The 69304-nt window shown below is 48.9% G+C and overlaps 4 protein-coding genes and 1 long non-coding RNA gene across 10 annotated transcripts in view; 4 read left to right on the top strand and 1 right to left on the bottom strand.

Moving 5' to 3' along the window:
- Window positions 1-6997: 6997 nt before the first annotated feature.
- On the bottom strand, window positions 6998-10301 carry LOC147216539 (uncharacterized). Of its 2 annotated transcripts, XM_086176789.1 has the most exons (5): window positions 9944-10158; window positions 9443-9764; window positions 9053-9164; window positions 8360-8707; window positions 6998-8287 (listed from the first exon to the last, which is right to left on the bottom strand). In XM_086176789.1, exons 3-5 carry the CDS (start codon window positions 9129-9131, stop codon window positions 8181-8183), a joined length of 534 nt encoding a protein of 177 aa, XP_086032915.1. In that variant the 5' UTR covers window positions 9132-9164; window positions 9443-9764; window positions 9944-10158; the 3' UTR covers window positions 6998-8180. The 2 variants fall into 2 exon arrangements, with proteins under 2 accessions (XP_086032915.1, XP_086032914.1); XM_086176788.1 differs by having other exon boundaries at window positions 9443-10301.
- Window positions 10302-12007: 1706 nt separating this feature from the next.
- On the top strand, window positions 12008-14844 carry thy1 (Thy-1 cell surface antigen). The gene is made up of 4 exons (XM_086176834.1): window positions 12008-12072; window positions 12509-12552; window positions 12631-12957; window positions 13061-14844. Exons 2-4 carry the CDS (start codon window positions 12522-12524, stop codon window positions 13165-13167), a joined length of 465 nt encoding a protein of 154 aa, XP_086032960.1. The 5' UTR covers window positions 12008-12072; window positions 12509-12521; the 3' UTR covers window positions 13168-14844.
- Window positions 14845-15866: 1022 nt separating this feature from the next.
- f11r.1 (F11 receptor, tandem duplicate 1) lies at window positions 15867-24217 on the top strand. 2 transcript variants are annotated; one of them, XM_086176830.1, is made up of 10 exons: window positions 15867-16185; window positions 18056-18115; window positions 19985-20101; window positions 20831-20974; window positions 21498-21700; window positions 21815-21917; window positions 22325-22432; window positions 22675-22720; window positions 22883-22943; window positions 23055-24217. In XM_086176830.1, the coding sequence occupies exons 1-10, from the start codon at window positions 16140-16142 to the stop codon at window positions 23088-23090; spliced, it is 924 nt and encodes a 307-aa protein (XP_086032956.1). In that variant the 5' UTR covers window positions 15867-16139; the 3' UTR covers window positions 23091-24217. The 2 variants fall into 2 exon arrangements, with proteins under 2 accessions (XP_086032956.1, XP_086032957.1); XM_086176831.1 differs by having other exon boundaries at window positions 22708-22720.
- A 960-nt stretch (window positions 24218-25177) lies between these two features.
- ubash3ba (ubiquitin associated and SH3 domain containing Ba) lies at window positions 25178-48811 on the top strand. The gene is made up of 14 exons (XM_086177336.1): window positions 25178-25732; window positions 36977-37030; window positions 39562-39748; window positions 39832-40030; window positions 40116-40285; window positions 41559-41767; window positions 45132-45276; window positions 45348-45468; window positions 46226-46348; window positions 46451-46543; window positions 46628-46772; window positions 46853-46959; window positions 47403-47512; window positions 48502-48811. The coding sequence occupies exons 1-14, from the start codon at window positions 25605-25607 to the stop codon at window positions 48637-48639; spliced, it is 1929 nt and encodes a 642-aa protein (XP_086033462.1). The 5' UTR covers window positions 25178-25604; the 3' UTR covers window positions 48640-48811.
- Window positions 48812-58358: 9547 nt separating this feature from the next.
- LOC147216543 (uncharacterized) overlaps window positions 58359-69304 on the top strand; it is a 77906-nt gene continuing 66960 nt past the window's right edge. For 3 of the 4 annotated variants that reach the window (XR_015109080.1, XR_015109078.1, XR_015109081.1), the window contains exon 1: window positions 58413-58730. This is a non-coding gene — a long non-coding RNA (uncharacterized LOC147216543). Of the gene's footprint in view, window positions 58731-69304 lie in introns of all 4 variants that reach the window. The other variant, XR_015109079.1, reaches the window with a different exon arrangement.

The raw sequence follows: 69304 nt of genomic DNA on the forward strand, positions 1-69304 counted from the left end.
CCCCTTTCCATATTTCTGGGTCTGTTACAGGTCACAGCAGGTCAATCTGACAAGCCAGAGGACAAAACATTTTCCTGTAAGTGAAGCAGGATTTACAGCTGTCAAAACAATCATCCATTACCTTGGTTTTTCTTTCCCTCTGCAGAAACCTGCACCTTCTCCGCTCCTTCAGCCGGAGGGAGGCGAGCAGAAAAGGCACAGCTGCATCTGAGGCTCTGCACCACACCTGCGTCGCGTAAGAACCGTCAGCCGGTGTCAGAAGGAGCAGCGAGCTTTACCCGCATCGCATTATTGCGCCGGCCGCGTGTCAGGAACAGTCTGGAAAACTGGCCGAGCCACTTCTCAAGATCAAATCTGGAGCGATGCGTGAAAAAATATCATTTTATACACAGTATGCACAGCGACACGGATGTATCTGTACACAGACATGGCACATTCTCCTCACGAGTCAGCGGAAAAGACGAGCGGCGTATCTGTGAGGTTTGTCCGCAGGTGTGTGTTTGGGGGCGGCCATCTTGGAATGCCGACCACGTCACCGCGGAAACCAGAACGTGAAAACCCCAGATCTCTCCACGAATAGTGACGGCGCGGCGGCGTTCCACGCGTGACCACGTCCGTCCCGCAGCTCCGGCCAGAACCTCCGGCCTCGTGCAACTCGTCAGCTTCTACTCACCTTCCCTGGCGTTCTTGTTTCCTGCGCTCGGACACCGAGGCTCGGGTTCCTCGGGTTCCTCGGGTTCCTCGGGTTCCTCCAGGACCGGACCCGCAGGTCTCGGCGACCGTTTCGAATAAAGGCGGTGCTTTCGGCACGTTATCAGTCATTTTGTGATATTACGGAGGACCGGGACGTACAAATGAAAGGGCTCACACGGAAATGTTGGAGAAGCACGGCGGCTCTGGTCTCCTCTCACAAGCGTCTCTCAAGAAAATAAAGGGTTACTTGGATTGAGATGTTTATTTGTGGAGCCCTTACAAAGAACCCCTGAGGTACCCTTTCTCTTCCAGCAGGGTTGCTTTCAGGAGGGACTCCGGGTCACACCGGCCTGTTTGCAAGCGTCGGGCGTGAACATCCGGCTCCGGACACCTCGTGGCGTTCAGAGCTTGGCGCCCGAGGAGAGCTGAGGCTGGGTCGCGGTCACGTCTCCGTCCGGCTTTTTCTTGCGCCCCGATTTCCTCCTCCCGGCGGGAGGATTGGGGAACACCGGGTAGACGGGCCAGATAGTCTGAGCGGTGCTGCAGGGGTGATACTGGTTGCTCCTGGCGACGGGAGGATGAGGGAGGACCTGGTAGACGGGGTGGACCGTCTGACTGCCGCCGAGGTTGTGGCCGCCCCTGGCTACGGGAGGATGAGGAAGGACCTGCCCGGCAGGATGGACGGCCTGGCCGGCGGCGGCGGCGTGGAACTGGCCGCTCCTCGCCACGGGAGCATGAGGGATGACCTGATACACCGGCTGGACAGTCTGGGCGCAGCTGAGGGCGTGAAACTGGCTGCTCCTGGCGGCGGGAGGGTGAGGAAGGACCTGGTAGACGGGATGGGTGGCTTGGCCCATCGTCGCGTCGCCGTCCGCCTTCCTTTTCCGTTTTCTCCGCGGAGGATGAGGAAAGACCGGGAAGACGGGCACGATAGTCTGGGCGCTGCCGTAAGGGCGATCCTGGCCGCCCGGCTCCGGAGGGGGAAGCGGACACTCCTGGAGGACGGGGCGGACGGGCTGAGCGGAGCCGTCCTGGACGCCGCTCTCAGGACATATCTTGTGGGCGGGCTGGACCGGCGGCCCGCCGGCGGAGGGAAGGTCCTGGCCGCTCGGGTCCACGGCGGGGCGACCGCAGACCTGCTGCACGGAGCGGACGGCCTGGCCGCCCACGTAGCCGTGATTCTGGCCGCTCGCATCGGGAGGGTGAGAATACTCGTTTTGGACGGCGAGGAGAGCCTGGCAGCCGCCGGGGGACGGGAACTGAGCACTTCTGCCGACCGGGGGCTGATGAGGGATCTGGTAGATGGGCTGGACCGTTTGACCGCAGCCGAGGGGATGGTAGTGGCCGGTCCTTGCGGAGGGGGGGTTGGGACAGATCTGGTAGACCGGCTGGACCGGCTGACCGACGGCCACGTCGCCGGCAGCCTTCCTCTTTCGCCCAGACCTGGTTCTCCTGGGAGGCTGCGGAAAGACGGGGTACACCGGCCACATCGTTTGCCCGCTGCCGAAGGGGTGTTCCTGGCCGCCGGGCTCGGCGGGGGCGTGAGGAAAGACGGGATAGACCGGCCAGATCGTCCGTCCGCCGCCGTAAGGATGGGCCTGGCCGCTCTGCTCCGCGGCCGGATTGGGAAGGGCCTTCTGTCCACCGTGGAGCGTGAAGTCACGGCCGCTCGTCTCCGCCGGGAGGCCCGGGCAGGCGGCCTGGATGGGCTGCGGGGTCTGGCCGCCGCTGTGGCCGGTCTCACCGGGACGAGGACAGGCCTTCTGGACGGGGTGGAGGCTTTGGCCACTCGTGCAGGGTTGATCCCGGACGCCGGGATAGGGATCATCGCCGGGCACGGGGCGGACGGCCTCGGCGCTGCTCGGGCGACGGTTCCGGGCGTCCGTTTCGGTCGGAGGACCGGGACAGACCTTGTGTGCGGGTCGGACGGTCTCGCTGCCGCTGTCCGGACCGTCCTCGCCGATCGTCTCATTCACGGGACACTTCCGGAGGACGGGGTTGGCGGCCTGACTCCTCCTGAAAGGCTGGGCCTGGCCGCTCGGCCCCGCCGGAGAAAGAGGACGGGCCTTCTGGAAGGCCTTGTGGCCGCCGCCTGGATGGCTCTGGCGGCTCCTTTTAGCGGGAGGACGATGGCAGTCCTTCGAGACGGGGCCGCTCGGCTGACCCCTGCCGGCCGGAGGGTCCTGGCAGCTCCTCTTGGCCGGCGGACAAGGACAGACCTTATGAACGGGCCGGGAGGTCCTGCAAGAAAGTATAGGCTATTTCACCAATTGCCGGAGAACGAAACCCGTCCGACTTCTCGACCTCCGTTCCTACGACGACGCGTTTGAGCAAGATGTTCCAGACGGGCAAGAAGAACGCGCTTCATCGGGCGATGGACTTACTTGGTGTTGGAGGAGTACGACCACTTGGACTGGCACAGGCTGCTGAAGTGATGCTCCAGCACCTGGCGAGGCGTGATGCGTTTGGACGCGTCCAGCTGGAGCATACCCTTCAGCACGTCCACAAAGGTCCGCAGGTCCGCCGGCCCGGCGCCTTTGTCCGCCGAGTGTCTGAAAACTCCGGCGCTGAACTTGAGAAAGAACAGCCGGGGTCAGAGGGATCGATCGATCACCGTCGGTCCTCTCGGTGATCGATCGATCTCTCGGACCCCGGCCGTGTCGGGTATGTTCGAGTGTTTTCCGGGCGTCCACCTACACGCAGGAGATCGTCCAGGGAGCCCAGGGCGAAGCGCCTCGTCTCCCTCGACTCGATCCCCGTTTCTCTGCGATACTGCGCCTGCGACTGGAGAAAACACGGATTCGGTCGTGGTCGCCTGCAGCCGGCAAGTACGCCGAGCGTCGACCCTTCGGCCGAAACTCACCTTGAGTTTCCAGATGCTGGTCGAGCGGCTGTAAAACTTCTGGAAGAAACACTGCGTCTTCTGGCCGGAGTTGAGGAGGCTCTCCGGAGGCTGACCGTGGGTCTCCACGATGTATCTCATCTGAGGACGTAACAGAGTCGGCGCCACAGGAAGGACGAGCGATGATTCTCGTCCAATGCCTTCCGCGACAAATGACCGAGGAGCGGGTTTCCGCGTTCGCTAGTTCCCCTTCAATTGCTAGCTAGATTTCCCCCGCGTTTGGAAAGCTCCACGGCACTCTCAGCGTGGGATTACCATATCGTATTCGCTCGCGCCGGGGTAGAGGAAATCCCCGAGGAAGAGACCCGCGGCCATGCAGCCCAGCGACCACATATCTATGGCCTCGGTGAACGGGAGCCCCAGGAGGATCTCCGGAGACCTGCAAGAACACAACGCCCGGGGTCACGTTAACCACGAAAGAGACTTGCGCCATTTCGATGTGCTTTGGCACGATTGCTATTTCAGCGCAGACCCTTAGCACACCCGGGCGAGGGGCCGCCGCGAATGTTCTCGGTTCACCGAAGCAGACAAAGCAGAGAAGCGCCATCCCCGTTTGCTCACCGGTATGGACGGGACTGAATGTATAAGCCCCGCCTGGCAGCAGACACCTCACAAGCCAGGCCAAAGTCAATAACTTTGACTCTGTAGGGCTCTTGCGAGTGATTGACCAGCATGACATTCTCAAGCTTTAGATCGCCATGTATGATGCCTGCAGTCTTCAGGTGGTCAAGTGCGTTGGCGAGCTGAAGGTTGTTAAAGTTGCAGACAATGTCAACAATAGCCCATGATTTGAGTGCTTGGTAGTGCAGAGAGGAACGAAGCGGGTCCTACCTGCTTCACGACGGGGCTTATCTCCTTCAGGTGGAGAGGCTTGAAGTGCCTCTCTTTCATGAAATCATAAAGGCTTCTGTCCAGGTGTTCAAACTCAAGACAAATGTATCCTTTGTACACAAAGGAGTCGTTCCACTGAACGATATTGCACTTCTCGGAGTCCAGGCTTTTGATTTTGTGCAAGGCTGCAATCTGAAGGCGGATGAACATTGACATCGGCCTTGTCGGAGGGACGGCTATGAGAAGGCAAAATATTGTCACGGACGAAGGCTCTTTACCTCTTCTCTGGCTTGTTCCTTACAGCGACCTTGGTTTTTAATCATTTTCACAGCTACCGTCTTCCTCTTGTCCGCCCTCGTGCATTTCACAACTTGCGCAGAGGCGCCCTGCCCCAGCAAAGATAGGACCTGGTAGCTGGTGGTACCGGAGCGGAGGCAGCCTTTCGCGGACGACTGTTCACAACTTGCGCGGTACGACGAGGACATCTATGAACACATCGGAGGAAGCTGGCGGGATCTCAAACCTGGAGGACACACCAGAGGACGGGGTGAAGGTGACACTCCAAGTTGCACCGCGGACCAAAGCGACTCGTTCTGCCTGGTGGCACGGCCACAGGCCTCACTCTGCGAGCACAACGTGGACTACAGATGGAGAGCGGCAGCGGCGCGATGGACCACGACACCGGCGGTTCCCTGCGATCGGACCAAACCCGAATGGAAACATTATGCGGCCGTCATTTGGACGACCCGGTTCCCGCAGCCGCCGCTTGTCCGACTCATCTGAGATGGAACGCTAGGAACTTTGATGGTTGGCATCGATCGGCGCTGCCGTTCCGCTCCGCTCCGCGCCCGGTGACGCGTCGCCTTCGAGTGCAAGTAATTGCGTTGTCGGTCAGATTTACAGAAACTTCTCGCCCCACGAGAAGTTTGAAGGGCTTCCCCTCGGGTCTGTGAAAAAGGCAAGCTGTGATGACACAAAGGGAGGACCGCTGCTTGTGATGTTGCTGTGAACAGGCACTGCGGTATTCGGGAAGCTAAAAACACAGAAATGTCCGACACGCTATGAAACCGAAGCGCGGGCCGAGCGAACGGTGGCAACGCTGCTTGTACCCAAGGGAACGCTCCAACGGACGCACGACATTCATGATCGACAAGCCCTTAAAATGGCGCGCAAGATCGGGCACTCGTTCTTTGGACAAAAAACAAGAGTCTCTGAAAGTTGGTGATTTCTGTAGACGGCTGGACTTCCTGTCCGGTGCAGACGTGCACTTCCCCTGTGAGACATGACAGCCAGAACCTCCGTGAGGAGACAACCTTGACCCACAATGCATTGCGGATTTATACCTTGCCTGGAGCAAGGTAGTCCACCTTGTGACATCATAGTGGCTACGTGGCTTCGACCTCCCCCAAAGCTTCCGCCTCCCCATATATGCGATGTCGGTGTCACGCGTTCCCCGCACCATGACGGCAGAAGCTATGCTGCCGTACGGTCGCCACATTCAAGACGGGGCCTGAAAACAACGGTTGCCGGCTGACCTCGGGTCCACCGTCACGTCCCAGAATAGTGTCTTAAGGCCCGTACTCACCGATAGCAGCAGTTCCCTTGGAGTTTCCACAGCGGAGAAGAGACGCGGCGAAAGTTAGGGATCAACAGTCCCGAGTGTCCGGTTCCCGCCGTGGTGACGAAATATCAGGACGTCCGGACAACGACCGTGAAGCTCAAACTTTTCCCAAAAGTCAACAAAAGTGTCCGGCCAGTGATTTATACACACTAGTCCACCGCCCAATCACAGTGGCCGCCGGGCCTTGTGACATCACAGCGTCCTGTGTGCGCCCCCCCCGTGTGACTTGACAGCTCCTCCGTATGACATCACAACCTCCGCCGGCGCCCCGACTTCCTGTGAGCCGCCGGACATCCCGAGTCGCATCACAGCTTCCACGGCGTCCTGTCAAGGAAGGTCACGTGATGTTCCTGGGTTCGCCTGGAAGCTGGTGGTGCTTCCTGCCCAGGCTTGGGGTTCACGCTCCTGGCCGAGGAACCAACGGGCGGAGGCGAAAGCGTCTCGTCCTGCCGATCTTCTTCACCTGAAGACGTTCACCTCATCCTCGAGGCTTCTTCAGAACCGGAGAAATCCAAGTCCAGTTGCCACGACAAAGGGAATAGTGTTAGGAGAACATTCATTTATTCAATGTCTGCACCTCTGGGTCGCAGAGGTTCTGGAAGGCGCCGGTCCATCACAGGGACACACATGGAGACGCACAACCACACACTCATTCATTGTCTCCAATGAAGCTCCTGCACGTGGAGAAGCCGGAGAACCTCGAGGAACCCCATGCAGACACAGGAGAACATGGAGGCTCCACGCAGGAAGGCGTCCTGGGGAAGCAAACCAGGGACCTTCTGGATGCGAGGGGGCGGAGCTAAGCACTGCCGCAACACGCTGCCTATAAAATAAATACTTCACATAAAATCCTGACTTGAAGTTCCTTATGTTTAGTTAGCACACACTTACACACTCACACACACACTCGGGAGACAGAAGGAGCAGGAAAGCAGCACCAAACATGAGTGTGTGTGTGTGTGTATTCATAGCTTTATTGTTATAGCTTTGTTTAGAGCAGTCGATACACTTTGAGGGGTTCGGGGGTTCTACCATACAAAAACAAGGCTATTCTGTTTGCAAAATATAACCACGTCTTGATTAAGAGTGCAAATAATAAGAATCCACTAGGCAGCGACGTACGAGAGTGACGCAGCGTGGAGGCGAGCGCCCCCTGCCGCGCACGTGCTCCGAGAGGGGGGTGCAAGAAAGTTTGTTAAAAACACCCCGGGGTGGTAGTTTGATGCTTTTCTTCGCCAATAAAATCCCCATTTCCGTCTTTTGCTTTCAGCCTGTTTATGGTTTTCAATCAAAACACATTCAAGGCAAATTTAGAAGGGCTTACAGCGTTATCGCTCTCCCAGCGCTCCTGCTGCCGCCGGAGGTCTGGTTTCGGCGTTTGGACGCCAGCGGGACGGCAGTGACTCAGCAGACGCTGCAGATCTCGGAGAACGTGATGGTCAAAGGGAGACTCCTCGCCGAAAAGGTGAACGTATGAATTGAGCTCCTCAGAGCGACGCCGGCTGCCGGACATTAAGTTGAGTGTTATTATTATTTTTCCCGTCGAGGGAAGCGTCCCGGATCAGCTCATCTGGTTTGTGAGAAGGAAAAGTTTTTAGTATTGTTTGAACACGAGTGTTAGTATGTCATCGTCTAAATGAGGTGTTAGATATTCTCTCAGATTATTAAGTGGATTAAATCCTAGAGAAATGTAAAAATAAAACAAAGGAACAGATTTTTTTACATGTATTAAATTCTCCAATTTGAATTTATGATCTATAGCGCTTATCTGGGGGCGGCTATCCCCGCTGTGATTGGAGGAGAGGAGGGTCCCCCTGGACCAATCACAGCGTGGGGATGTTTGCACAGGCGGGAATCACCTGTGAGGGGGCGGAGCCTCCCAGTTTATCATCTCAGAGAATTTGTGTGTTTATTTCTTGCAAGTGACTTCCAACATATAAAGTGTGAGTGAAATGGGAGAAGATCCTCGGCTTCCTCAGGAAGGAACGCGGCCGCCATGTTTTCCACATTGGGTTTCACCGGAGGGGTTTTAACCCCCCGACGAAAAGCAAAGACGTGAAGAATCCAGACCCTCTGGTACCGAGTTCCACGCCGCCGGAGCGAGCGGAAAGTGTCCTTCCGGCTCCTGGACCATCACGGGCTCAGGAGACCCACGGCCGCAGGAAGTGACATCAGCAGCGCCGGCAGCCACGGTGCAGATTTAGCCATGACGCTGATGGCGGAGCAGACGGGCAGGATCCCTGCGGGAGGAGAGCGGAGCGCCGGGTCAGGCGGACCTCCTCGGCGGCGGAGGTCGGGTCGAGATCACTCACTGTGATGGACCGCCATGCTGTTCTCCTTCCACTCCGTCCCCTGGTAGACCCTGCAGGTGTAGGTGTAGGGCTTCTCGTCCGTCATGGGCGCCCAGGTGAGGCGGCACAGCGAGGGCCCCACCAGGCTCACGTTGCTCCGCCGCCGGTCCTCGGTGGACACGTAGGTGACGGCGTTGGGGTAGGTGCTCCCCACCAGCCGGCTGTCCTGCCGGTACTCGCAGTAAGGACCCGGGATCTGGTAGGTGGGCGGGAACTCGCAGTCGATGCGAACGTTGCGCTCCATGTAGGTCACACACGGGAACATCTGAGGGCCTCGCGGCGTGAACAGGTAGGAGTACCAGGTGTTCACTGGAAGGGACGCAGGGCGGACGTTACCCGAAGGAGAGCCTCGAAAGCGGCGAAGGCCCCGCCTGAGAAGACACCTGGAACTACATCTGAGACGCCGTCATGGATACCGAATCGATTTCTACGTGGTTGGAGATCTTCTCCGCCCGTGCAAAGACACCGTAACGACGCAAACATCACGTCCACAAGGCGGAGGAGCTCGGCGGCTCCTCCGGGAACATGTGGATCCCTTCGTCGCACCGCCGTCCAGAAGGAACATCCACCCCGACCACCTCCCACGGTGAAGGGTCTGGATGCTGTCCTGGAGAAGACCTCTGGAGAAGACCTCTGGAGAGGACGCGCACTTACTGTGGCTGTACTGCGCCGCCGCCAGCCGCTGCAGCAGGAGGAGGCAGGCCGAGAGGAGCAGAGGCGGCCCGCCGGGCATCTCTGCGACTCGGGTGGGGAAGCTTCACCGCGCCTGCAGGAGGTCAACACGGGACATCACGAGCGGGTTCGGACACGCAGCCCACGGAGGACTGGATGACGATGCGTTTTTGTTGTTTTTTTTCTCCGGTTCCCCTGCAGCGCCGGACGGGACTACGCCCCTGCAGTGACTTTTCACTGCACCAAAAACTAACACGCACGTCCGTGTCACCCCCCCACCCCCGCGTGGAGAGGGGCGGGGGAGGAGGAGGAGGAGGACGGGGTGCAGCTGCAGACCTCCTGGAGAACAACGCGATCCCGAAACGGTCCTACCTGGTCCCGCCGCTCAGGGTCCCGCACCGCGCCGCGCCGCCGTGCTGCAGGACGCTCTGCAGAGAGAGAGGGGGGGGGGGCGACGACGCTCTGACGCGCACAAGAACACGCACGGACGATGACGACGATGCCCGAGTTGGTCGACGAGTCCGGATGATGGAGTTCTTGCATTAAAAAAATTGAAAAAGTTGAACTTTTCGGGGGTTTTTAGTCGCGTCTATTCCACGCCTTCCGCCAGCTGGCCTCCATCCGCGGCCGCCGAGAACACCCACGGACACCCACTGACGTGGGGCGTCTGGAGGCGGCGGGGCGGCAGCGCCCTCTGCAGGACACACGCAGGAAGCACCGTCACAATGCACCGACACACACACACACACACACACATACACATATAAGAATGCATGCACAAATACCCATATATAAACACATGCATACACAGACAACAACAATACACACACACAAGGAGACTTCCAGTGCACACACACACACACGGGGTGTCACCTGACGCCGGTCAGATCCTGGTTCCCCGGGCCGTTCACCCGTGCTGCGTCCAGGAGGGGCTCACACTGCTAACGTTAGCATGCGTGTCCCTGTTAGCTGTGACAGGGCCGCGTCCTTCTCCAGTCAACTCAGTCATCTGAAACCATTTGCCTCGATGTTGTGATGGTTTTCAGACCGGATGGAGATTGGCCGAGGGCTGGGTGGAGGCAGGTGATTGGCTGTGGCGGCGGCGAGCAATAACAAAGTAACTTGCACAGGATCCAAGGACATAAAGAGGGGAAACGAGACTTATTTCTGCATCTGAATGGGGTCTTGCTATGATTAGCACAAAAATAAAGATGTTGCTTCGAAGGTCACAACAACCTTTCCCTCTTTCCACTCGGTCGAGATACGACGAGAGGTCGCGGTAACCTTGACCTTCGGCCTCGGGGCCGTGCACGCATGCGGCCGGTTCGGGGGAGATGCACTCAAGGTGGTTTTTGTCATTTGTATAAACACTGAACGTGGCCTTGTGTCTCTGCACGAGGCCCCGTGACGGTCCGGGTGCGAGATAAGAAGATGGACGGTGACGGGACGATGATCGCAACACGAACCGGACGTCTGTGGTGAAAAGGTTTCTAAAGGTGGCCAGACGTGGACGTGAAGCTCATCTCCTCCGCCGGAGCTTTCCACCTCCCGACGGCTGTCGGCGGCCTGCAGCTGATGTCTCCAGAGCTCCTCTGGATCCCGCAGCTTCCCGTCCTCTCGGCTCGCCGTCACGAGCCGCCTCTGCGTTACAGAAGCGAACAAACCGTCAATCTTCACACCGAAAGCACGCCTGACAAAGACGAGGCATCGTTGTGTGTATTCACTGATAGCTTAGCGTCACACAGCGGCAGAGTTCTGGGAGCGAGGGCGGGCAGAGGCGACCGCTCTGACTTTCCTCCGCAGTGTGTCGGCGGGAGCATCGAGCGGCGGCGATGCAGGGATCGCCGTCAGCAGCAGAATTCCTAATGAACGTCCTCGGGTGAGCTCCCGGTCGGCGGGAAGTTAAGACGCGAAGCGCCTTCGCTGTTTGCTGTGCTCGGCATCTTTCGGAGCTCCAGGGAGACCATGAGAAGGACAGGAGACCAGGGAGAAAAGGCTGCGCTGTACAGAGGTTACAGCGAGGTTATCCAGCCATCCATCCATCCATCCATCCATCCATCTATATATATGATAAGATAAACTTTATTGATCCCCATAGGGGAAATTCCTTTGTCACAGCAGTGTAACAGTTATAATGTCAAAAAAACGAAATAAATATGTGTATAAATATAAATAGAAAGACAGACGATGGCAAGACAAAAAAATGAATACACAGCAGATCCATCCCTCCATCCATAGATGTACAGTACATGTCTTTGACATGCAGTAAAAGTAAAAGAACAGGTCTGCACTAAACATGAATTCAACCTAATTGATCAATATCAATCAAATCAATTGATAATGGGAGTGTGTGTGTGTGTGTGTGTGTGTGTGTGCGTGTGTGTGTGTGTCTTTAAACCATCATAATGTCAATGATTTTTCATGTTGACACAATTATACATGAGAGTGGATCTCTTGTTTGGAGTGACATTGGTATGCTACTTAGCTTAGCTTAGCACAGAAACCCGGGTACCAAAGCGGCGTACCCGTACATTTAGCCTCGTCACCAGCATGCTGTTTATCATGTGCTGGGGATACATTTGGGATATCATTGTACCCACTGGAGGCGTGCGCTCGCAGCCTAACTCGAGACATCATCATCATCATCATCATCTTCATCAGAATCTGTCCAGAAAAGGTCTGGTTTGTGATTCGGCCGAAGTCCGGACACGTTTCGTTTTCCCCGTCTCTCAGCGGTCCGGCTCTGTGGACGGACACCGGATCCTCCGTCCCGCGCTCCGAATCAATGGAGATCCTGACACGATATCGAAGACCGTCCCCAAAGAGCGGCGTTTCCTCTCCCCCCTCCTCCCTCCGCCGCCGTCCACCCCCTCCCTCCCTCCATCGCTCTCTCCCTCTCTTTCTCCCTCTCCCTCTTCATTTCTTCTACAAGTCGACCTCTACTGTATCTCCCTGGCATCGCGCTGCAGACACCGAGGGAGGCTGCAACCGCATCTGACAAGGTGAGAGCGTTTCATTCGGTGTCGGTGGATGCGGGAAAAAATCATACACGGGACGGTGTTTTCACAAGACGTGCGTTTCTGCGTCACTTCTTTTTCTTTTTTACTCGGCGTGTCGTCCGGTTGGGTCGGCATTTAAACGACAATGAAAGCAAACGCCAGTCACCGTCACACCGGCTGCAGATAAAATGCTTTATCTGATATTAGTGAAGAGAAACAAGGCGAATAATCAACTTGCACCCCCGCTCCTCCTCCTGTGAGGCTCAGCAAAGAAAGGCGAACATAAGTTTGCAATCCCATCATAGTTGACAGAGTGTTTTACCAGGCTGTTTCTGACACTATTCCTCTTGTTTTTGTCTTTTCTCGCTCAGCTCTGCATGTAAATGGCTCATTGGCTCATCCTCGCCTTCTTTAACCCCACCTCCCTTTTTTCCCCCAGGAAAGTTGTGAGAATGTTCCTGCTCGTCGCTGCGTTTCTCTTCGGTAAGGTCATTTGCGCCAAAGCGCGAAACCGCGGCGGCCGTCTGGCGGTAACTCGGTTTCCCCTGTGAATCCTCCCAGGCTTGGCTTCGGCTCAGAAGGTGGTTCAGCTCCAGTACTGCTCCCTGGGGGAGGCCCACCTCAGGATGGACTGCAGGTACGTGCTGCCGGCCGAGTCGCCGGAACCCTTTTGCAAGTTCACGCAGGGCGAGAGACTCCTGGACACCACCGACCCGGAGGAGGAGCAGCACGCCCCCTTCAAGAACCGGGCCAAAGCGCGCATGTTCCCCGGCAACATCTGCCGCCTGCTCTTCAAGAACCTGCCCAGCGGCAAGTCCAACTTCACCTGCAATATCAGACTCCCGGACTCCGCGACCACAGCCACCAGAACCTCGGTGGTCGACAAAAGTACGTTGTTTGTTCTTTTTTCCCCCGCAGGCTGCCCGATGAAAAAAAAAAAGAAAACAAAAAAAAAAAGCTGCGTTACTTGATGTTTTTTTCCTTCACGCAGTGCTCCTCCTCCCCTGCTCTGCTTGGAGCGTCTCCTTTCCGAGCTGCAGCGGCCCGCTGGTGACCTTGCTGACACTTCCCTCGCTGCTGACGGCCCACTGGCTGTAAACCAGATGCAAACGGCGCCGCGAAACCTGCCGCCGGACGCAGCGGAGGCTGCGGGTTGACTGAAACGCCAACACAGTATACTGTATATTTAGTAGCCAAGTAGTCACATGCTTGCGGGCTTCCGCTGCATCATGCAATCACTACCGAGAACACATACTACTACTGTACACACATTATACTACTGTGTACTGCTGGTTACGACCGGCGCAATGCACGGCAGAGGTCTGCTGCGACGCCACAGAGTCACTAGATCTGCGCGGTAATGACACCATTTAGACGTGCACGAGGGGAAGCCAGAGGGCCGATGAGCTGACGAAATACTATTAAATATATACATATATATACATCTATTAAAAAAAGCACTTCACGCGAGTCGTAATTGTTGCAAAGTTCTCGAGCCAAGAAAGTATTCAACCGGCCATCGTGAGCGAGTGAGAGAGCGAGAGGTGTGACGGCTTTTCTAGGAGATGCGTCACGGAGGTGATTTTACTTATTTATTCAAAGGTCTCCGAAGTGGGCACCGTGGGGGGGGTCTGCATGACTCAGATGGTCAGGCGATGATATCTAATGTTCAAAATGATGTATAGGATAGCCATACGTACATTTGAAAATGGATTCAGCCGTAAATGAACTCAATGCTAACGTGAAAATTCAAATTTTTTTGCCTCAATGTGAGTGAATTTGACAGACGGCTGGTGCGGCGGACTTGCCGGTCTGGAATGGTTTAAAAGCAGAGGTTTCGGGGAGCCGTGCACGCTGGCGTGCCGCATCGGACGGTGCGAACGCCGTGTTCGCTTTGGCCGACGTTCGCCCCCTGGGCGCGGCTGCGGCCACGCCGTGACGAGCCCCATCCTGTTTGCGTTTTATCTTTACGAGCCGGCGCCGCCGAGTTCGGACGGCGGGGAAGCAATATCTTAGCTGGCAGCCGATCGGTGCATGAGCAATACGGTGCGTATTCTTATCAGACACCTGCTGTACCTAAATATTCGTATACCTCTGAAAACGAGCAGTTTATTCAGATCCACGTGGATGCCTCTATTTATAAATATAAATCAACTATGCTCTTTATGGTGTGGTATTTTCTGTGGTACTATTTTTACTAACGGCTGAGTAGATATGTAGGCAAAGCACAATCATTTAATTCTACTATATAGTGTGTATTGTCCTGTTTTGGCACTGAACAATATAAACTAAGCTGCGTGACACACAGAAATTAGAGGAGGTTATGCATGAAATCTGGGGATAATCCTGAAGTGTATCAGCGTAGAAAATAAGAAAATGCCAGCTGGAGTGACAGCCATGAGGATATACCAAAGTTTACGTATATGCAAAGAACTCCTGTATCCTGTCTTATCAGCTGGTTCAGCATTTACCGAGAGGAAAAAAATAACAACAAGAGTCCAAACCTTTGCTCATACCGGTATTAATCCGAGCAATAAGTGTGTGTGTGTTTCTCCAGAGCCCGACGAGGAACTCATTTCACCGACGCATGACCGGCCAGTGTTTGGCCTAAATGTGTTGTGGAACTGTGTTGCGTACCGGTGGAGTGATAAATCATCCTGTCTGTTTTTAAAGTCTTTTTCCCGGGAAAAGAAATCTCAATTTACCATAATTATGAATTAGCCACCCATGAGATGCACCGTATCAATAAAGGTTGATGTTTGACTGGTTTTCATACACCTGTCTTGCAAAAGTCTGTGTCATTTATCTGCACATCCTTGATGTGCTTTCTGTTCCTCTTTTTCAAAAGATTGTTTGGCTTTAAGACAAAACGCATGTTCTTTCAAACCACTTTCAGTGGCAAGAAAACACACGCAATGTGTGTCTGATGTCTGAAAGCGTATCCATCAATCTACGAATATCAAGACTCGACCGAAATCCAATAGTAGCGGCTATGATTATCAATGAAACATTGTGTGTATTACAATTAGCATCCAAACACAATCACACACATAAAAAGCTCTATCCATCTGCCTTAACACAGCCAACGGGAGAAGTGCGCTACTATACTCGGATTGGCGACTGAAAACTACCCGTAATAATAAAAATAAGAGGATTAAAGAACACCGGGAGAAGGGCAGAGGAGGTGAACTGAAGTTAAAACTAAATCATTCTTGAACAGGGACATAGAGGGAAACAGGGAACGATGTTAAAGGCGAGTAATTAAACAAAGAAAGGTAATTAAAAGCAAAGGAGAAGGGGGTTTTGGTCTCCCGAGTTCCTCGGCTCCTTCACACAGACAGCAGACGACACACTGCGGTTTTTCAGTCGCTGAGTGTCAGTGTTTTTGTTTACCCAGGAGGAACATCACTGAGGGTCAACCCACCGAAACCCAGCGCGCTGAACCATTGCCATGACGACCTGCAGCTCATTTACACACACAAAACACACAGCCAGGCTATTGTTGTGTCACAGACACGGAAGGGCTATTTTATATTTGTTAAAACTGCAAGGTTTTTGGATATTTAAAACTAATAATGATACAACTGGCCCACTTTGGGTCATTTTATGCTTTGATATTTTTATAACAAAACCTCTCTCTCTCTCACACACACACACACACACACACACACACACACACACACACACACATTGTAACATTTTAATCCGGGAAACACCCGAATGACGGTCAAACATCTGTTTATTGAGCAATAGCTGTTGTTGGCCGCAGCGACAGGCGCGCAGACCGGAAGTCCAGCGTCGCCGTTTCCGGGTGACGTCACCGTCCGACCTGTTTTTCCACCTCGAGCACCTGCGGAGGTCCTCTTACCGGAAGTGACGACACACAGGTGTAGCCTGGCCCCTCGGCGAGCTGAAGCCAAACCCGCCCCGATATTGGCAGGATTTTAAAAAGCGCTTTCGTTCTTAACGGATATTGTGATTTTTATTTTCATTTACATCTCATTTGCGGTGTTTTGTTCCTTCTTTTTTTTACCTGTTTGTATTTCGGGCTGAACATCCGGGGCCTTGAGATGTTGGCCAGCCTGCTGGTTTCGGTGGCTTTGTTTGGAGTGACAGGTGAGTCCAACCCGACAACGAAAGCAACGGCCGTTTCAAATACTCACATCAAATTTAAGGGCTTTTAATACTCCCAAAATAAAATACTAGAGCTTTCGCGATGTGAAATTCGACACTTCAATCCCCGGTGAAGGTAGTTTCGACCGAACGGAAGCGCTCGACGTCGGCCTGTACCAACTCAGGTACAGGGGTCGGTGCTAGCTTCGGGTGTTTATTTAACATCTACCTCCGTTAAAAATAGTGGAATATAGAGAAGTTTGACATTCTCTTATTTATTACGGAGAGTTAAAAACTTTAACGGAAGCTTATTTAAAGTTACACCTGTTACGGCAAGAATGAGGCGGAGCCTCCCCTCCCTATCGCAACTTGTTTCGACCGGGCTTCGGCCCTTCGTCGCCCGGCCTTGCGACCCGGGATCAGACTAACACCTGGAACCTCAACGCATTTCCTTGCACTTTGCTGCATTTCATGTAGATTTTGCACACTTTTGCACAACCGGGCTGCAACAGCGGGCCAAGTGAGATTGTGCGTGTGTGTGTGAACGTGTGAGCTGTGGGCGGATGTGCGACAGTTTCACCCGAAGTGTTTTGTGGGCCCAGACAGGAATGAGGAGAGGCTTCTTTTTTTGTCAGTGTGTCAAGTTTCACTTAAGTCACTTTGAGGTCTAATTTGAACACACACACACACACACACACACACACACACACACACACACACACACACACACACATCTGTGGTGATGTGATCCTATGTTGATTGGTAGTGATGTATTGCGACGGCATCTTCAGAGGCCAGATCGAATCAGGTTGTCCTGAAATGGAAGTAAACCTGTTCGGGTCGAGAAGCTGCCGATCTGCATTCTTCATCCTGTGACCTGAACATCGTCATGCAGTTGACTTGACCTCTAATCCTCCTTCCATTTAAAGCTCGTTATGAGTCAGTCAAAGAAGTTGTGTGTAGTCAGACGGTGACCGAAACTAAGCCTTGACATCATCATGTTGAATTCTTTGGCGTCTGTGACACATTTGGGCCCTCAGAGAGCTGAGGCTTTCAGTCTTAGTCTTTATACTGATTAGTAAATTTTTTGCTTCAACAAAGTTAATTAACTCCAAGGAGTCTGTTGTAAACGGTAACCTTTACCCACACATCACATAATCACTTAATATTTGTGAGATTTGAATCAAAACAATCCATTATGTGAGCCCAGGTTTGGATCTTGTACTGGCTGTCAGTGTGCGTCCCAAACAAGGAACCAATATTTTAATTTAGGATGTCTTGTTTGGTGTGTGTGTGTGTGTGTAAAGAATTGCTGTAGTTCAGCTGCACCCACACACTGGTTTAAATCCACGTGGGCAGCGGAGCGCGGTAGCACTCAGGCTGACACTGTCATCTCAAACATATCACCAATGGAATATATTGCAATATTAAAGTAATCAACATGATATGGATGTGGCTCCACACACCCCGCATCCCAGGAGCTTCTTGTATTCAAACTTAATTACTGCAACACGAGCCGCTCATCCTGGGCTGAGCTTTGAGTCACAGCTCAAACATATAAGCCTTAAAACTCACTTTGAACCTCTGGATATCCTGGTCGGCGGCTTTTTCTTCACTTTCTGGTTTTGTTTTCAAGCCTATTACATCATGTCTTAGTTTCTGCTCACCGTTGCCTGCTGGGGAAATTGTTTAAAGAAAGTGACTTCCTGTAAAGATCTGATATTACATTAACAATTTAGATCACATAGCTAACTTTTTATATGCCTCATTTTCCTTTATATTCTGCGTAGGCAAGTACACAACTACAATATACTGCTGTGACTGTGTGTCGTACATCCCATTGTGTAACTGTGGTGTGTGTTTGTGTGTCCAGGTGTGAGTGGCTTCACCGTCTCCACCGCCAATAAAGATATTCGGGTGAAAGAGAATGAAGGTGAGTCCTGGAGTCAAGAATTTGAATGTTTTTTTTATCAGTTTTTTATCAGCTTTTTATCAGCGATCTGACGGTGTGAACGTGCAGTGTTTATCTTAAATGTGCGTTATCATAATAAACACATTCTGATTCCCAGCGTCGGCTTTTCCTCAGTCGGGCGAGGAATTCGGGGGTCATTGATCTGGCGTTGTAAACCCCTCCCTGGTTTCCTGTGTCCGTCCTGCGCGTCAGCGGACGCTTCTCTCTTTGGGTTTTTGTGGCTTGTCGAAGGATGAGGAGGCACTTAGAGAGACTGAGAAGGTGGCTGATTGCAGGGCCTGCAGTATTTCTTTGTAGACCACAAACATGGATTTATTAGACTCTTGTTTTCCTTCGAGGTCACCACAGTGAATCATCTCCTCCATCTATCATCTTCTCTCACACCACCTCACATCTTTGCCTCTTTCACTCTTTCCTCTTGACCTCCTACCTGGCAGTTCCAACCCCGGCATCCTTCTAGCAATATCCTCACCATCCCTCCTCTGTGCATGACCCAACCATCTTAGCCTGGCTTCTCTGACCTTCTCTCCAGATCGTCTAACATGTGTCGTCCCTCTGATGGTCTCATTCCTGATCCTCTCCATCCTGGTCACTCCAAAAGAGAACCTCAACATCTTCATCTCTGTGACCTCCAGCTCCGCCTCCTGTCTTTTTCTGTATGAGACTGGGAAAGGGAATTAATGTCCCCTTTTATACCCTTCTTGAGTGAACACACAAACTGTTATCTGTTCGTCTGATTTGAGTTTGTCTTTGGATAAGAGCCGTGTCTGTGGCATAAGTAGCTTTTCATGGGACAGAGATATGATTGTCAAAACATTCATACTATGCCACGTCGACTCTTTGAGTGAGAGAATTACAGTCAGGTTGTATTTATTATGATTTCCAGACTATAAGCCGCTATTTTTTTTTCCACACGCTTTGAACACTGCGCTTGAACGATGCAGCAAATCGATGGATTTTTTTGGGGGGCAGTTGAGCTTCACGCCGCCAAAATATTGAGCCTCGTCACGTCGGACAGATGAAATGAGTGTGAAATTCTGAGGCCGTTCAATTCCGACAGCCAAGAAGACGACTTTAATGGTTTTAGTGCGCGGGAGGAAGACCAAGATAGACATCAGCTGGAGGAGGACAAAGAAAATGGATGGATGGACTTTTCCTTGACTTATTTATTATTCATCTTTTTCATCGGCTGCATTACAGCCACTGTTTGGAAAAAAGCATTTCCAGTATGTATTTGTGGATGTTTCTGTGTAAATATCTCATGTTACAATGTGGACACCTGCGGCTTATAGACAAGTGTGGCCTAAATATGTACACATACATTTATTTTAGCAGTGCGGCTAATATTCAGGTGCGCTCAATAGTCGGAAAATACTGCATATGGCAGTTGTCTTATGACACTCCATGTAGAGCAGGTCTTGAGCACTCTCTTTAAGATGATCCACAGACAATAAACTGTCCTCCAGAAGTGAATGTTCGGCGACAGGGGCGAGGAAACGCTGACTTTTTACCAGAACCCAGCTCAATGTGCCGCTTCATAGGACGGTTGAAGTTGGGAAATGGCTCATATTGGTTGTAGCCACGCAGAAATGAACCGTCCTTGTATCTCCATCATTTGTTGGCCTTCTTGCGAAGAAAGACGAAGCTGATTGTACTTTCTAACGAAGTACAATAGAAATGGTGTGTTTTGAAATGACTGTAGTTTGGAATCGTGTCTGCAGCGCAGCCGGTGGATTTATGCTAAAGCCTGTTCACTTTGTGACGATCAAGTCGGAGCTGTGTTTCTGTTCTTATTCTCCTTCTGTTTGTCTGTTTTGTTTTCTTCTCCAGGTGTTGACCTCACCTGCTCCTACTCGGCCGACTACGGTAACGACGTCAGAGTTGAGTGGAAATTCAGCGACCTAAAGGGCTCACAGAAATATGTGTTCTACGACGGGAAACCCACAGGTCGGCTTCTGATTCACGTATTTTCACATTGTTGTTGTGACTGCTCGTGCATGTTAGCGTCCTGATCTCTATCTCACCCTCATCAAATTCACGCTATCTTTTCCTTATTCTAGTCCCCGCGGTCCGATCCAAATCTGCTGAAACACAGCAGATTTATTCCGAACTCTAGCTCGCCATGAAACCCTTTTTTTACTGTTTGGTTTGTGTCTGGTATGTCACAACAGAGTGGGAGTTTCCTTTCTTCTTTCCTCTCTTATTAACATAAGCAAACGCCAATTTTAGTTGAGAAACATCCTCTTTGTGTTTAAATATGCATTTCCACATGTGCCGGCTGCAGCTCAGTCTGTAGAACCGCCGTCCCTCTCACGGGAAGGTTGGCGGTTCAACCCCCAGCTCCTTTAGTTTGCACGCCGGCGTCCTCGTGAAGACGCTCCCGCTGGCTTGGTGACGGCCTGCATGCTGCCGTGTGGATGGACCTTGCAATATTCTGTCCACTAGCAAAATACATTTTTATTTGAACATGTTTCCCTGGTGGATAGTGATGCGGGATGAGGAGGAGGTGCTGAGCGAGCTCACGTATGGACTGACTGTCCAACAAAGTGTGTGCAGCTGATGATCAGCAGAGGGAGACAAAGGTTTCTCTGAGGGAGCTTTGACATCAACTCCAGACCCTCGCGGTCGACGAGAAGGTGCTCGGTTTCTCACCGTGACGCTGCGACTCTCTCTCAGTGTCCTACTCCAACCGGGTGGTGATGTACAACAACAACCTGAGGTTCTCCAAAGTGACGCGCTCGGATAACGGCATCTACACCTGCGAGGTGTCGTCAGCCAACCGGCCCTTTGGGGAGGTGGACGTGAAGCTGACTGTTCTGGGTGAGGACCAACGTGCACGCACCTCTTCGGTTCACTCGTCCTCCTGGTTTGGAACATAATCAAGTGTTACATGAACTCAGTCGCTCGTGTAAAAATATCTATGAACCCGCCTGATTTGAAGACCCTCTAAAATAACCCGATTATGATGTCGGGTTAAAATAAAAGATGATTAATGTGTGCATGATTACTTAATATGAGAGATGAGAACAACTTTATTTATCCCGAAGGATTGTTGTGCCAAAGTTTCAAGCAAAAATATAACAGTAATGGATAATAGTAGGAAGGAGGGAGAATAAGAAATACAATAAAATATAAATTGTCAAGGTTAAGGCTATCAAGTGTTTTAAGGTCTTAAGTACAAAGATTTGAAGATTCCCTGGGGCTGAGGGAAGAAATATCTAATAAATGATATCAGACCTTTATAGAAATGCAATCTGGAAAGTGAGCTTCGAACCCTGAAACTGATTTTGGTCTTAAGTTCATAGCAGGCTTTGTGTAACAACATGAAGGTTGTGTCCCGCAGTGCCGCCATCTGTCCCCGTGTGTGACATTCCCACCTCGGTGACCACGGGCCGCAACGCCCGGCTGTCGTGCTCCGACCGCGACGGCTCCCCTGCTCCTCAATACCGCTGGTATAAGGACAACGTTCTGCTGCCTCCTGAACCGCAAAAGATCGCCGGCTTCCAAAATTCCACCTATAAGCTCAATGCTACAAGCGGCGTCCTGGTGAGTGACGTCTATACACACACATGCACACACACTCTTATTCTGCACTGCGGAAGCTGTGATGATGCTTTGAATCCATCTTTTTTTCCCATGGGCTTTCGTTTGGCCGCTCAGGAGTTTCTGAATGCCGGGAAGAGCGACACGGCACATTACTACTGTGAGGCCTTCAACGTCGCCGGTCCTCCTCAGCGCTGTCGGGTCGCAAGGATGGAAGTCCGTGAGTGAGCCTCCGCTTCCTTAACACATTTCACCCTTCAGTGTTTTTCCAGAATGAGGTCATCAGGTGGCGCCGGGTGATACGAGAAACACTACGGTCCTGATTGTCACACAGCTTCCAGATTCTCTCAGGCTACTCTCTCGCTTGTATTTGAAAATGAGCCTGTCATTTAGAATCTACAATCTGATATTCAACCTAAAAATCCGTAATGACATATTGCAAATCGGCATTGTGTCTTAAGTTTTCGCAGACTCTTTAAAGTGTGTCAGCTGATGGCGTGGGGCTGATATGGAGCTCAAATAACATTGTTCCATCAGTCAAAAGTTGTACTTTTTGAGACGTTTTAAAAGATTGCTCTTTGACGATGCGGTGGACGGGCCTCAGTGTGTATCCGTGTGTCCCTCAAGGTGACATTAACACCGGAGGCATCGTCGCCGGGGTCATCGTGGCTCTCCTGCTGCTGGTCCTTCTGGGAGTGGGACTTTGGTATGCCAACAAGAAAGGATACCTGCCCAGTGAGTGAACGCCTGTATTTCATCGCCGCCCGCTCGCAGATTTACACTTTTCATCATTTAGAAATCGTGAATGCATCCCCAGCCGGTCCACCCCGGTGGACAGATTAATGACCGCGCTATTACAAAGTACAGAGGAGGGAAATAAACCGTGGGCTGTTAAGGAAGATGAATACAAAAGTCAAAAGAGATTTTAGTTTCCCCCTATTGTAACAAGTTCCCATAACCTGCTCACTGTTTTCCAGCTACTGACTCTGTTTTCTTTCTTCCCTCCACAGAGAAGAGTGAAAGGTAAAAAAAAAAATCCTCTTTTCTTATTAATGCTCCTTGTTGGAGTTTATCAGATAATCCAAAGCCTACTTGGTACTCCAGATGGTACTTACTAAATACCCAAAGATACACAGATTTCCCTCCGAGTACCTTTGTAACGTGCTCTGCTTTCTGACTCTGCAGCAAACCCAGACCCAACGTGGTGTACCAGCCCCAGTCACTGTACGGCGGCGAGGAGGAAGACGTACGTATCGTCCCGCGCCTCTCCAAGACTCACTCGCTCACTCACTCACCTCAGATTTTTACTGGGACGACTCTACGCTGTCGTAACAAGATGTTTGTCTCTGCGTCTCAGGGGGAGTTCAAGCAGAAGTCGTCGTTTGTGGTGTAGTCTGCAGGCGGCGTGTCTGAACGGAGGGCACGGCGGCGTTCGTCTCAGCGTGTGCTCTGCCTCTTTTCGCCAGGAGATTGTTTTATCGATCTAACTCGCTCCCGTGTTCCTTTTGAATCGAGGTGGACTGTCGTTTCAAATCCATCAAGCCGGAAAATGACATGAGATAATGATCGGCAGGGAAGTTTTACAAATTGCCGGCGTATCAATTGACTGGCGACTTCTTTTTAACGTGTTTTTTCTGTATGTGTGTGTGTGTGTGTGTGCGTGTATGTGTTTTATGAATTTCTGTACCTCCAAATGACAGAACTCTACTTAGCTTTTAAGCAATAGAAAAGTCAGTTGTTTTGTTTTTTTTAGATCCCCCTGAAATTTACCCCTCTGCCTGAATGCAATAAAACAGCCTTATTTTGAATGGTGAACACTCATTCCTCTGCAGAAGAAAGACGTCCATTTTCCTTTCTGCTATGCGTCACCTTAATTTCCTTCAGAATAGCATCCAGCTCAGTCTGTGCAAGTTGTCGGCTAGATAGAAGAATGCTGCTTCATCACAGAAGTGCTATCGAGATTTTAATAACCCCATCGCTGTTGTACTGTACAATATGTTTTTTTCTGCACTGTAAATATCTGATTTTACTTTTTCAAATGCCCAAGTTTTTTATCTTTTTTTTTTTAATTGAATTTGGATTTCTCACCAGCAACTCCCGACACGTACAATGACTTTCACATCTAAAATCTCCCCCAGACTTCTGCAGGAAACTCGGTGCAGAGAACCAGTCATTTCCTGTTCAGGCCGTCACTCGACACTGAGCCACAGTCAGACGTGAGGCTATGACACTGGAATGAAAACACTTTTAAATTATGACGAACCTTGTTAATATGTAACATGGATTTGTACGGCCACTGTTTTAGTTCTGATATAAACTGAGATTATGCGCTTGAGTTTCACTTTAACGTTTGCCATTTGCAATGACTTATTGACTTGGGTTGTCAAGGTGAGTAAGATGTCAGTGTCTGAATTGGGAAGCTGTCTTTACAATGTATGCACAAGCTTTGCAGGATATTTAGATTATTCAGCTGATTATTGTGACACTACCTTGTGATTAAATAAACTGTCTTGGTAAATCGGTCTGCTGTGGTTTCAGTTCATACGCTGGCAGTAAACGAGTTTAATTCATGATTCTGTTATCACTCTTCAGGTCTCCATTTGATTGAATGCTACTTCCTGATTCATCTTATTTCAAACTGAACACAGACACCATAATGTCTACTGCATGAAAGTTCTTGAAGATCAAATGGTTGTTACTGGTTAGACTTTTTAATTCCACTCCCTTCAGCCGTAGGGAAACTCAAAATATCTGTACTTAAGACACTTTGTAGCCTTGACTAGTTACTTAGACACTTTATAGTTTTATTTGTATTTCTTATTCTCCCCCCCCCTTTTTTTTACACTGTTTATACAATTTCCTAATATGATTTATTATTATGTTGAAACTCTGGCACAACAATTTCCTTCGTGATAAATAAAGTTATTCCTATTCTTAGATGTGTTAGCAGTAATAACAAGTAGGTACTGTCTTTTTCCGCGTGAAAAGTTAACCAAGTTACTTATAAGTGTCTATCAGGTGTAACAATCGTCACGATGTTACATTTTTCAACAGAACTCAAACTTATCCTAACTAGGTTAAATCGACATAATCGAATATGTTGTTACTATGACAACGGCCGAAGGCGTGCAGCAGTAGCAGCGGCCGTCGCGCTGCCTTCTGCGCATGCGCGGGCCGTCACCGCCCACTTTTCTCAGAAAGGGAAGCTTGAGCAATTGTTTCCAACCCCCGCCCTGCACCGCGGCCTGTCGCCGCTCCATTCTCGCCGTCGCTGCGGGACAACGTGTGTCAACATTTTGTTTTTTTTACATTTTTTTTGCATTTAAAAAACCGCCAAAGCACGACGCTCGGACTTCCTGTCTGACGGAAACGATGTACTGTCACTTTAAATGACGTAGTCCCCAAGCTGCGCGCTGATTGGCCGGGGCGCCGCTCACTCAGGCCCCATTCATAAATAAGACATGGCGTGGAGAGGAAGCCGCCGCTAGACGCCTCCGATTCCTCGCCGAGCGGACCGGATGCCAGCGGGGGCCAGACATGTTCGCGTCGGCCGCGGACCGTGAATCGGCGTTACGACCGGGACGCGGAAGGAGAAGCGGTATCCCGCGGCGGAACCCCCCGCCGCCGCCGCCACCACCACCGCCGCCGTCGTCGTCGCCGTCTCCCCCGAGCGAGAGCCGCCAGGAAGCGGATTGACCGAGATCACGCCGCCGGATGACCGAGCCGAAGAACCGCTCTTTTCCCCCCCGAGGGGTCGGCGATTCCTCCGCGCCTCAGCTCCGCTCCGACCCCAGCCCGTAGCCTCCCTTCCCGTTTCTCTTCTTCTCCTTTTTTTTTTATCCTCGATGACTTTATGAATAAGAATTAAAAGCGCGGAAGTGCCGGCAAGCCGATGGAGCAGTGAGTCATGGCAGCTAAAGAGGACCTATACGCCAAAGTGACCCCGCGGAGGCAGCGGCAGAGCCGGCCGAGCACCGTGAAACACGGATCCACTCTGGACGTGCTGCTCTCCATGGGCTTCCCCAGGACCAGGGCGTGAGTACACAGCTGCACTGTCCCATGACACACACACACACACACACACACACACACACACACACACACACACACACACAACTCGGAAATGCATGCAAGTTTCACATAATAAGTGATGCATTGAGTTTCCCTCTAAGCGTCACACAGTGAGGTGTGTGTAACGCACACACACACACACACACACACACACACACACACACACATACATAGATCCACCTCCAGGTGTTTGAATGTCTCTCCATCCTCTACACGTCTCTTCATTCATCCTTTGCACTGTTTACTTTTCCCTGCAATGTTCTCATCTCGCTGCAACAATACACTCATTATTCATTGTTTTGCTTTTTATTGCAACCTATCTGGCCTATCATCAGCGTGGACGGACGGCGGAATAAGACTGCCGTTGTGCAGGGAAACATGTTTCCAGGGTGTACATACGTGCGGTGGATGGAACCAGGGGTTCCTGCGAGGAGCTCAGATGTTGTTGGGGAACGACGCACGAAAACCTATCGGGATAAACATTTTCAGACGGTCGCTGACAGATCACCTCAAATTTGTCATCAATTTTTAAACATCCAATTGGAAATGTTTAAAGGCTCCCTCAGACGTGTGGGTCAGTTTGTGCAAAAATAATTTTTCTGGGGTTCTGAGACACAATTTGATTTATGTGAGATTTAAAAAAACCATAAACGTCTATTGCGGGATAGTTAACGACAACAGATGGCTCGAGGAACACCTGACACGAAGCGCAGCGTTGCCATGGCGATGATTAATAAAGCGGGTTTACCTTAAGATGGGCCCGTTTTCACCGGAGTCTCTGTATTGGGTGCAGACTGCCTTCAGCTCTTCTTCAAGTAAGAAGCTGCTGACAGATGGCAGCGGCCGGCGCTTATCTGATGATGTGGAAGGAGATTTGATTGGATTGTTGGTTGCGTTGTGAATTGGGTCTCGGGGACTTTGGGAGAATAAAGAGCCGGGAAACGCAGCGTTATTCGTCCAAACCATCAATGCAGCGTCGTCTTGTTGGTTCCCGCCTGAGAAATCCCCATTTCCTATCATTGTTAACATTAGAACTCATAAATAAGCGCTTTGGAGAGACGCCATCCTGGATCTTTACCTTTTAAATGGGATAGAAATGACTTTTACCGCAAATATGAAATTCCTACCAAAGCATCATTTACTCTTTGGCTGGGGTTGTTGCCTAAGAAAGCTCCTCAGCCAAAACACGCGGCCGCTTTGTTAAACCAGATGCAAACGGTATCTTCGTGCTTCAGCCCTGGAGAGGACAAACACACACACACACACACACACCCAAAGCAAGGCTTTACTTTTGGTTGGGCGCAGCTGAGACTTATAATTACTGCCCCTCGTCGATTGTGTTGTTGAAAATCCCCACATTATATAATGATGATCTGAAGGCCTCGGCTCCCACAAAAGCCCGACTGTGTGCGCTCATCTGTGTGTGTGTGTGTGTGTGTGTGTGTGTGTGTGTGTGTGTGTGTGTGTGTGTGTGTGTGTGTGTGTGTGCGGAGGGCCTCTAAACAAAACACATCAACTGCAGTTCAGCCAGAGTTTTAGCGGCGAAGGCGATCCCACCGAGGCGTGATTGGATGTCTCTGGTGCAGTAACAACCCTGGACGCCTCCTGACCCGACCTGAGGCGGGGAAATCTAAGAAAGTTGAGTGTGTGGTCTTTCCACCAACGGCACAGATGGATTATCTCCTAAAATAGCCTCCCCCTTCCTCTGTGAATCATAACAGAGGTCACCCAGGGTTCCTTCCCTCTCCTGCCCGAAGATCCCCCGCGGAGGACGGGAGTCGCGGCCATCATTAATGACGGGGCGCCAGACTTTGATTTGACGGCGCCTATGAAAGCATAATGAAGCAGAAGACTTCGGCGTGGAGGCCTCGGAGCCGTCGTGGCCGGGGGAGGGTGGGGACGTGGAGGCCAGCTGAGGATGCACGCCCTCCGGCTTGCAGCGGAGTGTGTGACTTCAGCATCCGTCCAGCGGAGACTCCTTCACTCGTCGAAGGAGGAAACCTCTTCCTGGCTTTCACACGTCGTGAAAGTTTGGAGAACTTGCCGCTGACTGGTTGTGCTGCGGATTCATAAAGATCTGTCATAAAGCCATAGAGGATTCCTAAAAGTGCGAGCCTTTGGTCCAGCTGGGACGTGGTGGAGCGGATCACGTTACCGAGTGTGTTGGCGGACCGGCACCCGCAGGAAGGGTCCAGGCTTTGTTTTTGTTTCAATGACAACAATAGGATGGCCAAAGCGGTCAGGCTCGTGTGTCTCCTGTGAGAACGAGTCAAGAAGCAAACGTGGAAAAACAACGCTTTCTGGAAGAATTTCACATTCAATTTTTAAAAGCAAAAAAAAAAAAAAATGCCAACAGAGTGCGGCGACACGACCTAGAACCCGTTGCGAGTTGTTCTGACCTGCGAGCTGCAGCAGGTGAAGAACCCGGAGACGTGTGAACACGCCCCGGTTTGTGAGAATAAGAATAAGAACAACTTCATTAATCCCGAAGGAAATTGCTGAAAATCCCCACAAACGCATCTCAGCACTGGACCTCAAGGTGCGACCCAGGTGTTACCAGCACCTCCAAGCATGGCAGTTTGTGTGGTCCCGGCCTGTCGGGGCGTCGCCGAGGCCAAACACTGAACGGACCCGAAAGCTCTCTCGTGCTCGTGTTAGCGACGAAAACAGGTTCTGCCGTTTCACACTTACGAAGCCCCTCATCCACCGCAGGGCGGTGCAGAGCTCACTTCCTGGTCCTGAGGGTCAGTTCCGCCATTAATCCGCGGTGGCGTGTGGATGGAGAACTTTTCCCCGGTTCCACCCGAGCTGTGTTTCCTCACTGTGGCGGCCGCCGGTGGTACCGCTTCCTTCGGCCACCATCTCCCAGAGAACGTGCGGGCCGTACGCCGTCCTCCAGGTTCACGTTCAAGTGTGAGTAAATGGCCGTCCGCCGCTCGGCCTTCGCCCAACGTGGTTCCGACGGAGGTCAAAGGTCACCGAAGCTCCGTATGAATGAGGGTATTTCTTCTTTTGCCCGCGGTGAGAGCAAATATTTAGCAAACCATTGCGAAGCCGAGGTCCAAAGGTCAGACGCATCGGAGCTCCGCTCGAGTCCCGGCTGCTGCCGGTTCCTCCGGAGCGCCGGCCCGGACGTTCGCCCGTCCACCCGGACACGCGACAGATGGAACTGGAAATAGATTGAAAATAAAATGCCCGATGCACATTTCGGTGTCGTCGTCAGAGGAAGAAGGAATAATAGGAAAATCAGTCATAGCGGCCGGGAACAAGGGCTTCATTGTGTGGGAGGGTTTTTTTTTTTCTGCAGCCGGTCGGGAGTATGAATCATGCACTCGCATAAAGAAACAGCCCTTCTGTTTTAATTGAGGTGGATTTTCTGCTGATTCATTCAGAAAAGGGCTGATGTAACCGGAGAGGAGCCGGACCGATGGTCCGAGGTGCGTCTGGAGAGCCAACCGAGGCTTCCATCCCCGGCGGAAGGAAAGGTGTACGTTTGTTCGGGTGGGTTTTCTCACCGACGCTCCCCATATCACCGTCCTGCTTCTTACCGTCTGACCCTCAGCCTCGGCTTTACGGGACCCGGAGTTTAATAACGGCGAGGAAAATCATCTCATCACACGCAGGACTCCCAGATACCTCCTTGGTGGGAGGTTTGCCGTTTGAAGGATGTTACTTGAGCGGTGGAAAATATTTGCACCTAAGCAAATATCATTTATATCAATTTGTCCTCGTTTTCCAAATAATTTTTCTGTTTTCCGGCAGTTTGAGTCAAACTGTAGGTAGTTATCACAAACAAACATCGCTTTGATGAATCTTTAAATGCACTTTAAAGGTTATGCGTTACCTTAAGAATTACTGTGTAATTGTGATGAATCGGCCGAAAGGGGATTTGTTTCTCTTCAGGAGGCAAAGCCAGGGCTTCCTGGAGGACGTCTGCATGTCGGTCCACCCCTATTTACAGAAGGACCTCCGCTTCCGAGTGCATCGACTTGGTAGTTTTCCGAAATCCGACCCGTCGCTCAGAAGATGTTTTGCTTTTTGATTTAAGCTCGGATCTGAGTTCGTAGCGGCGGGATGAGCCTTAAACACCCACCTGGACGCCGCTGTCCGTTTAGTGAGGACGGCAGCCGTGGAGAAGTCGTTGCGGGTGAGATGCGGTGACGGGAGGGCATCTTCTGTGAGAAGGCCGGAGACTTTTACGGGGATTCGGTGCGGCGGACGGCGGGAACGTGGACGGATGAAGACGGAAGAAATGTTCCAAACCGGTTTGATGGTTTTAGAAAGAAGAGCGGCTTCACGCCGTCCGTTTAGCAGCATTTAGCAACACGTCATAGCATCGAGGGTGGTGGCATCTTCAAGGTTAATACACTTGATAAAACCACTGTACATTCCCTTTTCCTATGTATTATTATTTTTTTATATAATATTTAAAAACTGTGTTCCTTATTTAAAAACTTGTAACAAAACTGGGGGACGATGAGGGATTAATCGCATTTCAAATAATGTAAATAGGGAAATTTAATTTGAGTAAATTGAGTTACAGGCTCGGTTACAGAAGCGCTTCAAGCCCGAGGTCGGGGCTTTACGAGGGGGGCAGAAAACCATCGGTTCGATCATTTTAAGTCACACGGTTGATTTTTAAATTCAAAATAAAACTAGTTTGATGGCTGCGTTCCCTGTTCCTCCCTGGTGAATAAAGTTGAGGTTGCCTTCTGGGTGAAGGACTCACGCCTGGCTAGCAGGAGCACAGTAAAATCATAAAGAATAAAAACAAAAAAAAAAAAAGAAAAACAGTGGCCGAAAATTCCACACCATTCGAGGGGTGGATATCTGGTAACATTTTAGTTTTCATGAAGTTCCCGGGAGGCGTGAGCTGGACAAGACCCACGCTATTTGTAAAACTCGCCATGCGAAAATAAGATTCTCCGTTAACGCCGCTGATGTTCGATCGACGAGCCTGCGAGAAGGCGGCCACCAAAGTGTGAGCCCAGAGGACGGCTTCGTAGCCGACGCCGCCCGGTTTCCCGTTTGGCTCAGACATGGAGATGCTCCGTATCATGCAGGAGCGTCAAACCCATTTCGAGGGCCACGTCGGCATCATGGTTGCCCTCCAAGAGACGCATGTAACAGTAAAAAGTAGAAAAGTAACTAAATGTAATGTAAAATAAGTGTAACTACTCCTTAATGTTAAATCATGTTCAAATCCAAATTGTTACATATGCATTTGCATCGATGTTAAAAAATATATTTTTATGAGTTTCCAAAGCTCTCGCTGCTGCAGTGTTTGGGGGTTTCATTCTCAGACAATTTGTTGTTTTTCCGGAAGGCTAACTTTAGCATTTTTAGCTCCGTGACTGGACGGAGATCGTGCTCTTTGACGGCCGACGCTGCCTCGTAACACAAAAGACACACCGCTTTTTCTCCTCGAAGCGCAAACGTGTATCGGCCTTCCCATCTTTCTGGAAGCAACCTTCCATCCGCAGCAACTTTTCTCTTCCCGGACATTTCGGGATCATTTGTATTTCTGGGTTCCACGTCAATGTGGATCCGCTGCGATCTCAAGGCGGGAAGCCGTCGTGACGCGAGGCGTCGGAAATGTAGTTTATGGCCAATGCACGCGTTCGACTTCTTTATTTTAAGACGGTTAGGGTTAGACGTTCTGGCCACGTTTGACCCGCGGGCCTCGGGTCGACACATGCGGTCCGATGGAATCCAGTGGAACGGCAGAGCGGTGAATTGTAATGAAATTGCGAAGGTAGTGAAGATGGTGGAAACTGTCTGTAGCCCGTCTGGAGATGCAGATGAAGGTTTGCAGCAGCACCAGGTGCTTTGTGAACCCCCGCCACCCCTTCGCCCCCCCGCATCCACCGCAGTAACACTCGGCTTCCTATCCAGGGTGCATCAGACGCACACGCCTGTGCAGGTCGCCAGAAGAAACCCACAAGAGTTTGAGGCGGCAATGAGGAAGTGGGCCGTTTCCGGCTGTTGACCTTTTCTCAGTCGCCGCTGAGATGCTGAGATGCTGGTTCCAGGCAGGACTCAGAAACCCTCTCACCGACGGAGGGAGAGAAAATATTATTATTGATTAAGAAGAATGACTTTGTTTTCACCTCCGACCTCCAGGTTTGACCTTGTTAACAAAAACTTGGATGCACGTTTTGTTTGGTCTTGTGCCGGAAACGGAGGCCCGGCTGTGATTGATGGCGGGCCGAAGTGAAACCACACAATCGGGCCTTTCATCTTTTGTTTGAGTTTTGCAGAAACTGCGAGAGCGGAACTTTGTTTAAACTTTCCGACTTTCTCCTTGTGACGACACGGCGTCCGATCACGCCCCTGCGAGTAACGGCGAGCGAAAACATCGACTTCGCGTCTCGCTCGAAGTCAATGTTTTACCTGCCGTCGCCCCGAAGGAACGAGCCCGCGGGTTTGTTTTCAGACAGTTCAGTTTTGCACAATTCAGAACCCCCATCCCTCATGACTGGAGGGTTTGTTTGTTTGGTTATTAACCGGTTAAGCAGTCGGGAAACACTGAGCGGCGCAGAAAGGAGGCCGTAGGACAGGATGATCGCATTCTCAGCAAGTATTTCAAAATGAATCTGGATTAATGAGTTTCGGAGAGGGCGGCGGCGGCGGCGGTCTTATCGTTCCGAGACGACGTCGGCTTTTGAGGAACGTCTCCGTCCGGTCCGGAAGACTGAGAAATGCAAAACCCTGGTTCCTGGAAGCGTGACTCTTCACGCCCCCCCACCCTTCCCAGGGCCGCGGCCGTAAAACTGCTGGCTTCCAAACCGCCGTCCGGACCTGACGCGTCCAAGGTTCTTGGATTTATTTCCCTCTGATTTGCGAGTTGCTCTCACAGATGGTGAGTGTGTGTGTGTGTGTGTGTGTGAAGGCCCGTCCACACCGGATGAAAGAACGCAACATTTCCCCTCCGTCGCCGCCACAGCCGCTCTCCTCTCTCCAGAGGTCCGGCAGCGGCGAGGCTCTTGGCGCCGGCGGTGCAGCGAGCAGTTAGCGACGTGTGTTCCCCATCAGTTGTAAACAGGAAATGTTGATTCCCCCATAGAGTTGCGGGAGGGAGGGAGGGAGGGGCCCCTGGGTGCTTTTAGCCGTGAGCATCATACACACTTCAGTGTGTGTGTGTGTGTGTGTGTGTGTGACACAGTTCTGCGCTCCACATTTTCTACACGCTTGTTACTTTTGGCTGTGATTTTTTTAGTCGTCTCAGCTCAAATACGACCCGGATAATTATTTTTCCGAGGACGGGCGTGCTCGCGCCGGCCCCTGTGTTTACAGGAAAGTTTACAGGAAAAGAAAATCCAAAAAGGGGCTGCTGTGTGTGTGTGTGTGTGTGTGTGTGTGTGTTTTTTTTTTTTTTCCCCGCGGAGAGGAGCGAAGCCAGAAATGTGTTGTGCGGCAGGAAGGAAGGGTCAAACATGGCGAGCGGCGCTGGAAAGCGTTCTCACCCGACACATGTGGGTGAAACGAGAAGCCGGTTCCATTGTAGCTTTCGGCGGCGCAGGCTAATAATAGCCCCTGCGTTTCTGGTGCAAACCGCTGGTTTGAAGTCACACCTAATGTGGAGTTCTCATCCTCTCTTATCGCCGTCTGGCTGTGAGCAGGAAATGCGGTTTATAAATAACTGTTGCAGCCGAGGAGGAACCTCCTGTTGGCTTCGCTCGGCCACGGAAGACGACCGGGCCGCCGGCAGAGGACGAGAGGCGAGTCATAAATCCGGGGAAAAGATAAACTAACGGTCAACAAAATAAAGATTTAAACAAGCGGGGGCAGCCGGGGATCAAACAGCAGATGGCTCTTGTGCAGGAGGTGCCGCCCCGTTGCCAAAAACATCAAAAAGCAGAAATTGCGCCGTTTTAATCCGTGGAGATGTTCTTTTCAGGCCACGCACACAAAAAGAGGCGGCGGCGTGATCTCACGCCGGAATGGCGGGCAGGAGGGCACATGTGCCCAGAATGGACCCCGTGCTGCTCTGACTTGTATGCTTGTCGAGCGTGTTTCCAGGAAGGCCACCGGACGGTAACTGGCCGAGCCAAGAGGATGAATCCGACCCCGACGTCCAGATCCAAGACTTGACCGTTGACTTCCTGAAGCTGGATCTGGGGGCGGTTAAATGTTACGAAACAAGTAGCTCCTGATTTTCCGGCTTTAGGGCACCGTGACCGTCGGTCGTACCTCTTATGGCGCCCTGAGAAACAAGACCCTTCGAGAGCACAGATGGAGCATCTCGATGTGTAGGCTCCTGATCAGGACATTGAATCCTGCCCTTGACTCGACCCTCCGAGGCCTTTGGACCAAACCAAGCTCCTCGCCGGAGCTGATGACCTGCTGTTTCTCCAAGGTTTCGGAAGCCGCCAGACGAGTTGTGGTCCAATGAGGCTTCATTCAAATTGGCGGCCGAATATGTTGATTTTCGTTTTATTCTTGTTTGAAGCACGTCTTAGCCACGCTCTTGATGACCCCACCAGAGGCTGCAGGATGAGCAGACCCTTGGTGACGGCGGTAGGAGAAAGACTACCTTCTAAAGGAGCTCCTGGCGAGGCCAGGCCTGGTTTGTCTCTGAGAGCATCAACAGTTGTACCTCCTTTTTGTCTGGGACTGGTGGGACCCGTTGGGAAGAAAGGGTGAAGATGTTCCCCGTTTACTCCGAGACGATAAACATCTTCCGGCCTCTTCCGGTCAGACAAACCTTTGCGTCCGTTGGCTCGGTCCTCTGCTGGACTCCAGATCCAAGGGGCTTTGCCTTGCCTCGGTTCCTCCTCGCAGATGCTCTTCTAAAATCTAAATCAACCAAAATACGGAGATGAGAAAAAATCTCTCCTGTTTTGCAGCCCTGTTAGGACTTTGCAGCATCTGCCATCATGGTCCCGTCACGCCTTCTTGGAGAATATCCCGTAGTCCTCCATGCAGCGCCAGGTGGAACCCCCTCTCCACGCTGAGCTAACACATGGAGCGGTGCTTTCTGATGAAGGAGCATCAAAAGTGGAGGTCGTTCATTCAGATTTGCGTTTGCGCTCTCCTTCCACGGCTGCTGGGGAGCGCTGAGGAGCGGCACTATCTCCAGGGATGACACAGTTGCCCTCCAGATGAAGCCCGGGCACAGTGGCCGCTTTGTCTTCTGTTATCTAATGGACTGAACGGAGATGAACCGCTTTGCTGGAATCCGTTGTTGTCAAAGGTGGAACGCTTCAGGGAGATTTTTCAAGCAGCCCCGAACACATCCGTTTGCGGATTTGTGAAATAAGACATGCATCCGCGCCGCTTCCTGTCAGACGTTCGGGAAAGATCCCATTTTTACCGCAGAAGAAATAATATTATCCGCTCCCGATTTGTGATTGATCCGGTTTCCATTCAGCTGATTTCCAGCAGGATTCGGTTCAAGTGCAAATGTTCGGTGGGATTTAGGTTGTGAGGTCATTTACTGTCCACCGGCTGAAGGTCCCTCGCATGTGTGGAGTCTCCGTGTTCTTCCCGTGTCTGCCTGGGGTTCTCCAGGGTTCTCCACCACTGATTTAGACCCTGACAACTCCTGCTGGTCACATTTATTATTTCTAAAAGCGTATTGTCCGTTGAGTGGAATGAAAGTTAGTCGCAGCAAGACAGAATATATGTGTGTGAATGAGAGGAACTCGGGTGGAACGGTGAGGCTACAGGGATGGAGATCAAGAAGCTGGAGGATCTCAGGTACTTGGGGTCAACAGTCCAGAGCGTAGGAGAGTGTGGAGAAGAGGTGAAGAGACGGGTTCAAGCAGGTTGGAATGGGTGGAGAAAAGTATCAGGGGTACCAAGAGATAGAAGAACATCAGCCAGAAGGAAAGGAAAGGTGTACAAGACAGTGGTGAGACCAGCGATGATGTTTGGACTAGAAACTGTTCCAATGACCAAAAGACAGCAGGCAGAACTAGAGGTTGCAGAGATGAAGATGTTGAGGTTCTCTTTGGGAATGACCAGGATGGAGAGGATCAGGAATGAGTCCATCAGAGGAACAGCACATGTTAGATGTTTTGGAGAGAAGGTCAGAGAAGCCAGACTGAGATGGTCGGGTCATGGACAGAGGAGGGAGAGTGAATATATTGGTAGACGGATGCTGGAATTGAAGGTCTGGAGGAAGACCAAAGAGAAGATTTATGGACGTCGTGAGAGAAGATTTATGGACGTCGTGAGAGAAGATATGAAGGTAGTTGGTGTGAGAGAGGAGGATCCAGAGAATAGGGTTAGATGGAGAAAGTTGACTCGCTGTGGCGACACCTGAAGGGAAATGCCGGAAGAAGAAGAAGAAGAAGAAGAAGAAGAAGAAGTATTGTCCGTGAACGTAAACGTAAACGTCCATCCAGCAAAGACCTTGGGGTCCCTTGGGTCCAGCAGGAGGCCCGGGATGGAGGTCTCTGAGGTGAAGCCGGCTCCGACGTACCGCGTCTTCCATGACATCATTTAAAGGCTCATAAAATATCAGTGAAGACCTACAAATGTGCGGCAACATAAAAACTCAACTTTACTCCTATCCAGCCGTCTCTGTCTTCAAGTGAAGACGCTGTGAGCTGTGAGCTCCCAGCAGGACGCTTGTTCTCCAAAGACCAGCCCAGCCGGGTCCACAGAACCTGCCGGAGAAACCTCCCTCCGCTTCCTTCACTTTGCCCGGCGAAATGAAAACACGCCCCTTCCGGCCCGCTCGCCTTCGTTATTGTTTTTAGAGGAAAGCCGGCGGGATCGCGGAGGCGTCCATATCAGCCGGGAGCATCTTGGTGTTGGACTGATGGTCCTCATAGAAGAACAGAAGACTGGTTTTTGGGGGAAAACTGACCCGTATGAAAGTTTGTTTTTGTGCAGAGTAACTGTCTGAATCCCTCCCGAGGCGTCCTGCAGCGCCGGGGCTTTCTGTCTTTCTATACTGAGACACTAATTAGAACCCGAGCGGCGGGACAGTCGACGCCGTCGGACGCTTTCTGGAAAAAGCGACGTCTCTGTCACTGCTGACACAAAACGCCTTAAAGTGTCTCGCTCTCCAGATTGGTGTCACACTTTCGCTGTCAATCACACGCTGCGATCTTGCGGTCGGAATCACAGCCTCTTCGCCGTCGCTTCTCTCAGGATGTTTGCGCTGCCGTCAAGGTCGTGAAGGCGGCGCCTGCTGAAAACAGCCCGGAAGAGGAACTATCGATTTGGTGACTGTGGTCTCCTGTCTCTTTGCAGCTTGAAAGCTCTGGTTTCCACCGGAGGGAAGAACGTCCAGGCAGCTTGTGACTGGTGAGAACACACACACACACACACACACTCTCCTATTACTGAACGAGGCAAATTTAAGCCTGGGGAATGCAGCATCATCCCTCCTGTCAACATCCTGTCCGTGTCCCTGCTGTTTTGCGAGTGCTGCCCTCTTGTGGACGCCTCCTGTCCTCGTCCTCCTCTGGGAATTCCATCTTCTTTCCCGTCACAGAAAGACGTCGTCGTCGCCGAGAAGCTGCAAATTAAATCCACGTGATATTTATCGATCGATCAGACTATTGAGCGCACCTGAGTAGAAGCCACGCCGGCTAAAAATGACCATATACTGGACACATTTGTTTAAAAGCTGCAGGTGTCCACGTTGTAAGTAACATGAGATATTTACAGAGAAATATTTCTTTAAACTTTAGCAGTAATATCACAAAAACACACTGGAAATGCTTTTTTTTTTTCAAACAGCAGCTGTAACATGGCTGATGAAAAAAGATGAATCATAAATATGACAAGTTAAAGTCCATTTTCTATCCAGGTCTTCCTCCTGCGCACTAAAACCGTTAAAATCGTCTTCTTTGCCGTCGGAATTGAACGGCCCAAAAGAATCCATCGATTTGCCGCGTTGTTGTTCAACGCGTGGGGAAAAGTAGCGCCTTCTAGTCTGGAAATGAGCGAAGTCATCTCGAGGTAAATAGCAGGTGTTTTAAAGTGGCGTTCAAAGTGGAGCAGCTGAATTGGATAATAATCGGTCTCCTTTTTCCCGACAAGGCTGCAGCTCCGAGAGCAGGACCGCTCAGGGGAGGGAGGACGGTATTGATTGTCACAATACAGACATTCCCAAAAAACAGTTTTGTTCAAGGATATTCTGAGTTCCCTTCTGTTTGACTCTCCTCACGTCCATCCTGTTCTAAATGGATAAATGCTAACTGATTATCATTGATAAAGGGTGAGCGCTAACTCGACAACAACAACAAACACGGTCATACCTGAGTTGAACGAATACCGGTACATTTCAAACCCACAACACCCCGAGGCAACGGCGGGTCCAGGACAAACACCCAGGGAGAGGATGGAGAGTGTGTTGTCTGCTGACCAAGATTGGCTGGTCTTGTCTTAAATTGCGGTCGACCGGACCAGAACCTGAAAGTCCCGATCACGAGCGTACAATTTCCCGCACCGGGAGTGAAAACCAGGAATCCTAACCTCTAGACCAGGGGTCGGCAACCCACAGCCCTTTCCGAGTGGCTTGGGAAAGTAAATTAAATAAGTTATAAATTTAAATTATAAATGAATTTAATAAATTCTGAATGATAAATTATAATGAAATATTGAAGTATATTTCATTTGTGTTAATTCCTTTTTTTAACTTTTAGTTCTAAGTTGGAAGATTATTGTGATCTTGAAATATTAAATAAAATTATATTTATTATTTTTCGCCGCTCAAAATAACATCACACTGGCGGAAGCCGGCAAAGTCCCGATTTGCAGATGCTGTGCGCAGAAGTTCAGGAGCAGAAGTCCCATAAACCAGGTACAATAAATATTTAGGAAGATATTTTGCAAATATTAATTTTTCATTGTTTACTGACACAGTGATTTTTTTTTTTTCCCGATTTATTTTTAAAATTCAGATCAAGGCTCCGCTACACCCTCTGAAAGCCCAAAGCTCAAAATGAGTTCATTACATAAATAAAATTTAATTTTCTCTGTAATACTTTGTGAATTTCAGAAGCAACACACTTCACACTTATTTATACAAAGTGTAAAGGTAATAAAAAGCAATATATACAGTGGTACCTTTATTTTAGACCAGTGGTTCTTAACCTTGTCGGAGGTCCTGAACCCCACCTGTTTTACATGCGCATTCACCGAACCCTTCTTTATTGGATGGAGGATCGGTTCGTCGATGGGTACAAAGAACAGGCAGAGGAGCCTTTTCATGGAATCTGGCTCCCTTCACCTTGAATCCAGCAAGCGCTATGTTCTTGTAGCTCCCATCTCCATGCAGCTGAAGGAAGCCTTCCCTTAGTTTTGCCGGTGCCGGACTAGAATTGCTCATCTTATCATTCCAAATCATGCAGTTAGGACATCGATTCCAATCACGGTCCGTCATACATGTGAATCTGTATTGTACGTGTTCTTCCGACCGCTTTCTTTTTTTGCCCGACATAATTAGTATGAAGGGATTAAAATATGAAGAAAGAAATCACATGACGTACCATCACGACAGTCACAAGTTACTACAACTGATTGCGCCAAAATCCCCGCAGCACGGATAGGCCGAGCTATGTGGCGTGATCACCTGCGGCCGGTGATGTCATCACCGATGTGTGTCTTGACCTCCGCCGAACCCCTGGGGTTCGATCGAACCCGGGTTAAGAACCCCTGTTTTAGACGTCAAAAAGTAATTGCGGCTCCCAGTGTTTTCTTTCCCGAGGGAACCGTGTCCGAATGGCTCTTTGGGCGTTAAAGGTTGCCGACCCCTGGTCTGGACCATACGGGACGTTTAAGTGTTTTTCCAACGTGGTCGGACGCGTGGGCGTCTCTTCCCCCCGCAGGCTGTTCTCCCACGTGGACGACCCCTTCCTGGACGACCCTCTGCCGCGGGAGTACGTGCTGTACCTTCGGCCCAGCGGGCCGCTCCTGCAGCAGCTCTCACACTTCTGGCAGCAGTCGCGCCTCTCCTGCGGCAAGAACAAGGCGCATAACATCTTCCCGCACATCACCCTCTGCCAGTTCTTCATGGTGAGCGCGCCGCCCGCCCGCCCGCCCGCCGGGTTTGTTTTCGAAAAGCCAACCGATCCCCGGACGTTTCCTCTGCCGCTCAGTGTGCCGACGGGAAGGTGGAGGCTCTGTCGGACGCACTGCAGGCCACCGTGGCCAAGTGGAAGGGTCGCGTCCCCATGCCGCTGCCGCTGGAGCTCTACACCTCCTCCACCTTCATCGGCCTCTTCGTGGAGGAGCAGGTGGCAGAGGCGCTGAAGAGCTTCGCCGCCGATTTTGCCACCGAAGCCACGGCCAAAGCGGGTCAGGCCTTCCTCCGTCGCACGGCCGCTCAGGACGACCGGCGTTCTCCTCAACCGTGCGGGGTTTGTTTCTTCTCCGTCCGCAGATGTTCACGTGGAGCCGCACAAGAAGCAGCTTCACGTCACGCTGGCGTACCACTTCCAGGCCGGCCACCTGCCCGTCCTGGAGAAGCTGGCCAAGACCGTGGACGTGACGTCCGGCTGCGACTGGCTGGCCGTGCTCTTCTCCAGGGACATCCGCTTCGCCAACCACGAGGTTCGCGGAGTCCAGATGTTTCGGCACCTTCCTCCTCATCCGAGCAGCTTCCGCTGTAAAATCTACTCTGCACATTTGGCCTCGGGAGAAAAATACCACAGATGGATTTCAATTAGTCACTTTAGTGAGCAAACCCCGACCTGAAGGGCTTAAAAATGCAAAGCTAAGTAGCTAGCTCGCGCAGCGAGTCGTGCGAGGTGTGTGCGTGGTGGACTCGACCGTGTTGTTGAGGGTGAGACGTGACGGAAGGCGGTCGGGGAAAATTTGAGGGTTTTATAAAGAGGAGCGGCTTCACTCTGTCCATACATGGAGTTTACACTTAAAGTGGAGCAAAGTTCTATTTAGCATAGCATTGTAGCATTGAGGGCGGAGCCACTAAGTTCAGGACAGACAAGCAAATGGAAAACTCCCCCAACCTCCTCCACCGTCTCCCCTTCCTCCGCTATCTATGTCCCATCGCTAAGGATAATACATTTAAAAAAAAAAAACACTCTTCAACCTCTTTTGCTACGTCTTATTATTATGTTTCATGGAGCTTTTGCTGTTTATGAAGTACTGTAATTTCCGGACTATAGAGCGCACCTCAACATAAGCCGCACCGGCTAGCCGGTCGCTATCTCGGTCTTCCTCCTGCGCACTAAAACCGTCAAAGTCGTCTTCTTCGGTGTCGGAGTTGAACGGACTCAGAATTTCTCCATCAGTTCATCGGTCCGATGTGACGAGGATAAACGTTTTAGCGGCGTGAAGCTCGTTAGCCCCCCCCCCCCCCCCCCCCCAAATAAAAAGTCGCAGCTTATCGTCCGGAAATTACAGTACATTCTTCTCATTTAAAGACCCGGGTTCTGGAACGGATGAACAGCGTTTCAATTCATTTCAATGTGGAGATTGTAGCATGTTGAGTCCCTGAGCCGGCTCCACTCTCAGGTCGAGAGTTGCTGGAACCTTCAGATGAACCTTCAGGATCGTAACACCCGGGACAAAAACGTCTGACTATTGATTTTCCGTTGCGAAGGCCGGCACGCCGCCGCTTTTTACAGGTGGTAAAATAATCGTGGCGCTGACTTGCTAGTCCGTGCGCTGAGGGAGAAGCCACTTTTTCCCCGCATTGATCAAATGGTGTCAGATACCAAGCAAACCGAAGCGAACCGGTGGTGATGAATGCGGTGACATTCATCACCACCAAGTTGTCCAAATGAGCCGCTAACCGGTGAAAGCGTTCTCTGCCGCCCGCCGCCCGCCGCCCTGCCGTGTAACGCCGCTCGGTTTCCCCCAGACCCTGCAGGTCATGTACCCCTACGCGCCCCAGAACGACGACGAGCTGGAGCTGGCGCCGGGAGACTTCATCTTCATGTCCCCGGTGGAGCAGAGCAGCGCCAGCGAGGGCTGGGTCTACGGCACCTCGCTGGGAACCGGCCTGTCCGGCCTCCTGCCCGAGAACTACGTCAGCCGGGCGGACGAGTCGGACACCTGGGTCGTCCACGGGTAAGGACGGGACGCTCCGGCGCCTCAACGCCGTGTGTTCATGAGTTCTGAAGAGAAATGGCGGCCGGGCGTTTGTCTTTTGACTTCAGCTTAGGTTTTCCTTTGGTTACTGCTATGTTTTTATCGTTTGGGTTACATGCGGACGTCTCCATCCAACCTTTTTGAAACCGAGAGATTACATTACATTATTACATTACATTACATTTGGCAGACGCTTTTATCCAAAGCGACTTACAATAGAGGAAATAAGCACTGCAAATAACACTTGCAAATACAAGATGCACAGGAAATATACAGAACAGTAAGCTGGGGTTAGTAAGTTTTTTTTTTTTTTTTTTTTAAGACAAAAACGTATACATACACACACACACACACACACACACACACACACACACACACTGCATAGCCTAACTTGCCGCCTAACCTGATCTGGGGCATCAGCGCAGTAAAAAGTCCTGAAAGAGAAAAGTTTTTACCTGTTTCTTGAAGGTTGAGAGAGATGATGCTCGTCTTGTTGCTTCCGGAAGTTTGTTCCACCACTGAGGTAGTAGAACTGAGAACAGTTTTGCCTGAGATGGCTTAGAGCGAGCAGAAGGTGCTGCTGGTAGGTTTGTATTAGAGGAACGCAGCTCTCTGCCGGGAACATAAGGTCTTACCAGATTGTCGATGCGAAGGGCTTCCACTTTGAAACACACTCCTTCTCAATTCACCTCGAACTATACCTTATTTTTCACATATAAAGTCAGATTTATTGTCGATTTCTCTGCATGTCCTGGACATTCAGAGGAATGGAGGAGACATTTCTCACAATCCCACGGTGACATGAAATGAACAAAATAATCCTGATAATAGAGTAAAGATTAGCAGCACGTGTTAGATGTTTTGGACTTGGAGGTCAGAGAAGCCAGACTGAGAGGGTCGGGTCGTGGACAGGAAGATATTGGTAGACGGATGCTGGAATCGGAGGTCCAGAGGAAGACCAAAGAGAAGATGGATGGATGGATGGATGGATGGATGGATGGATGGATGGACGTGGTGAGAGAGGAGGATCCAGAGAACAGGGTGAGATGGAGAAGGTGGATTCGCTTTGGAGACCCTGGAGGGAAAAGACCAACGGAGGTGCAAATTAGCAGCAAAGAGCTGCGAGACAAGAAACGATGAAGACATTATTCATGTTCATGACTTCTCACGCTAATTATCAACAATGATTCAACAAGGTAGCAAACAGATAAATATCAATCTGCAGCACTTATTTCAATAAATCTCTGCAAGTATTTACATTTCCAAATGATCACTTCTGCGACATTCGGCTATTTAAACAAATCCTGCACTACATTGCACAATATTTCTACAAGTTATCGAGGATGTAGCATACAAAAATCAACTTTCAGATTTTCAATCATTCTTTTCACCAAATCTGCGAATATTGTCATTTTCATATTTACAACAATGCAAGTGTGATTATTTTTTTTAAGAAAAAGAAGAGGAATGTTGGTGACCTGTGCTGCAGAGCAGCATCCTGGAGTGTAATTTAAATTAAAAAAAAAAAAAGAGGAATGTAAATGTAACCACCAGACCTTATAATATGCACAATTAATCACAAGTAATCACTATTAATCACCGTCATGCAGAACCAGAATCCGAGCCCTGGGCTTGTTTCCCTGCAAATAGACGGTGCCACTCCAAGTGTGCTCCTTATTACCACCCTAATCCTCAGTAATTGCTTTTGCACCCCTTCTTTTTTGTCTTTTTAAATAACTTCCAAGGGCTTGTCTTGCAACGCAGAGTTATTGTTCCTACATGGCGATGTCGTGTTGCCTCGGGATCGGCTGCCGTGAGGAACCACGGGATTGAGTCGGACTGGTGGTATTTTCTTTCAAATTCCCCCCGAGACCCTTCCGGTGCCTCGTCTTCTCAAAAAATCAGTGACATTTGTTTTCGGGGAATTTTAACATCAGAACCGGACATTTTTCGATGTAAAACACCCGGAAACAAATGAAAATGAGGTGATTTAGTGTGAGACATGATGCGGGGTGGTTGGGTCAGTTTCCTCACAGACATGTCAGTTTGGCCGGACTTGGATTCATTGATTTGCACGGAAGTGAGATGAAACCCCGTGCACGCACATGTGTCGACAAGCTGACGGTCGTTTTTCAAGGCCACCTATTTTAGGGTGCAAATGAAGAACATTCGTACGCGCATCTTAGCGTGTTTCGCGTTTCCTCGCCGTGTTTTTGTTTAATCTTGCGATACGTGGTTTTGCGTTCCCATGCGACGTGTCACTTCACCCCCGCCGCCCCGGCAGGAAGTTGACGCTCTCAAACGATTGCACCACGCTTTTAGAGGTCACGCTGGTTAGCAGGTTTCTAGTTTTCTTGTTTCCTCAATTCATTGCTGGCTTGGCTGTTTTGCATTCGTTCACGATTCTATAACCAACGTTTTTCTCTTTAAACTCCTTTTTACGTTGTGTATAAAGGCGTCCTTAAATATCCAGATTTGTAAGTGATGGTAATAAAACAGCAGGGGCGTCAGAAACCCAGGGATCTCGCTCTAGTTTCCGTATCGGAACGGAAAACAAGGTTTCAGCCGAGAGCCCGGAGACGTAACGCAAAACATATTGTGGCGGAATGCGATATGTTGCGAGCTAATGCCAAACACACAGCGTGGTGTTACATTACATTACATTACATTGCATTTTTGGCAGACGCTTTTATCCAAAGCGACTTACAATAGAGGACATAGGGACTGCAAATACACTTGCAAATACACGATGCACAGGAAATATACCGAACAGTAAGCTTGGGTTAGTGAGGGTTTTTTTGTTTTGTTTTTTTTGGACAGAGACACACATACGTACACACACACACACACACACACACACACTGCATAGCCTAACTTGCTGCCTAACCTGATCTGGGGCATCAGCGCAGTAAAAAGTCCTGAAATAGAACAGTTTTTACCTGTTTCTTGAAGGTTGAGAGAGATGATGCTGGTCTTGTTGCTTCCGGAAGTTTGTTCCACCACTGAGGTAGTAGAACTGAGAACAGTTTTGCCTGAGATGGCTTAGAGCGAGCAGAAGGTGCTGCTAGTAGGTTTGTATTAGAGGAACGCAGCTCTCTGCCGGGAGCATAAGGTCTTATCATTTGGTTCAGATATGCTGGACCTGTTCCCGAGGTGGTTTTGAATGCCAGGGTCAGGACCTTGTGCCTGATCCTGGCAGCTACTGGATGAACAGAGGTGTAACATGAGCCCTTTTGGGTCGAGTGAATACCAACCGTGCTGCAGTATTCTGTACCATCTGCAGTGGTTTTATTGTCCAAAAATATCGCCGCTAAAATGGGTTTGTGGTCGTTTTCTGCCCCAGGTCTCACTCCGTCCTCACCTGTGCCTCCCCGTCCAACTCGGTCTGCGGCGTGGGCGGGCTGTTGTTTGACGGACAGTACAGCGACAGCCTCCTGGACAGCCTGGTGGACCCCCCCGGCCTCGGCGCCCTTTGCCCCCCCATGCAGGTAAAGGCTCGCCTCACCGTCGGACGTCGGGAACTGTGACGACGAGCTGCAAAGGCCGTGCTCTTCCTCAGGTGACGAGGCCCGCCGCCCAGTCCTCGCTGGCCAAGATGAGGCTGTTTGTGTGTCGACACGGCGAGAGGATGGACGTGGTGTTTGGGAAACACTGGGTCAGTCAGTGCTTTGACGCCAAAGGTGAGCACGGAGGACGTGCAAACAGGGAAAAGCAGGGAAAAAAAAAAGCAAAAGATCCCGCCCGGCGTCGTGGCGTCCGGGGGAAATTTTTTGGATGTTTGTTTTAATCGGCAGGAAATCTGTGCATGAAAGAAATAATCGGACAAAATGAGATAGATAGTGGCCGAGAAACTGTAACAAAACAGACGGGAGGTCGACGCTGAGGTTCTCTTTTGGACCGACCAGGACGGATCAGGAAGGAGTCCATTAGAGGGAGAGGAGAGGATGTTTTGGAGAGGAGAGATGGTTGGACCAGAGGAGGGAGAGTCAATATATTGCTAGACGGATGCTGGAATTGGAGGTCAGGATGAAGAACAAAGAGAAGATGCAGCGAGAGAGGATATGAAGTTAGTTAGTGTGAGAGAGGAGGATCCACGTTAGAAAAAGCCAAAAGGAGAAGAAGTCGTAAAACGAGACCTTGCCTGCTGTTGAAATTCCTTAAAATCGGCAAATATTCAACATCTCAATTTTGATTGTAAATCAGAAAGTTGTTATTTTATGCACCCTTACCCTGGAGACACGCATGTCTTATGTCTGTTTTGTATGTGACACAAGGGTTTTCACACCCAGTATGTTTCCATGGCGACCGCCGGTCCGCCACGCGTGTTTGTCGTTTCGTATCCGAAGCGAAGTTCGTACTTCTGCGGCTCCTGCCGAGCTTTCTCGGGATCGTTCGCGTCACATTATAAAGGTTTGACCGTGAGTTTTCCGTCGGCAGGCAGATACATTCGATCCAATCTCAACATGCCGTCCAGCCTGCCGGCCCGAAGCGGAGGTCACCGGGACTACGATAAAGATTGTCCAATCACCGTGTTCGGCTCCACTCAGGCACGCCTCGTCGGTCAGTATGTTTTAGTTTCCATGTTTTTTGAAAGCGATTGTCCACAATGGCGCGACGACATGGCGCAGACCGTCAAATCAGCCGCGTTCTTCTCCGATCCAGGCGAGGCGCTGTTGGAAAGCCACACCTCACTGGACTTTGTTTATTGCTCGCCATCTCTTCGTTGCGTCCAGACGGCTCATCACATTCTGCAGGGTAGGAGCCCGCCGCCGCCGCCGCCGCTCTCAGCGCACGGACGGCGTCATTTTGGGACGGAAATGTAACTTCTGCGTTGTGCAGGTCTCCAACAGGAGGGGAAGACAAAGATCCGCGTGGAACCTGGACTCTTTGAATGGACCAAGTGGGTTTCAGGCACGAGTCTTCCCGTCTGGATCCCCCCGGCCGAGCTGGCCGCCGCTAACCTCAGCGTGGACACAACATACCGGTAGGCGCCGGCGCGCCGCCCGTCTCTTTGTGCCTCCCGTCGAGCCGGCATTCACCACGGCCTCTCCATCCACCCTCCAGACCTCATGTTCCCATAAGTAAGCTGGCCGTGTCGGAGACCTACGATACCTACATCAGCCGGAGCTTCCAAGTGACCCGAGAAATCCTGTCGGAATGCAAGAATCTGGGTAAAAACGACAGACACGGCCGGGACCCGGGACGGATTATGGAGATCGTACATATTTATTGCGGTGGAACGACAAAACCATTGACATGCATGATCACACAGATGAAGAAGTTAACCAAATTGGCAAATGTTATTGAATAGCTCTTCATTTAATTGCCCTGTAATTTCTGTTGTGACTCAACTAGCTTTCTCATTTAGCTCCTGGTTCTCCCCGGTGACCAGAGTAAATATTTCTTCAGTCCGAAATGAATGTAAAAAAAAAAACAAGCTATCTCTTTGTCCCTAAGCGCTGGATCCTGAAATCACACTGTTTGTTTTGAAAGCCGTCGGAGTCGCCGTTTAAAAGCGGGCGGACGCTGTGAGCTTTATGTTATCGGTAAGCTGTAAAAGGAGCTAATAGCATCCGTGGAATGTTGTTCTCCGCTCTCTACCTCTTTCACACAGGAAACAAGGTCCTGATTGTGGCCCATGCTTCCTCCCTGGAGGCCTGCACTCGCCAGATTCAAGGCCTCAGCCCACAAAACTCCAAGGACTTTGTCCAAGTTGTCCGTAAGGTCAGTCCTCGGCTTGAGTTACGTCATGTGGACACACCGGACGTGACAAAACACCAAATATTTCCAAACACATGCAGTGGGTTAATGGGAAGCCTCCCGGAAGGTGTGTATCGATAACTGTTCTATGCCAAAGGTCAGTTTTGTGAGATCCATATATACTGTATTTTCTGGATTATAGGGCGCACCTGTAAATAAGCCGCATCTGCTCTATTAAAAAAAAAAAAATAAAAAAATACATATACAAGCTGTACCAGGCTATAAGCCGCAGATATCTATGTTGAAAAGAAATGTGTCCTCCAGGACATTTTCAAGTTCAGGCCACCTGCTTTTATGTCCTCTGAAGGCTTTTTTCCACTTTTGTCATTGCATGAGCTCTTCCCGCTGCCGCCTCCAACGTCTTACCATAGATTCATTGACGCTAAGCTTGCGTTTCCTTGGTGGATCGCAAGCTCGATGGCCTTCGACTTAAAACTTGCATCATACGAGCTTCTTCTTGTGGTTTCCATGATGAAGGGGCGAAGACTTGAAATAAGTACCAGTTAGTAATTTGTCGTGTGTGTTCTAGCTGCTTTTTATCTGCGCTTTCTGCTATTCTTCTTTGCATTGATTTATACGTCTTATCTTATTTTGGATTCTACTTCCGCCCCCTAGCGGAGGAAGAAAAATTCATAGAATAGCCGCACTTTTGTATACGCAGCATGGTTCAAAACCTAGGGAAAAAGTAGCGGCTTATAGTCCAGAAAATACGGTATATATATATATATATGTATGCTATGATACCTGCCTTGGAATGAACAATCACATTTAAAAATAAATAGCACAGCATAGGTTGTAAGTTACTCCACTTTTATTCAGGAACTTTCATTGCAATTCAAATAGGAAAATACCGCATCGCCGATCGGAGGTTGGGTCAAGTATTCAGACGTCTCGATGTTTCTCTACTAGAAAAAAATGACTGAGACTCAAATCTCCATTTTCTCTCTGCGCAGATTCCCTACTTGGGTTTTTGCGCTTGTGAAGAAATGGGAGAGACCGGGTTGTGGCAGCTGGTCGACCCCCCCATCTTGCCTCTGACACATGGACCCAATCTCAGCTTCAACTGGAGGGAGATGCTCACGCAGGACTGAAGCATCTGCTGCGGTGGCTCTTATCTGTTGGCAGCCCGGATCTGCACAAACAATATTTATTCTTTACCCACACTGCTATAATTCCAGCCCAGTGACCAAAAACAAACATAACAAAAACACGTGTGGCTTCCTTCAAGGACATCTTGCAAAAAAAAAAAAGAAAAAAAAGAAAGTGCATTCGCTGAGGCACATTTATCCAAATGCACAGCTCAGGAAAGAGAAAATCCAGAACGTGTGAAGACTGCAGCAAAAATTAGCTAAAGATTGGGCGGTAGCTCGTTACGTCGCTTGTTTGGCGTTTCGCTTCTCAGCCCTGACTGTCGAGGTGCTACCAGACATCTGAATAATTCTTGACGGTTTGTGCTCTCCTGCCCTCGGACACACTGTGACAAGAACTAGAAGAGAGAGATTCCTGCCTAAAAAAAAAAAAGATTCAATGCGAATGGAATTTATAATTTGACTTGTGGATTCAACCCTCCTGAGGACAAGCACAATAGAAGTGTTGACAATCAGACAGGGAAGAACTTCCTATTGTTTTCCTTCGTGGGTTGTTTATTACTCCTGTTTTTATTCCTGTAATTGTCATATCATGACGTGATTATGCTAAGCCTTTGTTAATTGCCGCCATTTAATCTTTCAACCGTAACGCGGAGGCGATGTAGTCTTTCCCGCCGCCGTCACGGGAATATTAACAGTCGGAAACAAAGATTTCTTCCTCCGTCTGGGGGTAGCGACCCGGACGGTTGCCTCTGCTGCACTGTCGGGTCGGTGCGCGGGGCCAACACTCCGCTTCTCAGCACTTTTGTCGGGTGTCACATCCTTTTCGGCGCTTCCTTGCTTCTACCAATTATTTGCTGTATGATTCAGAAGATCCTGTTGATGCTGTAAAAAAAAAAAAAAAAAAAAACAGAATAAAACGAGATTGTGGAGATACTGGTAGGAGTGCAGCTTCGACCTCCTATCAGGAGGAGGAGTGCGAACGAGGGTGGTCATGTATTTGTTTTCAGATTCCGGACCAGGAGCACCTCTGCCCTCCGGAGTCACGCAAAGTAGATCTGAGGGTAACAGTCTGACTTGTGGGGTTCGTCACGCCGCAACTCCGGGGTGTCCCGTCGAGCGAGCAGAGGCAGATCCGTCGGCTGAGCCTGGACCCCGAATACATCAGCAGCCTCTGCAAGAAAGACAGTTACACACTAAAGCATTGTAATCTGTACATAGGCACACTTTATGCTTGCAAAGAAAGATCTTCTTCTTTCGGCTCTTTCGCCACAGCGAATCAACTTTCTCCATCTAACCCTATTCTCTGGATCCTCCTCTCGCACACCAACTACCTTCATATCCTCTCTCACTACGTCCATTAATCGTCTCTTTGGTCTTCCTCCAGACCTCCTGCCTGGCAGCTCCACCTTCAGCAACCTTCTACCCAGATCTTCACCTTGAACACTCCTTTGTTCATGTCCAAACCATCTCAATCATCACCTTGTCTTGGTCATACATGTCCTGCACCCCTGTGACAAATTCTTCTTCTTCTTTCGGCTTTTCCCTTCAGGTGTCGCCACAGCGAGTCCACTTTTTCCATCTAACCCTATTCTCTGGATCCTCCTCTCTCACACCAACTACCTTCATATCTTCTCTCACTACGTCCATAAATCTTCTCTTTGGTCTTCCTCCAGACCTCTTGCCTGGCAGCTCCAATTCCAGCATCCGTCTACCAATATATTCTCTATCCCTCCTCTGTCCATGACCCAACCATCTCAGTCTGGCTTCTCTGACCTTCTCTCCAAAACATCTAACATGTGCCGTTCCTCTGATAGACTCATTCCTGATCCTCTCCATCCTGGTCACTCCCAAAGAGAACCTCAACATCCTCATCTCTGCAACCTCTAGTTCTGCCTGCTGTCTTTTGGTCATTGGAACAGTCATATCCTCTCTCACTACGTCCATAAATCTTCTTGCAAAGGGAGATAAACTGTATGAAATGTTTGCCAAAGCAAATCAAATTTGAATGTTACAAGGGAAGATGCAAATGATGACACAGAAATGGGGATACAGAGGCGTTCAAGACCGTCTTCCCTCTGTTATGTGAGCCGTCACCTACCAAGTGAAGGGTTTTATACATTTTGAATGAAAACAAAAACAAGATGAATGGATTTCACCCAATATAGTTGCACATTTTGGGCCCCAAAATGTGTTTAAATGACAGTTTAACTTTCTTCCTCATTTGACAATACATAGCAGACCTGTTAATGGGTCCAAAATGAATAATTGATGCGGTTGCTTTCAGAAGGAGTGGCATTTTATCTTAATTTTTTTTTTTTTTTTTTAAGTGTTGCTAAATATTTCAGAAAGTCACAAGTGGCTAATTAGCAAAGACCCCGAGCAGAACGAGCGGACCCAATGGAAGACGCACCTTGCGCTTTTTATTTAAATTCTACTTTTAATTTGGTTTACAACAGGTGATATTTATACCACTGCTTATCTCCTTATCTTACTAAAACAATTTTCACCGACTTGTTTCGACTCACCTCCGTCGACGATTGTAGCGTAGAAGTGATATTTAGCCTGCTACTAAGCTAAAATTAAGCTAATTGGGTGACTATAAGCTAAAATGGCTAATACAGCTAATTTGGCTGCTAATGTGCAGTAGCTTCGTTTGACAGCGAAGCGACAAACCAGGAATATTAAGATAAAATAATACGTTTGTTGATTAGCGAGGTCTTTTCTTGTTTGAACAAAATTAATTTCAAGTTTTTTCCTCCTCCTCCTCTTTTCAGGTTAACAACCGGAGCCGCCAGGTAACCCGCACACTTACAGTGATAAAATGAGGAAAAGTTTGAAATGCTAAGATTTGATGCAAAAATTAGCCTCTTTATTTTATTTATATTGATACTAATTCAAATCATAAATATTTTAGCTTACACCAGTACAATCATGCTATTTCAAGACTGCTCATAGCAAAGTTAAATATTTATTTAAAGTCCGTAAATAAGCAATCAGGCCGCTTTTTGACAAGACCTTGGATAACTAATAGTTGAAAGTAAAATAAACTTATTATTCGATTGTAAAAATATTATAGGTGTGTGTTTGATACACACTTCATCGTTCATCATTTGGTCATTTAACAGAACCTAATAGCGTTTTAAAGATTGGAAAAACAATTGGTGTTGCTGGCAAATAACGCTTTATAAAACAATGATTTGTTGCTATTACTTAACGTGATGAGTGCTGCTGTTTAAATAAACAACAGACTCACATCATCAAGGAATGGGAATTAAAACAACATTAAAAATAAAATTGGGAAAAACCACTGGAAGAACCTGGCACGTAATTAAACTTTACTTTCTTGCAGTTAACGTGTTTGTAAACACTTAGTGCTTTGGACTATATTACACACACACACACACACACACACACACACACACACACACACACACACACACACACACACCACTAGATGGCGGTGTTTGCCGGTAAATATCGCCCGTCATGTTGGGCCAGGCTGCAGCTTCTTAAAACGAGCCACTTTCATTCAAACTTTTTTATATTTGGAATTTAAATTCAATTTCCTGTGATTTGAATGCGAATCTGGGGTGCTTTAGTCACTTTCAACTGATTAGTTTAGCAACTTCTTACTGATTTGACACCTTGTTTTTTTGAACGCGAGTTCTGTGGAGTAACACTTTGTGATTTTGAGAAATTTAATTAGTTTGAAGATTTTTTTTGAGGATTATCGTGATATTAAATTAGATTTAAGAAAAAAGAGGCAAAACCACTCACTTTATAAGAGTAAATTAACACTTAGGCAAAATATTAAAATTGTCAGAAACAATTCAATCGAAAGAGAAAATATTTTCAGCGGATTACGTCCTTTTGTTTCGTATAATTGAATGTTTTTTTTTTAATTACAGCGATTTGTATCGATCCATTCGTTCCCCTCCGAAGTTTCAACACTCAACAGATTTCTCTGAAGTGCCAAACATTTCACGAAACGTTTCTTCTCTGCACACGGACATGTGATCTGTATCTGCTGCTCTTGCGTGGTTTCGGTGACGCCTCCATGTTTTTCCCAGCAGAGGCCGGCAGGCAGTGGCAGCAACCATCTGCACCCGTCCCTGCAGGTAGGTGGAAGGGGTCACCCACCCACCTACGTTGTCGCAGTTCAACAAAGTTAGAAATAAACTAAACTAGGCTTTAGCCGTAACTTGTTTTGACGACTTCGCTGTCAGATATTCTGTGTTTGTTGCCGCATGGGGCCTCTAAAGTTTACTTTTTTTTTTCCTGTACCATTGCAATCTCTCATTTTCAGACGTCACACCGTCTCAAGATAGGCTTGGGAAAAACACAGGTCAAATAACTAGTCTGGTTTGTAACTGTAATATCATTTCGCAGTACCTTTTGTATTTAGAAAACACATTGATGCTTTGACAATTCTTTCCTCTGCAATTTTGCACCAAAATAGCATTAAAAAATGTCAGAATAACTTGAAAATGGACAAGAAGTATCCTGGAAAGTCAGGTGAATAAAATAGGAGTGCAGGAAATGTGGCTTGATGTCATTATTTGTCATTTCAACCTTTTGTAACACTTAAATTATTTTGTTGTCTGTAACAGGAGTGTAGATACTCTCCTCAACAGAGTGTGTGTATATGAATAGATGTCAGTGAATGTCTGAAGCCTCCGAGATGCCCTCGTGCACGGCTGAAGGTTGGCTCATTGCTTCATTTTGTCTCTGATAGATTGCAAGTTTTGCCCGGGAAGTGTCGTTCGCCTGCTCCAGCCAGAGACTTCCAGGTGAGAGTCCTCTGACACTTTGTGGAGCGTTAGGTGTCTGAAGCGAGTCTGCTGGACTTCCTGCAGAGGTAATGACGTCAGACACCAGCACGCTAGAGGAAATGAAAGCCCGCTGTCCTTTAGGTCCGTCTGACGGCCACTGAAATCATTTACTGGCAAAACCTAAAATTCCCCAACAGTGGCACGACGGTCCGAGGCTCGACAGCTGTGGCATGTTGACCGAGTGCATTCCTGGAAAGAATCGCTCATTGGTTAGTTAATATTTTTTAGAGGGTTTCCCTATATAACGTTTAGCGGCGCACCATCGACCCGGTTTTCTTTTCAGATAGACCCGCGGACAGGCCGGTGCGGCCATCCTCTAAATATAGGAGTCAGCTATTTTCAGGGCTCTTTCCTCCATTTAGCAGAGGATGGGGACGCCGAATTAGCCGTGCATGTTTAGTGCCCGGCCTGTCTTTGCACTTGTTTAGTGTTTTCACTGCTCAGAGGTTGTCAACACTCTGGCTGTAATTTTACAGTGTTAATTGTAGCGTCTATAAATGAGCCAGAAGGAAACCAAAGACTGACACACACTTTACAATGCAGCTGTTCTTTCCACGAGACTACTTTTGTGCAATAGGGGAACTTTATTCAGCCGCTAACTTTTACTCAGTGTTTCTCAACATTTCCGCCACAATATTTGTATGGCCTGGCCTGGCGGCTGTGCATCTCTGCCATGAATGGGGGGATTAGAGAATAGACTAGCTGTTCCACCTTAAAGGTCAGCCCACCTGGAGGTGGTTTTTACCCCGACTCACCGCTCGCGCAGGTTAGATTGGAGGAATTTTATTATTTATTCATTAACACCCAATACTCTACTGTGTAGCCGCACAGTAGACTTCACTTATTTACACGCTAAAGGTTGTTTATTTAATTACTCACCCACTGGTACAGGTCGGCTGCCAGGAATACTTGCGGAAAATAGCTTGTAAAAGACACTCGGTCTTGTACCGAACAGACAGAAAATAGAAGGCTGAACAGTACGTCTTAAATACATCTATGGTCATTATGGTCATTATCAGCTAAAAAGTTGGCCAACAAACCAAGCGAACGCATTTGAATTGTGGTCTGATGACGATCAGCCTCTATCTTATTTAGTAATGTCTGACATTGATTGAACTCAATGCATCTTTTGAGTTTAGTTTGACGTAATCAAACGTGAATCCGGGGTTTTACTAATTTAAAAACACGTGTCATTGCAATTGTTTTGCCTGAAATAACATGTGCATTTCAAAATACATGGAACATGTGATAGAATTTCAAAATTGAAAGACCTATATCAAGTCAAACTACTAACGGTGAGAAACACTTTGTAGTATCAGACGGTGCTCATTCGGAAGTTTCAATCTGACCGATTTGAATAAGCGCCTGGGAGAAGATGGACAGAGGCGATGCAACACATGGCTTTGTCGAGCGCAGATGAGTCACCGCTGTGTTTGTGTTGCTGGGACAATGTAGCGATACGCCCGTGTCTGTGGGATCTCAGTTAGCTGCTGCGTCACACCGGGATCCCTCGGGGCCCGCCGGGCTTCGCTCCATCCTCTTCTTGGCTCCCCTTCCTCTCAGCGGGTAGCGTTCCAGGACCCTGACTTGTGATCACCTCAATATTTGTATTTCTAATAAGGAGCAATAGACGTGGAATCAGTGATTGTGATAAATGCGATGTTTTTATTTTCAAGACCAATCCCTCCTGAATCCTCCTGTCTTTTTGACCTGCTGACGGTCGGTGTCATGTTGTGGTGAGCTGATGCACCATCAGTAGCTTGTAGAGTGTGTGACTTTTGTTTTGAACGTTCACAAGGTTCTCGGCCTCGTTTCCCGTTCTCGATCTGAGGAATCCTTCAGTCTATTTTGGACTCACACTATACAAATGTAAAGCGTGTGATGTTTTGCCGTGAGGAATAACGGCCCCCCGGGGAGGCGTCAGTCAGAGGCTTCGTTTCAATTCTGACACACAAACCTGGACTTCAGGGATTTGGAGAGAGAGTTTTGGATCATTTAAGCTGCGAGCGCCGCTTCAAGAAAAATCAAGCCGGCAGGTCAACTGGCAAATCCTGACATGGGTCACACTGTGTGGACATACAACAACATACTGCAGACCCGGGATGACCAAGCTGGTCCCGTCGTCACCTGGAGTTCATCCGACCCATAAAAGTCTTCACTGCAGGCACCGTAGGGTCATGCAATGTGTTCAACTGTCTTATTTTTAAACATCTGGCCTTTTTCCCCCCGGAAAAATGTTTACCCCATGCATGATGGATCCTAGTATTATTATTTTTAGTCAGCAAATATGGGAAATCTCATCACGGGATTTATCTAAAACAATAACTTAGTTCAGATGGGCTTCTGGGAAAAATGTAAAGCGCTGTTTAAGGCTCAAGTTGTTGTCGGCAGCCGTGTCATGGACTGAATCCGGTGCATTCATCTGAAAGAGAGAAGCAGGAATCTCACTTCTAGTCACTTTTTTTTTTTTTTTTTAAGCCGTCAACATGATTTTACAGGGAAATGTTGACCTTGTCCGTGTTGAGTGTCTCATTCTGCGGGTACATGACCAAGTTAGCTGGAGAATGCCAGCAAGGATGATCGCTTCAGTTCGCTTTCAAATCAAATATACGCTGAGATGAGAGATGAGAACAACTTTATTTATCCCGAAGGAAATTGTTGTGCCAGAGTTTCAAGTAAAAACATAACAGTAATAGATAATAGTAAAAAGGAGGAAGAATAAGAAATACAATGAAATATAAATTGTCTTAACTGTTAACTGTAACTACAAAGATTTGAAGATTCCCTGCGGCTGAAGGAAGAGGAATTAAAAAGTCTGATAATTATAGTAGAACCTTTTACCAAACTTGCTGAAAATTTGGTTAAAAAAAAAAAAAAAGGTAGATTTTGTTACGTTTCCATCCACCGCCATAATTATGCAAGGTAAAAAGGATAAGCAGTAGGTAGCTTTCATTCTCAAGTGGGTTTCAATTGTCGCCCCTGCAACTGAAGGAATGGATCTGATCTGATTATGTAGTTAAACTGTGTGTTCAGCAACATTCAACCTTCTGGCATCAAATTATAGGAACCCCCAAAAAACTGGTGGATGGACACTCCCAGCAAACACGGTCGTCTGAGAAAAGTGTTTTCGTGTCCCAATGTGAAGGTCTAGCAAAGGTCTAGAAAGACATTGCGGCTAATTTCCGAGTGTGTGGCGCTGCTGCTGTTAACCACTCGGTATCGGACCGGTGCGGAATAGATCCCGTGTCATCGCTATAGAATTGGTTTGTCTTTTTCCCGCCGGGATTCAGCTGTTCAACTGATCACCTTGCGCTGCATGGGTTGGTTTAACCGATTAATTTGTGAAGCTTTCGTGACAGCCAAGAAACGTAACTTGGACTTTTTAGTTTGCGTCAAATTTCTGGTCGCCGCGAACAACGGGATTGGCCGGACGTGAACCGATGTGGGCCGCCGGTTCCACGAGAGAACGACCAATCGGAGACGGGTAGTGTTGCGTGACAGAACACCCAATCGGGGTCATGGAATGCATGAGCTATTTGGGAACTCGGAAAAATGTAACTGCCGCTAGCACATCCAAGTGGAATCCCAAGAAGCACGCCGCTTCCCTGTGACAGCTGTGCGCGTGTTTGACGTTCAGCTTCTCGAGTAAAGAAACCAATGAGATTGTCCGAGTTTCTTCAGTGCAAGTGGCCATCTTGTGTTTACAAACAGCCGCGGCGATGCGGGCCATTTGGTGTTCTTCAGTAGTTATTGGCCGGTCCTCAGATAGAACCCTCCCCGCTTCAGATAACCGGTCGGGATTGGCTCGGCCTCAGCGAAAGACATTGAAATCAGAATGAATGGTGGGGGGCTGGGGGGTGTTTTCCCCGGTTGCTAGGCTACATTTTAATACCAGTCAAATCTAAAGATGGCTTGAATAATTTCACATTGAGGGGTTTTTGTAATTACAAATTGTGCCTTTTGCCTTTGAACAATAGGCTTAGTCATTCTCACCGCTAATAGGGTTTGACACAGCTGTCACGAGTTAGTGAGGCCACTACATGCTCTCGAGATGGACTGAACTTACTTTAGAGTTCAACAACAAAAGCAGTGCAGCCACTGGAGATGCTCAGCAGCCAGGAGGACGTGGCTACATGGACGCACACCGTCTCTGCACGGTCAACCTCCACTGCTAGACCTGACCGTCGTTACTTTATCGTATGCGGTCGTGGCATTGGACGGATAAATATATGCTTTTGTGATCGTTTTCACACCCGCACATGGATTTTGCCTCCCGAACCGCATATTTAACACCCAAATTGTTTTGTGTTGTGTTTTTCATCAGAGCTTTTCCGGGCTGAGGTGAAATTAGCCACTGGCTTCTGTTTCTTGTAGCTTTGAGAACTCCTAATGAGCTGAGAAAACGCGGGTTTGTGTTTTGGCCTGCGCGTCTCGCTGCGTTAAATTTGTAACAACAACAATAAACAAACAGAAGTACCAAAAAAAAAAAAAAAAAAAAAACAACAGTGTGCAACTCAGTCTCAGCGCGTAACCTCTCTCTTTGTAGAAAGTCATCGTAGCATATCATACTCTGGTTAATCTGCCACACATTTAATCAGAAATTATGCATTTGCTAAATGAGAATTTAACAGGGCTTTGTGCTACAAAAACAAGACCAGATCAGTTTAAACGCGCTCTGTAAATTAAAGATTAAAATCGCTAGCTGCCGCTAAGTCCTGGTCTCTTGCTGTACGCGGTTTGCATTTGCACCCGCAAGTGTTTACAGTAAAAAAGCTTGAGAAAAAGCAGCTTCTTAGTCGTTTCTTTTCTGCTCTGTCTTGGAGCTGTTTGGAAGAGAGGGAGGGGAGTAGCATGGAGAGGAGGAGGAGGAGGAGGGAGAGGAGGTGGAGGAGGAGGGAGTTGGAGTAAGGTTGAACTTCCACACAACCGGTGGCAACGATAGCTGTGAGATATTGTGGTCTTCTGAGCCAATGCATCTCTGTTTTCCTTGCTGAGAAGCATGCACCTGTGTGTTTTCGCCCGCTCTGGCTCTTTCCAGCCGGTTGTTTATCAGTGCTGTCATGTTAGCAGCGCGGGCAGCAGTCAGCAGGGGACGGGCAGAGCTGGACCTGGTCGCCTGAAAGTAACCAAAACCTTTTGAGCAGAGGAATTGTATTTGCAGAGTTTCTGCCTCCATCTTGAGACGAAAGAAAAGTGAGAAACAAACTTCCACAGCTGGAGCGAAGGATTGAAAACAAACAAACTCTTGTGGAAAAAGGGGTAAGTTACCAGCTCACAGCTGAAGCTACTCTGAGGATACTTGTTTTAACCAGTTTCAGAAGGTTTTAGCTTCTTTTTGACAACGTCAATACTGCACACTGAAGGAGAGAGCAGTGCAGCATTCAAACTGTTTGTCCTATTTAAGCTCTGTGTGTGTGTGTGTGTGTGTGTGAGTGTGTGTGCGGGGATAAGCATGCCCAGGATGTGTGTTTTGTCGTATTAAATCTGCTGAATTACGATATGCCTTAACTCAATGCGGTTTCATCTCTGGATATAACTCAGCTCTGGTTTTCTCGGGGTAGCCGTGTCCTTTCTGTTGTGCTTTAGTTTTTCATCTGTCAGACCCAGAAGTAAACACACACCAGCACCCACAGGAAGCAACAGGACAGCGTGGTGTGTTGCCTCAGAGCACACAGGATTTACTCCTGCTGGTTCACATAACAGTAGCTTACTTGTGTTCCCCGGCTTTTCATAGTTTACATTTTAGTTCTGGTAACAAGTTCACCGTTTCCTTTGCAAACACGTCCGGTCATGGGTGTTGTGTCTGGTCGCGAGCAGAAGTCGAAAGTCTGAAGACACGAGCGGGAGTTCAAAAGACATGCAGGCTGCATGTTTTGGTCCGAGCGCCTCGATGCAGCCGGGAGAATTAATTGCAGCTCTTAGCAAGATTGCTAACAGCTAACAAGTGCAAGCAATTAAGCGACTCCCTTTAAAGGGAATTGTTTTCCTCCCGTCGAGAGCTTAATGTGATGAAAATAGACGTGGCAAAATAATCAAAGTCACCGTTCTTTGTCCGCTAGGGTGGTTTACGCATTCGAATCTTCAGCGGTGCTAAATTTAGGCCATTTTTTTTTGACCCTTGAAAGCGACTGCGGCCCAGCGAAAATGTATTTTTATGCCCAGCAGTCGACAGAACAGTTAACAGAGTCGACCGAACTGTGACGCAGTTCAGGCGACGGCGGACGACACTGACGAGCTGATGGACGGCGGCCCTAAAAAGTAGTAAGGCCCTAAACAGTAGATAATAAACAAAAGAATATCACATCATACTAACCCCAAGCCTCAGCTTTTAGGACCAAAAGTGAATATCTGGCAGCATAAAGACATGACATAAGCCTATGAAAGTATTATTCATTTAAATTGGTAGATTTAATCAGAATGACGTCCGCATTTAAACGTTCTAAAAGCAGCCGTCACAGTGGCGCGGAGGTTAAACATTTCTCCCTCTCAATCCGAAGGTTCCCGTTGGGATCCTGGCACGGAGGCCCTCCCGTGTGCAGTTTGCATGTTCTCCGGGTTCCTCCCACGGTCCAAAAACAAGCAGTCGGTTATTTGGAGATCCTAAATTGCCCAGACATGTGGACCGGGGAGCGGGTGGTCGTATGGCAGCCCGGCCGTGACCTCGCCTGCGGGATGAGCTGCACAGAGAACGAACGGACGGACGAATGAATGAATGAATGAATGAATGAAGAACACTCGTGGTTCTCCCCAAGTGGATGAATCCAGAGCTGTAGAGGAAGTGCTTGCTGTGGAAAGTCCAGGGAAGCTGCAGGCTGATGTTCCCCTGAGGTGGCCTCAGATCGGAGATGTGGGCTGAGGCTGGGCCGTGGCCTTGGCTAGCAGACCTTTGATAGCGCGACAAAAGAATTGGCCGGCTCGTCGAGGTCTGATGGCTTTGATGGATGAAAAACTTAAGCAGATGGAAATCTGGCCTGATATTCACGGACAGGATGGAGAGGGAGCCGGTAACCACGGAAACACTGGCGTAGAGGGAACGGTAGCTACGGCAGCAAATTAATCAGAAAAACAAGAAAATTATCTAACTTGCAACCACCGAAATACAATTTCACATCTGTACACGGAGAGATATTTGGAAGCAACTTGTTTGGAGCCGGTGAGTTCCGATGTCCCGTCATTTTGATAATTTCCTTGCGTCCGGCCCTCGAAGAGGCTCCATCTTATCTCTGCCAAAAGGGTAACGTGGACTTGTTTTGGTCCACGCTTTGCCCCGCGGTCACCTGACGGTAACCCTTTGCAGGATGAGGTCTCGGCGCCTCTCACCGGCAGACACGCTGGGGATATTCGCCGCCCGATATCGATATCTGTTCAATCGCCGGTCTGCGGATCGCCCCCGCCCCCAGCGGTAATGACGGCGTGGTGCCATACAAGGCCATCTGCCGTAAATGTTTTATTAAATGTTAAATTTCCAAACAGTCATCCATCATATTATGATAATAGCTGTCGTCGTTCTCCGGTTTTTGAATTTGTGGGCCAAATAAATGCTGAAATTTCATTTCCACACCGTAATGCATCATTTTGAGTTAGTGTTTATTTAGCGTTAATAGCCGAAGCTGGTATCCCTCAGCGCTGACAGCTGGACGTCATATTCCATCCCAAAGCCGCACCAAACTGACACATTTTACATACATAGTCAAACTATATCTTGGCAAATTAAACCGCTTGCTTTGCACAAAGTGCGCATCGAAATAACGCCGTTTCCAAGCTGACAGAGTAATAAGGCGGCATTGTTGAGATGATTGATATTAGGTGGTGTTTGCACTCATGTGGGCTGTTAGGAAATATGTCCACGCTGTGCTGTGACATTTTTTCCCCCTGTTTCATCAGGGGGGAGGCTCTGCTATTCTGAGATTAACACACTTGAAAACACTTGAGCCGAGTTTTCCAATTAGGAGTGGATTTTGTTCATTAAATAAAAGACAGAGAGCCTTTCATTAATCCATAGGCAATAAAATTAGAGGTAAATCTCCATATTAGTCACGGTATCAGATGCGTTTTTTTTCAATTATCGAATGATTGTATTTTATCTGATGAAATTTAAAAAAAAAAAAAAAAAAAAATGACAGGAGTTTTTGAGCTGAGATTTTCGATCGAATCGTGTGTTGTTTTTTTTTTCTTTCTTTCTTTCTTGACCTTTGGGCAGGCTGGAGTTCTGCTCTGCACAGGGTCTTAGAAGTAAACAACAAACCCTGAACACGCTGGATGGTGACGCTCGGGACAGAATGTGCCGTCAAATATAAATTAAACACCAGCAGAACAGATGTTCCTTCATATGGTATTAGATTAGTGGCAAATAATTTCCAAAAAAACATTGTGGGAGTCGTTGGGAAGAGAAAGGCGTGCTTCAAGCTTTGCATGCTTCACATTCTTAGCTGCTGACCTCCATGGAAAATAACAACAGCCAGGCTTGAAGGTCACTCGGCTGCGGCCAGGGGCCGAGGCTGCTTCATTACTGGTACCGAACGGCATGATTATTTTATTTAGATTCATCCAAACAGAGGCTGTAAATGCAAAATCCTATCAGCTTAATTTTAGGCCTGACAGTATTTGACAAATTAGATACAAAAGACGGCACTTTTACGCTTACAAATATGCATAAACAGTTTCTGTTCTGCATTAAAACCCGCTCCGAATTAATATTTCTCCCTTTGGACGTTAGATTCTCCCCGTACGGCCGACAATGGATTTGTTGACGTGCTGCGCGGTCAGGCAGGACAGCAGCACGCCAAAAGCACGTTTGTTATTCTTCCGAATCGGGCTTTGGATGTTACTCATGCGGACTGCCTCGCACACTGAAGGGTGAAACGGTTAAATCAGGCCCAGGATAAATAATGCAGAGGGTTAAAGATAAACCCGACCGTGTTTACTGCTCCGCTTTTCTGCTTTTCGCCTCGGAGGCAGGTGGGACTATATCCGTCCCTTTAACCTCGAGCGCCTTCGTAAAAAAAAAAAAAAAAAAAAGGAAAACAAAAAAACCTACGACTACGGCCGACAGATTATTTTCGTGTTCCGTCCGGGCTATAAATACCGGTATCTGCAAGTACGGGACCTGGACAAATATTTATTTGAAAATAAACACGGTATTCATTACAGCGGTGTTTATTTGGTTTGTGTGTCATCATCTCCAGGGCGGATCGTCCCGGTCAGGAAATCAGATTTATTTTACTTGGAGAATGAGAGAGCTGAGGTCCCTCTCCATCTCTCTCTCTCACCGAGCGAAGTAGAACTGTGACAGCGGATGAAGAATATGTTTTTCTCCAATAACCCACACCGGGCTTAGCCCTGAAAAGACAGTACTATTGCACATATCACACCCCATTTCACTAAACGGTTTAGAGTAATCCTTAAACACACCGAAGGCCAAGGCACTCGTGGAACGGCGCAGTGAAAACACGTCGTCGCCTGTTTTCATGTAAGAGCCCTTTATAACGGTTACAGGCGGGATTGTTTTTCTTGAACCCGCCGGTTTTATGTCACTCAGCCGGAATCCTACGGACGTTTGCGTTTGGACGGATTCCGACGAGGAGCAGATATTGGAATGGTATTGCTGTGAATTACATTGATCGGTTTGTCAATGTTTTATTTCTTGTTGACCTTTCCCCCCATTTCCCCCGCCCTTGTGTTTTTTTGTGAAGTGCACATTTTCAGAGTGGCCTTTGCGACTTGCCTGATGGTTATTCTTTTTCAGGATGTTTGATTGAACCTATGGTTTGCACCATGCGGGTCCTCATCAAAGACGCTGTCATGACTGTTTTTCATTTTTGTTGTAAAAAATGTGTTTTTCTCCTGGGATTTTTTTTTTGTCACCGATAAATACAAGCTGATTTACCCCAAATTATGCCATTATACGAAATAATCATCGCAATCGCGCCACCTAATAAATGTCAAGTGCACTTGTGAGTAAATGGTTTCCCCGTGGCTCGATTTTACAAAAAAAAAAAAAACAACGAATAATCGAGCTGTCGGCTCTCGAGCGGCGCTTTAAGGATTCCCTCCCCAGGTGAAAGAAGCCACTCCGGCAAGTGACCTCCCGCAAAGCCCGATAGGCTGCACACCTGCCGCCACCTGCGGCTCAATCACACCCTCGCCGTAAATTGCATTTAGCCGCCGCTTTACTCTTTTGAGGGCCGTCGGACTTCATCGCCGGCTTCTCCGTTGTCATCGTTTGCTCGTAAATATTTCTGCCAAATGACTTCCCCGCGTTGCCGCCGGATAGGTGGTTCAACGTGTGCACGTGGCGAGTCGAGAAGGGAAGCGAGTCGAGATAGTCCGGATAATTACATTTTCTCAATTGGAATTTCACTGACTGTTGAGGCTCGGTATTGTAAGTTCATGTAGCGCTGGGTGAAGCACTCGGGGAGCAGATCAGCCCCCAAATGGTCAATAGAAAAGTTCTCCTCTGTGACTGCGGACCCATGCGGCGCCGGTGCCAGACGATCAATACCGGTCATGCGGGTAGTTAATGGGAAGCGCCAGCTGGTCCGGCTCGTTCCGGAAGAGTCTTTCCTCGCAAAGGTAGCCGAGCCAGTTGCCCCTTTTCTATAGTTCACCTTTTGGTTGAAACGACTTTTGCGACTTTGCCATTCATGTGTAATCACCTTAAGAACTACTCAAATTTGTCCTCATCAAATCTCTGACGGCAGCCACGTTCGTCGACACAACGACCGGATTCCGTAGTGATAAAATAACTGTAAAAATCAAAATGGCTGCCATTAAAATTCTATCAGTAGCCCTACTTAACTGAGGAATATAAAAGATGGTATTTAAATTTAAATGTTACGTTGGTGTGGAGCTGTAAAGTATCCCGAATAACTTTTAGGCGGATGCTTATAGGACAAAAAGTCACGGTTAAAATAACCTTTTCAGGGAAGTGTTTTATCCCTTTTCTCGCCGTTGCGTAACCGCCCTCGTGATGTAAAGTAACTGCGCATGGACGAATTCAATGCTGGCATTTTGGAGAACCACGTGGATTTTTGAATTGGGGAAAAAAAACAAGCAAAAGAGTCTGTTTGTGGGCAAGTGTAGTGAAATAGGAAGATGGAGGAAAAAAATTGGCCAGGTTTTGCAGCTTTTAAAAACAACTAATTTCATCAAACAGCTAAAGTTAGCCGCTAACTCATCAGAGCGAGGCAGGGGCGTGTGTTAGTTTGTTGTCTTTTCCGCTAATCCTGCATCGTCGGTCTTTAAAAAATAAGTGTTTTTTTTTCTGTTTTGCCATCTTGTTAGCAACCAAACAGGAAAAAAAAGTGCTTGGCTTAGATCTGACCGGCTTCGACGGCGACTCTTCGGCTTTTCTACCTTGTGACGTGCAGGTTCTTCTTCGAGTCTGTACGAGTGCGTCACAGCGCTCTCTGCTGGTCGCCTTCTTCAAAAACACCTTTCACAAATCGGACTAAGAGTAATTGAAGGTCTGGTTTCATATCTGCATGCATATGTGTGACCAGATACACTTGTGTTGAGCCCATATTTGCTTGAGAACGTGAGCAAATTGAGCAGCGGCGCATTGGTGGAAAATAGACGCAGGAGAGTAAACATTAGTCTCTCAACAACGCTACGAACAAATAGCAAATTGTCTGCATGATTTCACATTCTTACCTTGTCTTATCTTGTTTGACATTTTCCTTTTATGGCCCCACTGAAATAGCAGAGCAAAAGCGAGTGTGGCGGTTATCAAAAAAAACAAAAAAATCAGTCATATCCGCTTTTAGCAATTAGCTAAAATTAGATGTTGTCCTCTCGCACTGCAAGCGCCAACAACTTGTGTTTTTCTCTTTAATTTTGAAGCCGCGGTGTCAGATGCACCTTGCGACAGCGTAGAAGAGGAAAAATCCAAACATATCTGCAGCCCAGGTGAGGCCTGCCGCATTACGGATTCTTGCCATTGTTTGGGCTGTAAAAACAAAAGAAGCGCTTGTTTTTTTTATGCAACGGCACAAATCAAACCATTCAGATCACTAAAAAGCAGGTGGCACAGTCATTTATAGACCGTGGAAATGCTCAGTCCATTACAATTAAATGCAACGTGGATGTTTGGCTGGATTACGGGAATAAAACGAGTCTTAATTTAATTACTGTGAGTTAAACTGATATGTTTTGTGATGTTTCAATGTCCGGCGCTTTGACGGGATTTCATCGGTGTCCCTGAATTTTTTAATTTCATGCAGCGACTTTAATTTCCTGCAAAACGCTCCTCTGCTCGCCCTCTGGTTATGAGATCCCGGCTCACCCGGCGACCAAACACAAAGGAAAATGGACTGAAACAGTTTTTTCGGTGGTCGCAGTAAGGACGGCTAACATCCCCGTGGCAAAATCATCGATTATATTTGCGCTTAAGCCGTGTTTTCATACCGTATCTTTTTCTCTGCCTCGCTGGTTCTCGTGGCGCCGGTCCCCGCGACCCGACGGCGGCTTCTAAGAAACGGGACTATCAAGCAGAGAACAGGACCAAAATATACAACACACTGTGAGGGGATTAAGTGTGTCGGAGGGCATCTAGAGTTACAGCCGCCAGAACATATCCAGATGTTGACGTCCCGATCCGCCTCAGGTAACCCGACAGGGCTGCTCCGCTCGGGGCAGCGGCGGCTCGTATTCGAGCGACTGAACCGGCGAGCGTGTCTGCGGCCGATCTCAACCCGTGACCAACACTTGAATTATTTTCACTTAAAAAAAAAACTTTTTACTTATAGATGAGGCGTCCGCCCATAAATCGGGCGGGATGTTATCTTTGCGGTTCGCTGTTGACCTTTGGGCGTGCAAGGCGGCGCGGACAGATGGCAGTAGGAGGAATTTATCTTCTAATTTGAAAAGTTTTATGGGACGGTTCAGTGGATGGGGTCGAATTTGTGTTCGGTGGAAAGATAATTAATGGCAGAAGAAAGATTTCCTTGTTTCAGTGTAGCAGACATTGAATTAATGAAAACCAAAAAAACCTTAAGGAAACAAACAAAGCTTTGACGCCGGGTCCCAGATCCCGCTAAACCCTCGTTAAATGACTAATCACCAAACTCAACAAATAATATCTGCTCTGATTTCACAGCATAAAGTTAAGTGATGACTGATTTCTTTTGTTTTACTTTCAGGTCCTTGTTCTGTTCTCATGTACACGTGGCCTCGCTCGCGTCCTTGCGGTCGGGAGGCCCCGCCGTGCCGAGGAGCCGGTGCGGCCGGTGCAGCCGGTGCAGCCGGGGCCCGGTAACAACCCATTCCATATCCTGACGGATTCTGGGCGCGACCTCGGTTCGCTTCGGTCTTGGGTGATATTCCTCTTCTATCCACGGTCTTCATCCGTCTCTCGACAATTGAATCAACTGAGGATTAAATAGTGCGGCGACGGTTCAAACAAAGACGGCGAATGTGCGCTCTTCTACCCGCCGCTGCCTCGCCAGTACATTGTTCTCTGACAGGGCAGAGACGCTTGTAGCGTGCTAGTTTTTTCTTTTTTTTGCATTATTAAGTTAATTGCTTGCACAGCTTATCCAATTCCTCTCTGCCTCCGCTTGTTTTTATAACCGACACCTGATTCCTTCTTTCCGTTTTGGGAAAATATACAACTTTGTCTGGACCTACCTTGTGCAGCATTTTGCTAAATCTCCTATCTTCTGCCTGGCACGAAGAGCTGAGCTTATATGACAGAATTAAATGCAAGCAAATCTGATATTTGCAGTGGTAGCGGTGGAATATTATAATGATTATAATGGAAGGGGAGCTTATTTTGTTTCGTCAGAACTGGTTCTGTATCGAAAGCTTAATCTCAGTACGTCAGATCCACTATTGGGGGATATGCACGCATGTACCGCCCAGCTTCGGAGCTCTGCTACCTGGATGGCTTCGGAGAACGTTGCGTGTCACCAAAGTCACGACGACCGAGGTTTTCTCCAGATTTAGCGCCGGCTCAGGTGGAAAGAGTCATCTTCCAAACCTGGCTGTCGCCCGAATTACCTATCGATTACATGGCGCCAGTTAGAAAACTTACCGAGTAAAATTTTCCCAAATATCTTTTCCTTTTCCCCGTGAACTTCACATCCCGGTGCCGCAGGTTATGAAATAAAATATTCTGCTCCCCCCCTCCGCTCACTGCCAACGCTGCCAATATCCTCCCTGCTATCATGCTATTCATTACTCACAGTGAGCCTCTGCATTGTGGGCTGAATCAGCACTAAGAGTGGAAGTACAGATCCTTGGGCCAGAGAAAAGGCGTATTCTCCGCTTCCACCGTGCCAGGTATTCTTGCTGATTTCGCAGTTTTCCTTCCGAGGCCAAATCGGACTCGTATACGTTCCCGAACTTTCGTCAAAACCTGAAAAGCACCTATGGATCCCGGGGACGTTTTCCGTCAACATCGCGGTGGTCGCGTAGTAACGTTTTTGCCGCTGAGATTAAGTGAGCAGAGATAAGGCGGCGGGTGCCTGCGCTCTCGTTTATGCGTTAGCGATAAGATCCGCGCAGCTATTTCAAACAGCCGTGGCAGCACCGCGGGCTGTTGTGATAACGCCGAACCGCAGATACGCGTTGTCACGTGTGACGCAGATGCATCTCGCGCTACATCTGGTCTCAGAGGAAACGGGAACAATGTGGAGTTTTTCCTTCATCCGTATTGTTGTAACGACGGGATTAAGTTACCGAACTGTGCAAACAAACTGGTTTTTCCGGTCCATCTCCCTTTTTGAAGAAAGATCATAGCGGCATATAAATGATTTACAATCCAACATCACCATAACAACCTGCTCTAATTGGGCCCGGTCACATGAGACCTCTGCTTCAGGTTCATCCCTGGTTCTCCGTCTCGAGACAAAAGCTCCTTTCTCCTGCGCCGCAAGAGAAGGTCGGGAGATGTTTTTTTTTTTTTTTTTTCAATGCACACTTGTCGTAGGAAGTATCCATAACAACAGAAGTAGCGCGGTGACCGTTTTCTCATCGGGTAAAACACCAGTAAAGTAAAGTAGGCTTCTGAAACACTCCTGTGTGTTTTTGGACGCGGAAACTTCGCCCGCCTTGGTCTCCACAAGGTGATGAATTTTATTCCTTCTAAAGAGACCTCATCGTGCGGCTGATTTATTGCTCTTGTCAGATAATAGATTCATGCAGAATTACGTAATTATGTAATTGATCGTTCTCCTTTGAGTTTTGAATTGATTAGAGGTTTTTAAAAGCAGAAAGAACAGTCTTGGGGGAGGAGGGGAGGGGGGAGATAATTTCCAGGAATCAAACTAAATCTAAATAAGATTATACATCTCAAATGTGTTTGTGCTGGCCGATTACGGAGCTGCTTTGCGCTGGCCGGCTGCAGCTGCGGCCTCTGGCACCGTCACATAGTGGGTCACAGGCAAAACAGTTTTGTTGGTTTTACCGCTTCATTGAACACGTGACCGTTGAGTGGCTGGCAGAAAGCTATACAGGTCAGGTCCTTTAACCCTCTGGTTATTATAGTCCCCTGCCTTCCATTGAAGGTGATTTAAAGACGGTTAACCAAACTAATTCAACAGGGAATGCAAGTATTTCCAACTTTGGTCTGCGAGGGGAGCTCGGGTGGATGCGGTTACCATATATGTGCAAGCACACGTTCCGTATCGGTGAGGTCTCAGAAGCTGACCTTGTTGTCCCGCTGAGGTTTTTTACACTTAGCTGAGTACCGGCGCATGAAGGTATTCAGGTTCTGCAAACTCTCGATGCCCTTCTCTGAAATGTCGTGGTGAATGTACCGAGACCAGCTGAGGACGAACAAAATGGACAAAACGTTTAGCCTCCAAGCCGAGAACGGTTCATATAACTCCGTT

This window comes from Fistularia commersonii, chromosome 29, assembly GCF_037954325.1.
Source record: "Fistularia commersonii isolate RoL2024-O1a breed Wild chromosome 29, RoL_Fcom_v1.0, whole genome shotgun sequence".
Taxonomy (NCBI): domain Eukaryota; kingdom Metazoa; phylum Chordata; class Actinopteri; order Syngnathiformes; family Fistulariidae; genus Fistularia; species Fistularia commersonii.

Excerpts from the sequence above, each read along its gene's own strand:
- ubash3ba (XM_086177336.1), top strand. The coding sequence starts at position 25,605 with ATGGCAGCTAAAGAGGACCTATACGCCAAAGTGACCCCGCGGAGGCAG. Across the intron at positions 41,768-45,131 it reads GACACCTGGGTCGTCCACGG|GTCTCACTCCGTCCTCACCT; the intron begins GTAAGGACGGGA and ends TTTCTGCCCCAG. Across the intron at positions 46,773-46,852 it reads AGCGTGGACACAACATACCG|ACCTCATGTTCCCATAAGTA; the intron begins GTAGGCGCCGGC and ends TCCACCCTCCAG.
- thy1 (XM_086176834.1), top strand. The coding sequence starts at position 12,522 with ATGTTCCTGCTCGTCGCTGCGTTTCTCTTCG. Across the intron at positions 12,553-12,630 it reads CGTCGCTGCGTTTCTCTTCG|GCTTGGCTTCGGCTCAGAAG; the intron begins GTAAGGTCATTT and ends GAATCCTCCCAG. Across the intron at positions 12,958-13,060 it reads AACCTCGGTGGTCGACAAAA|TGCTCCTCCTCCCCTGCTCT; the intron begins GTACGTTGTTTG and ends TCCTTCACGCAG.
- f11r.1 (XM_086176830.1), top strand. The coding sequence starts at position 16,140 with ATGTTGGCCAGCCTGCTGGTTTCGGTGGCTTTGTTTGGAGTGACAG. Across the intron at positions 18,116-19,984 it reads TCGGGTGAAAGAGAATGAAG|GTGTTGACCTCACCTGCTCC; the intron begins GTGAGTCCTGGA and ends TTTCTTCTCCAG. Across the intron at positions 20,102-20,830 it reads CTACGACGGGAAACCCACAG|TGTCCTACTCCAACCGGGTG; the intron begins GTCGGCTTCTGA and ends ACTCTCTCTCAG.
- LOC147216539 (XM_086176788.1), bottom strand. The coding sequence starts at position 9,131 with ATGCCCGGCGGGCCGCCTCTGCTCCTCTCGGCCTGCCTCCTCCTGCTG. Across the intron at positions 8,708-9,052 it reads GGCGGCGCAGTACAGCCACA|TGAACACCTGGTACTCCTAC; the intron begins GTAAGTGCGCGT and ends CGTCCCTTCCAG. Across the intron at positions 8,288-8,359 it reads CAGCATGGCGGTCCATCACA|GGATCCTGCCCGTCTGCTCC; the intron begins GTGAGTGATCTC and ends CTCCTCCCGCAG.